We start from the raw sequence: 72,089 nt of genomic DNA, 5'->3' as shown, positions 1-72,089 counted from the left end.
TATGAATGTCAAGATCGTGGCATACTCTGCTGCTTTGAAAATGCTGTAGTAGCAAGCTTTTGCTGACAGAAACAATATGGGCGTCCATGGACATGGTGGAATCAAGAATTACTGTCAGATTTCGCGCACTGTGAGAGGGCAAAACCTGATCATGACCAATATGAAGACACATGGAGTCTCATTCTAGCTTTGTGGAGCAAAGACTGAAATTGTAAGTCTCTGCTGCAATGCATGAATACATGTGATGTTTACCACATCTGGTTGGATGGTACCAGCACAGGTTTCTCAAGTTCGTATGCTCTATATCAACGTGTCCGCAGATTTCAGACCATGTGTAAAGAGACATTTCGTCCATTTTATCGACATTTCGTCCATTCTGTGTTTGAACCCTGTTGTGGGTGTCTTAGCACATGCTGTAATGCATGAATGCGTCTTGTATCTATCTGTTTACAATGCCGTGTCTGACAATTTGTTTTTAACACGTTTGCAGTTAGTTGTCGCGTTCTCGTACACTACTGTTTGTAGTGCATTGCTTAATATGACGATGGCAGGTTTTTATACGTTCTTTACTTTTCGGAACAGTGCAACTGAAAAGAAATTAAACACCGGCATTATTTTGTACAGTTTTGTAAATACCAGTTTATGGCAAAATGATGCCTAACGTCATAACTTCATAACTCACAAACTTGGTAACGCGGCCCCTATACCACATATCCACGATATGGGACTTGACCATTAGCAGAACATAATGAGAAATGTTTAGACAGAGAAACAATCAGAAAATCATTTTAAACTTCTTCAAGGTGGGTGGGTGGGTGGATGGGGGTGGGGATGGGGTGGGGGTATAATTTACCCGAGCGACTGTTATCGATTTGTCTTTGTTTCGCCTAAACGAGAGATTAGACTTGCGCAAGTGTCTAGTACAGTGGTAATTAGCTTTCACAACGCTAATAGTCTTTGTGATTACTATCAATTATTAATCAGAACATGCTGTCACTATTAAAATCTGAAATCCATAAATGTAATTTTCGTTTATCTAGATTTGCCGATGATATATTTACTGGATATTCCACTTTATGCCCCGTAGTCCATAAGATCAAAGTCACGTTTATCATTTTTTTTCATTTCCGGAGAAAGTGAACATCTGAACGTTTATTTGAAAGCTTAATATAAACTAAACAGACTCATGGTCTATCAAAGGATTTGGAGCTCAATTTATTTCTCACATATTCGAAATGAAAAGAAAAAACATAACAAACCCCTGAGTTTTCATAATGTTCTCCACTGAAAACACGATAGAGGTGTAAAACACGCACAAACAAAGGGGTATAACTCCGCCATGCTTCATACTGAGCCATTTGTGTGTGGCGGTAACCTTTAGAATAAGTGATGTTTCTTTTTGATTACCCTGTATGTGTCATTAATCTGTCGTGCTTGGGGAATTCTGTAAGCCCAAGTCTTATGTGTGTAGCGGAGATCGGTATTAGGGGTTAGGGTAATGATACAGAAACTACAGTAACATTAACAAAGCTGGCTGAAATTGTTCGTGTGAATATTACTTTTGCAATGTATATCCCTCTTGACGACCCATATAGACAGAACCCCGAATCCACTGTGAGAAAAGGAAGCGACACTATTTAAAATAAAACAAAAACTGACCGTCAACTGCGGGGACCTACAGATTTTAGAAGCTGTTGGCCCTGCCCAAACTCTCCCAGAACTCATTTAAAAATACAACAAAAGAACCACAGCTTATTAAGGATAATGCAACATTTTAATTTACTGCAGGACATAAGAACTCATACAAGCTTGAAACTTCAAGCCCAACATGAAATGTACTTACTACGGCCAGCCGGCAAGCGATTTATGCTATCATCTGATCATGTGCTGCCATACAATCACATGAATAACACCAGAATATTCAGAATATTTCACCTCAAAACGAAACACACCTTTCTGACATGTCTTTTACATGGTTATCGTTCTCTTTCACGAACGGGTCTTTTTGAAATTTTAACTGTTTTCTTCAATACTGAAACTCGTATTAATTATACTATTATGTATATTCCACATGTACGTGGGGGTGATCTTATCAGAAGGTCAGATACCTACTTACACACTGTACTGGAATGTACTGTAAGTTTTGTACATCGTTTAAAATACATAATCATGTACACCAGGTGCTTGTACACGTGTGTTGATGTGAGCATCAGTTTCTGTTCTAACACACAAGTCATGTGACATACACACATGAACAGCGTTGCTGTAAGGAAGTATATTCAGTAAGAACCTCGCTAATACATGCATTTTCAACCGTACTGATAATCAAGAGTCCTGATTAACGATCTTTGTCATCTGGAGCGGTAGGGGTAGCCTGGTGGTTAAAGCGTTCGCTCGTCAAGCCGAAGAACCGGGTTCGAGTCCCCACATGGGCACAATGCGTCCATTTCCGGTGTCCCCATGTAGTGTGTAGTGTGAAACTCACCCCAAAATGTGCAGTTAAACTGCACTGAAATATGAAGAAAACTGATCGATCTCTTTTACCTCTGTCAATTACATAAGCCTCCATACAATGCAGTCATTAATTGCGAAGAACTTTGTTTGACAATAATTAAACTTGGTGAAAAAAAAGCTGCTCACTCGTTCAGGACATGTTTTTGTTCATGCAATTGTCGATGAAAAAGTGAGGTAAATATTCCAAACATTTAAAACACAAATTATTCTGTATTTTAACGTGTTCAGAAGTTGTGAGACATGCACACTATATTTGTAAGACTTGACACGTGTTCATAGTGTTATTTTCAAACATGACCTAATTAAATTAGAAGTGTACTCACCTGGCATTTATGGAACGCCTTAATGATCTTTTAATTACATGTTTAACAGTTGTGAAACATCTAAAATCCTACAAAAGGTTTTTCCTAGGTATTTAACAAAAACTAATGTGCAACCTCAGAAAATGTTTGAAAAGCGGTATTTTTATCGCATGAATTGGGAGGGGTACTTAAGAAAGTGATGAGGTTTGAAACAGTGATTAATTGTAAATAAATATGTTGAAATAACGACAAATATCGACATTTGGGACGCTAAGAGAGACCAACCTTACAATAAAGTCTTGGACACGGCCTCATTTCTGCGTCTGACTATTCAAATGAGCCCTCACTCAGGCTCAGCAATGACTAAGCATAACCTGATGTGACCACATTTCAAAAGACATCTGCCACAAAAATTGTGATTGTTAGACGTTGTTTTCTACCAAGCGTGTCAGTGTGTGTCGTACAATTTGACGTTGAAGAACTATTTTTTCTCCTATTCTTCAAATAATAATATAGACTCAGCGTGATTTTTTTCAATGGAGCCAGATGTTGAAAAATAGCTGAACGCTCGAGCTACCAAGTAACGTGACAATCGCCATACTTGAAAAAAAGGCGAGGAGGCCACAGTGAGGTGATATCAAGTCTAGCAATTTGAAACTCTGGTGAGTGAGTGATTGAGTTTTGTTTTCCGTCACACTCAGCAATGTTCAAGCTAAATGGTGGCGGTTTGTATAATTGAGTCTGGACCAGACAATGAGCAGTGATCAACAGTCTGAGCATGGATCTGCGCAACTGGGAGCAAAGTCAGCGAGTCTTGCCACCGGATGCCGTTAGTCGCTCCTCCGACACGAATGGGTTCCTGAACATCAATATTCCAACCTGGGCTTTCATGGCTATCAAACTAAGCTACTGTGTACGTTATCTATGTTTTTGTTGCACTGACCAATGTGTAAACAAGGCCTTTCCATACAAACTCGTGTTTGACTGATATTTCAGTGGTGAGACATTTTCCCCAAAGAGGCTGTAACTGCTGGTAAGTGGGAAACATACGTATTATTTCCTGTGTAATGCGAGGGTCTAAAGGGGTGATACGTGTTTAAAACCATGTTCTTCACGTAAACGGGAGCGTGAAGTGTGAGTTGATTATTTCCGGTCTAAAGTTTGCCACCTGTCAAAATCACGGTAGTAAAAGTGCTAGCTTATTGTTCTACCTCAAGGGATCAACCTGAACGGCCCACAAACGCCTGGAAACAAACATTTTAATGCTTTTGCTTCTAAACTTAATTCCGCCAATAGGCATAAGGCTGGAAAACGCCCACTCACTCACTCACACGCTCGCTCTATTGAAGACTGGACTGAAGATTCTGTTACAGAGAATGTCGACAGTTGGGCTTGTGCGTGCGCTGTCTGGGTGACAGTGTATGCTCATATAGATATAATATCTTTCACCTCAAAACGAATCACACATTTCTCACATGTCTTTCACAAGGTTATTTTTCTCTTTCACTGACGGGCTATTTTGAAATTTGCATTTTGTTTTCGATACTAAAACTCGTATAAATAATATTATGACGTATACCCTACATATACGTGGGGGTCCACTTATGAGAAGGTCGGCTGATTCCTTTGCAATCCCTGCTCATACACTGTATGGCTATGTACCTAGTTTTGTACACGGATTGAAATAGATATCCATGATTGTGTAGCCCAGCTGCTTCAGGTACATATTAATCAATGTGTGTAGTCATCTGAGTATCAGTTTCTGACTGTTCTGATACACATATGTACCGTACACATATGAATGACGTTGCTTAAAGAAAGCATATTTAGGAACAATACACTAATACAGACTCATGGGTTGTCCTTTCAAACATCCTTATTATCAAATGTTCTGATTAATGATATTTGTTATCTTAATCAATGTCGATTGTTTGTACAAAATATAAGGACCACAGCACTCAGACTTTTCCAGATAGGCAAAGTTAGCGAAGGGTAACTTGACCTTAATGAAAAAACATTATCACAATGAGCACAACTTACCAGCAGCCAAATAAGCAAATACAATTCCACACTGCTCTAGAGCTACTATCTCTGAAACCATGGTAACCCAAACCACAGAATCTGTTCGTTTTCTGGGAAATTTACATATGTACATGTACTTACAATAAAAGCGATATTTTTCATGGTTTGATGATGTTGACATACTTACAGAACTTGTTACTAAGGCTACAATGACAGCATGATTAATACGAAGTACATTACTGGCTGTTACGTTAAGCACTATCACAGACGTCAGTTGGTGGCACAGTGTCATGGAAGGTAAGGAACCAGGGTCCATGGAAGCAGGCTGTGGGACAGTCATTCAGCAGCAGGTCTGGAGCGCAATGGAATAAGGAAAAGTCACTCGATTAGTGAAAAGAACAATTCATAATGATGACAAAGAATGTTTCTAAATGAATGAATGAATGAATGAAGTACTGCGGGTGGATGAAATACAAACACAGAAAGAAAGAAACTTGGTGTCCTGCAAACTGTGATACTTCGTTTTCATTGAGAACTCATTCCTGACTAGACCTGATGTAGTTAGCAGCTGGAACAGATATATTAGTGGTAGAAGCTGCAATATGAGGCACAAAATACACAGAATGCTACTGATTATTGTCTATGACGACTGAATGTTCCGGATGTGTTGTACATGGCAGCATGACATTGTTGAATGATATGCATTTACATGCAGAAGATGAAAACTGTTTCAGTTAAGCTGATTATTTTACAAAAGATAAACCTACCTACAAACGGGTCTTGTGCGCATTCCTAAACACAATGGAGAGTATTCATCCAACACAAATGACCTTGTATGTCTTGTCGCATAAACTACCTCGGGGATACTAGCTGGAGCAACGAATCAGTCGCCTCGTAAATAAATAAACAAACACACACAGCGAACATTGTTACAAAGAGAAATGAAGCGCTTGTGAAAACGTGGGCACTCGTTAACATGAAACTAGCAAATACGTTGTTGGGATGAGAGAACACAGATGGGCAGTTATTGGGTGACATGTTGAAAGGCGCGATGATTGACTCAGTCATTATAGACAGCAGAATACAACAAGTCACCCGCCCACCTTCCTGCTTCCTTCCCACGAAAACATTTGGCATAGAGGCACGAAAACAGGTGACATACACTGAAGTGAAGCCTATAAGATGGTGCAGGAAAGCGGACTCACAAGATGGAATCGGTGGTAAACGCAACTGCTTCCGGGTCAGTTTTCTTCAGAACTAATTATGCATGCATGTATGGGACCCTAGAGTTACTCTTTGTTGCCTGTGAGACAATAATATTCCTTCAGTCAGTTTAAACAAGATTTTACATATTAGGAACTATCCATGTCTCCAGTTCTCACCGTTTCCTCTGTTCAAGAAGCATCACACCTAAGCTCATGTTCCAAACGATGCAAACAGTTTGGCCACATCTGGTACTCCTGTGCTGGAAATGAAGGCAACGTGGAATGGAAATGAGCCCCGGGGAGGGGGAATGATTTCTTTTCTAATAAACCACAATATAGAAATATTAATCTGAGTCAACCATACTTTAATTGTACGAAGGACGTAGACTCAGTGTAGTTAACAAATGCCAAAGTATGAATTAGTCAAATTAGACAGCCTGTTGTAATGTGAGTCGTGTGTTTGATTTTGTTGTGAATGTCATCACTGCGGAGCGTTCAAACAGTCCAATGACAAGCGCAGCTTTGAAAACTTTTCGTGGAAGGTTGTTGTCGGGGTGGTAGAGCAACAACCTACACATTTCGAAAGTGACCTGACTTTGCGTTCCACCCAGTGCAACGATGATGCAGTAAGCCGCACTGGAATATTTGGAGTTCAAATGTGTGTTTCTATTTTTCTCTTTTTTTTCTGCTGAACACGTGGCTACGGAGTGGGTTTGAGGGTGAGGTACTCCCTGCGAACCGTTGCTCAGACCAAGAATAAAGCACTGGAATATTTGGAGTTCAAATGTGTGTTTCTTTTTTTCTCTTTTTTTCTGCTGAACACGTGGCTACGGGGTAGGAGTGGGAGTGGGTTTGAGGGTGAGGTACTCCCTGCGAACCGTTGCTCAGACCAAGGATAAACGGCCCATATGTTGTGTCAACGAACTGACTTCCGCCCTAAACGCCCTAAATGAGCCCCATTATCACAAAAACAAAGACGAGAATACTTGAAACAGATAGCTATTAAACCTGACATCAACAGCATTACACCTAACAGTAAAAAGCAGCTGAAGCGATGTACCCTGTGCTCCATGTAATCTGAAGCACAATTTTGCACCAATATATGTTTGAATGTTTGGAAAAGATCGCATATCTTGTCTTCAAACGAATGACGATAAGTCGATGGATGGGACAATTTAATGGGTAATTTAATGGATAATCATTACATATATTTACATATATTTATCAGTTATTCTTGTGAGAGTAATTTCAAAACTTATCTTTGCGATTGTCTCTGTGCGTGTGAATATGATCCCCAATCACTGGTCTCTCAATGGTTGATTAACAGACATAAAACGTCACGAAAAGTGAAGTGGACAATGTGTCTCTACAGGTTAAGTGAAATTTGTGCATATAAGACACCGCTATTTGCCGTCTCATGACCAAGGCCAGCGAGTTCAAGTACAGAGGTAGTGACGTCATCATCGCCCGTTCTGACGTCACAGGTTTCCAGACGTCTGCTGTCCGTCCGAGCTGTCACGAAGAAGGCTTGACCATAAGTGCGGTTCTCGAAATATTGAAGTGACCAAAATATTCTCTCGGTTCTCGTGTTAAGGAAGGAAAGAAGGAAGGAAGAGAGTATGAGAGTATTGGATGGCTGGAAGGAGTAGAAAAAGCGATGGATATACACTAGCTAGCATTTTAGCTGTAGTGTCCTATTTTTAATTGTATGTGGGACAACCAAGTTCCAGGCATAGTTAGCTTCTTTATTGGAAAGAGTGAATATATTGATACAAGGTGTACGTTCATAAGATATCACTCAATGATTAAATGGTAGCTGAAAATTTAAAAAATTTAAATTTAAAAAAAAAACCCAAAACAACTAATAATCAAAGACTATACATGTGCTGTAACATTCTACGGCAGCATAGGACGTCATGTTGCATTGCTCGTGTAAGCAGCGAGCTAATTTGTGAGGGTTGGGCGATATCAGGCGATCAGATCAGCACTGTGACACGGTGCCAAAACTATCCTCACCCCACTTCTCCGCCGGCTATATCGTATCTTGCCTTTCATACTTCAGGTTTAGGTTTGTCATTCATTGGTGGATGCGTACGTACAATAAATGTTGCAATGGTAAAGCTTTGGGTGTGAACATCCTCAAAGCAATTCGGTTGTCAAAATTGTTAAGGCCAGTTCCCCGCCGTGATACCGATTTTGGAATATTACCAAAGACACGTGCTGTACCTTCACAAAATCTTCCCAGATTTCAAACCATTCGCCGCCCCAGTGCCACTATGCAATGTGACCTTTGCGGCCACAACCCGCAGCAACATTCTCCCAGAAATTCTGCAGGGCAGGGCAGGGCAGGGCAGGGCAGGGCAGGGCAGGGCAGGGCAGGGCAGGGCAGGGCAGGGCAGGGCAGGGCACAACAAATGATAATCGTTTCTAGCACAAATTTAAGCATGACTAGGCAAACTGTGCACTCTTTGTGACGCTGAGTGACGTACATGGACGTGTGTGGAACTGCCATCCTGAGTGAGTGAGTGAGTGAGTGAGTGAGTGAGTGAGTTTAGTTTTACGCCGCACTCAGCAATATTCAGCTGTATGACGGCGGTCTGTAAATATTCGAATCTGGACCAGACGATCCAGTATTCAACAACATGAGCATCGGTCTGCGCAACTGGGAACCGATGGCATGTGTCAATGTCAAGCAAGTCAGCTAGACCGCCTGACCACCCGATCCCGTTAGTCGCCTCTTACGTCAATCATAGTCGCCTATAATAGCAAGCATGGGTTGCCAAAGGCCTATTCTACCCCAGGACCCCTGGGTTCAAAATGCTCAAGGCATGTTCTTGGAAATATTGCTTTATAGACATTCTAATCCACGGGGAAAAATAATTCATACCTTGCTATAGACAAGGTCATCACTACAGTTGTGCCGTGAAATATCATCTCGTGCATTTGTCCTCGAACGACTGTTTTTCAGATATTTGTAGGCCGGTTCATGTAGTTAGCATTGCTTCAATAAGACGGAGGATTCAGGGGAGGGAATTAGAGACCCAATCAGTCAGGTTCGGATTTGCCGACCACCCACTATTTAGACTAAAGGGAAGGATACCACATGAAACAATTCTGCCAATGTCAGTCGCAATTTCAGTTGATTAACCACGCTCGAATGACTATAGTAACATATCCCAACTTGTCGCACAGTGTACAACACTATACAACACTACACAACAAACAGCCGTACTGCCTATCTGCCCACGAGATATGTGTGGTTATTCAACCCTTCCATTGATACAGTGTCGGGAGACCTACAACAGTGTTTGACTTCACTAAGCATCCTTATGGGCAGATCAAATGAAAAAATCTATTTAAAACAACAAACAAAATGCACCAATATTTTATTTCCATTGAACTTCTCTTTGTATCAGTGTGATAGGCACACGGATATCCTTCAAGCTATTTCACGTGTCGCGGGGGTACAGAACGCATTTAGCCTGCCTGTCTGCCTGCCTGCCTGCCTGCCTGCCTGCCGCCCGTTCCTCCGCCCGCCCGCCATGCGATTTGAATGTTTTCCTCTCTCTTCCATTCATACAATGTAGAAAGAGGGTGTTGGAATGTTGCACTGTGCACTGGTTGCTGTTTCATGTTGCACTCAGCACCTTTCCAGCTGTATGGGAACTGTCTGTAAATATTTGAATCTGTACCAGGCAAGCCAGTGATCAATAGCATGAACATATATCTTTGCAAGAGGGATAAGACGACAACGACAGGAGCGAACCTGACCACCCTGATTGTCGTTCTAATGAAAGCATAATTTGCGCGTGGCGTGGCGTGGCGTGGCGTGGCGTGGCGTGGCGTGGCCTGGCGTGGCGTGGCGTGGCCAGAGCAGATTGTGAGACTTGCGGCTTGGGGTCCGATATTTTGTACTAATTTCCTCTCTTTTTTTACTACCTATACTCAAGACTATACTCAGGAAGATGACCGTCAAGTGGGGGGAAATGTCAACAGGCTTTGTTTAGTGAATTCATGTATGATTGTGTGGCCGTATCCGGGGAAGGGGAGAGGAAGAGGGATTAAGGGTGTTAACGGTGTGTGGAAGGTGCAATGGAAGTTATTCCTTTGCCACACCTCATTCTCGGCCTAAGACCTGAAGCAGACGCCATTTGGTCCCGAAAACGGCAGTTTTTCCGATATTTGCCGGGCGCTTCGATCAGTCACTTGTCAGTGAGTGATGACAAGTGATGACAACATGCCAGCTTGCGACCAGCGTAGATTTCCAGGGGGTCTTCGTGGCCTTGAGTCTCACCGGACATCGTGCATCTGAAGTTTAGTGACAGTAGCCATAAGGCGTCTTGCTTATTGGACAGTAGCCGTGACACACTGTCTCAAAGTGTCGTTTTGAAAGAACGACTGTCATGGTACCCGTCACTGGGGTATCGTTTTTTTCTTCCAAATACATACGTGCCGGGTAGATGTTTGATGTATCCCCTGGTCTACATCGAAGGGAAGCTGTCTTAACGATTACTTGACAGTGCCACCCAGTGGAGGTGCTGACATACTGCTGAGTGCGAGTGAACAACAACGACGATGACGACGACCACGACAAGAACAACAGCAACAACAACAATACAGTCTCTCATGCACGCAGATTTCATGGTATAGATGACACTTCAGCTTCCACCTCCAGAGACAAAGACTTTGTCATGACTGTCTGTAACAATCTGTCCCTCTCTGTGACAATCTGTGACACTCTGTGACTCTCTGTGACAATCTGTGACTCTCTGTGACAATCTGTAACAATCTGTGACTCTCTGTGACAATCTGTGACACTCTGTGACTCTCTGTGACAATCTGTGACACTCTGTGACAGTGATGGGTATAATGACTCTGACAACGTATGCATATCTTTACACTAAACATGAATGGTGTTGTAGTTGGGGGAAATGTTGGCGATTCATGCTCACTGTTCACTGGATGGATTTCCTGTCTGACGGAAAGACCTGTGCTCCCTTCACTTGGCTAAAGTGATGGTAGTGTATACATACGATTTACAGATAAGGCTTTGTTGTTGTATATTGGTTGGCGTGCGTGCGTGGGTGCGTGCTAGCGTGCAAGCGGGAGAGAGAGAGAGAGAGAGAGAGAGAGAGAGAGAGAGAGAGAGTGAGTGAGTGAGTGAGAGAGAGTATTCGTAAACGAGATGGCTTTACCCCTCGTTTTAGCAACATATGCGGACATGTCATGAATATACACAACTTTTCATGGAGCTTGCTTGTTTTGTACTTTGTAAAGAAATCCCGTTGAAACCTTACTACTCATCCAAGAAACATTGCAACAGACACAATCAATCATTCAGTCCTTAATACACGGCGATGGGGGTTATATAGTATCCAAATTAGAACTCGACATGTGTCCACTACAGACTACCCATTTCTTCCTGAACATGGCTGTGTGCAGTAACAGGAGGGCGGAAGTCTGTTCGTTGACACATAATATATGGGCCGTTTGTCCTTGGTCTGAGCAACGGTTTGCTGGGAGTACCTCAACCACAAACCCACTCCTACCCCTACCCCGTAGCCACATGTTAAGCCCGTAGCCACGTGTTCAGAAAAAAAACAAAGAAAAAAACCCACACATTTGAACTCAAAACATACCAATGCGGTTTATTGTATTATTTTGGCAGACAGCATAATCGTAGCACTGGGTGTAACGCAAAGTCAGTTCCCTTTCAAAATGTTTAGGGTGTTATTGCTTCGGTTGTGTTTCTTTACTAATTGACGCTCAAACACCCAGGAAAGTAAACATCAATCGTCCATGAGATGCCGTGAAACCTGCGTTTGTCATTAACGTCTCTGATAGATTCGCAACGTTGACATTCACAACAAAATCAAACACACGACTCACATTACAACAGCCTGTCTAATTTGACTAATGCATACATTGGCATTTGTTCACTACACTGAGTTGATGTCCTTCGTACAATTAAAGTACGATTAACTCAGATTAATATTGCTATATTGTGGTTTATTAGAAAAGAAATCATTCCCCCTCTCTGGGGCTCATTTCCATTCCGCGTTGCCTTCATTTCCAGCAATAGGAGTATCCGATATGCCCAAACCATTTGCATCGTTTGGAATATGGGCTTAGGTGCGATGCTTCTTGAACAGAGGAAACGGTGGGAACTGGAGACATGGATAGTCCCTAATATGTAAAATCTTGTTTAAATTGACTGAAGGAATATCATTGTCTCACAGGCAACAAAGAGTAACTCTAGGGCCCCATGCATGCATAATTAATTCTGAAGAAAACTGACCCGGAAGCAGTCGTGTTTACCACCGATTCCATTGGGCGACTCCGCTTTCCTGCACCATCTCACAGGCTCCAATAATTCCATAGCTCGAAGTCCTGGCCAAAACACTTTCACGGAGCGCCGAAGTGGCATCCCCCACTGGGACCATCGACATCGGTGCCAACAGACACCGAATTCAGCGCTGGTTTCGGTTTTCTTTGAGGCACTTCAAGACACCACCTCCTTGCACCACCTCCCCACCTTGTACGCTATTAATAACATTGTCAACACTGCCAATCGACCAATCGCCTTCGTTCGCATTCTCAACAGGCCCAAAACCTTCAGCCACAAATTAGAACCTGTTGGCTAGAACCATCTTCTTTAATCTTCTCCAACCAACACAAACACACACCAAACAACGGCAAGGCAGAGCTGTCAAAACACTACAAAAAGGCTGCACAACAAGGCAAGGCAACCCACAACCCTCATTTCCCAGCGACACTGCTTCAACTTCATTCATCTCCCATATATGGTCACGTAGTACTATCGCCTCCACTCAGCCACAGGCGCCCACCTCCTTCACGCTTCTTAAATCTTAAATGCTGTAATGCAATCCGCTCCGGATTAGCGCATGCCTCGTTCGTTTGTGGGAGATTCCCACTTTTATTGGAGTACCGGAATAAATACTTTCAACCACAAGACATGTCTGTCGTTCCGGGGCACTTTCAGAGTCCTGTTGAACATATAACTGATGCCAAGTCAGTTGCATGCATCACAATACACTTTTCAACCATCAATAGTGCATAATTTCACTTTATTTTCTCTACGTAAATCAATTTCTTTTTATTTTCCCCAGAGCTCCCGGTCTTTTATTTCCCTTCCCACGCAAATACACCCGCAGCTGTAGCAAGTCGCTGTCAATGTAACTGTCACCTGCATCCACAAGCACCCCGTAACCCGGAAGCAGCAGCCAACAGGCTGCAGGCAGCAAGCACCAATCACAGGCCAGATCGCAATGTTTACCTCCATCAGCTGGCGCTGGGCGTGGCGGCCTACACCGCTGAGCAAAGCAGAAGGGCCTGTGGTAAGTTTACAAAGCCAAGGGACGAGGCCCACATACATGTCGCGGTAGGTGCATCCACGTCTTTCACTCGGCATTTTATATTTATGCTTTCTTGACATTCCGTCATACACGCACGAGGCGGGCAGCGTTCCAACATTGTCATGTTTTGGGACAACCAGTTGCTATACCTCTTTCGTGGAACACAGTGTCACCCATTTTCGTGGCAAGTACGCAGTATTCAAATCTTATATCTGTATTAAAATTGAAGCAGTCGCCCTGCCTTTCAGCGTGAAACCCAAAAATTCAATCAATATACCGACATTATTATGTTCACTCATTCCGACAACGTATTTCTTACTTTCATGTTGAGTGCCCAAGTTATTCTACGAGCTTTCCTTGTTTATTGTTTCATGTTTGCTTGTTTGTCTAGGAGTCTGCTCATTCATTACTCCAACTAATATCACCCAAGTAGTTTGTGCCACAAAGTACTAAGGGGGGATTGAATATTATACATGTCGTGTTCATGAAGTGCATCTAATGTTGAACGTTTGTCAAATAACTAGCATAATTATGTTAAACATTTTTCATGACGTGCATCTAATGTTGAACTTTTGTCAAATAACCAGCATAATTATGTTAAACATTTTTCATGACGTGCATCTAATGTTGAACGTTTGTCAAATAACTAGCATAATTATGTTAAACATTTTTCATGACGTGCATCTAATGCTTCACTTTTGTCAAACAACTAGCATAATTATGTTAAACATTTTTCATGACGTGCATCTAATGTTGAACTTTTGTCAAATAACCAGCATAATTATGTTAAACATTTTTCATGACGTGCATCTAATGTTGAACGTTTGTCAAATAACCAGCATAATTATGTTAAACATTTTTCATGACGTGCATCTAATGTTGAACTGTTGTCAAATAACCAGCATAATTATGTTAAACATTTTTCATGACGTGCATCTAATGTTGAACTGTTGTCAAATAACCAGCATAATTATGTTAAACATTTTTCATGACGTGCATCTAATGTTGAACGTTTGTCAAATAACCAGCATAATTATGTTAAACATTTTTCATGACGTGCATCTAATGTTGAACTTTTGTCAAATAACCAGCATAATTATGTTAAACATTTTTCATGACGTGCATCTAATGTTGAACTGTTGTCAAATAACCAGCATAATTATGTTAAACATTTTTCATGACGTGCATCTAATGTTGAACGTTTGTCAAATAACCAGCATAATTATGTTAAACATTTTTCATGACGTGCATCTAATGTTGAACGTTTGTCAAATAACCAGCATAATTATGTTAAACATTTTTCATGACGTGCATCTAATGTTGAACGTTTGTCAAATAACCAGCATAATTATGTTAAACATTTTTCATGACGTGCATCTAATGTTGAACGTTTGTCAAATAACTAGCATAATTATGTTAAACATTTTTCATGAAGTGCATCTAATGTTGAACGTTTGTCAAATAACCAGCATAATTATGTTAAACATTTTTCATGACGTGCATCTAATGTTGAACTTTTGTCAAATAACTAGCATAATTATGTTAAACATTTTTCATGACGTGCATCTAATGTTGAACTTTTGTCAAATAACTAGCATAATTATGTTAAACATTTTTCATGACATGCATCTAATGTTGAACTTTTGTCAAATAACCAGCATAATTATGTTAAACATTTTTCATGACGTGCATCTAATGTTGAACTTTTGTCAAATAACCAGCATAATTATGTTAAACATTTTTCATGACGTGCATCTAATGTTGAACTTTTGTCAAATAACCAGCATAATTATGTTAAACATTTTTCATGACGTGCATCTAATGTTGAACGTTTGTCAAATAACCAGCATAATTATGTTAAACATTTTTCATGACGTGCATCTAATGTTGAACTTTTGTCAAATAACCAGCATAATTATGTTAAACATTTTTCATGACGTGCATGTAAATGAACAGAATCATGCATTGTTGTACAACAGACTTTGGTTTTCTTAAAATGCGGAATATTCCGTAATGATAACAAATACATCAGTTGCATCATTTGCATTTATTGTCTCATGCTGCAGCCTCTGCCAGTCACGCGTCTGTTCCACTTACCATCTACATCAAGTCTACCCTGGAAGGACTGGAAAATGAAATCAAAGTAGGACAGTGTACAGCGTCATGTTTCTTTGTCTGTTTGTATTGTGTTGCATTCATTCATTCATTCATTCATTCATTCATTCACTCACTCATTCATTCATTCATTCATTCATTTAGAAACATTCTTTGTCATCATTATGAATTGTTCTGTTCACCAATAAAGTTACTTTTCTTTATTCCATTGCGCACCAGACCTGCTGCTGAATGACTGTCCCACAGCCTGCTTCTTTTGGACCCTGGCTCCTTCCATGACAAAGTTCACTGTGCCACCAACTGACGTCTGTGATAGTGCTTAACGTAACAGCCAGTAAGGTGTTTGCAGGAGGTGTTAAATCTTGATGCTGTGGGTGGTGTGTGTGGATTTATAGGTCGTCACTTCGGGTTTTGTAGCTTGTTCTAGTTTGTTGATGATGTGAAGGGATATTGGTGAGGAGAGTGATGGCGTCATCCCCTAAGGTAGGTCACCCACCCTCAACTGTATCCTTAGCCCTTGGATCCCCTTTCCGATCCTTAGGGTTAGGTATATTAGGGCCAGGGTAGGTCACTACCAACTGTGTTTACTGTGGTGTAAGAGTGGTGTAAGGTGCTGACTTCACCCACTCATGTTGTGTGTGAAAACAACATTGTGTACTGTGTAAAATTTTGTTTTATATTGTGTGCTATGACCCCTGCTCACTGTTGATGCATTATAGTTGGAGATATACTGGTGATACCACTTGTATCTGATGTGCAGTATGTGACCTTGTCCTCCAAACATGAATGAATTATGACACATCCCCAGTTCATATGTTTCGTTGTGGCCATCATAAAGTGGAACACTGCTAGGTTAAACTACAAACCTGCTTCAAAAGGAGCTCAAGGGTTAAAGGGTTAATATATCCCACATTTGGGATGAAATGTTTCTTTGGGTGTTGGTTCAGATGAATAATTACCGTGAATGTATGTCTTAAAATCCACTTTTTTCAAATCCAGAACATCCGATGAACTCCACAGTTTGTTGGAGAGCCCAGAGTCAAGGTGTAAAGAGCCCAGTCCTCAGCGCTAACACTGGTCACCTCACCAGTTACAGTATGGATGGTCACTGTCGGAGGTAGGTCATGCGATTGTCCCATAGATGATTGGCTCACATTGTTGCCCAGTGGAGTCGTGAGAAAAGAAATGCTTTCTTTCCTCATTTCTGCTTTGTTTGCATACTCACATGTGTCCTAACACCTGCTTTTAGATGTTTGTGTTGTCTACAAAGGTTCGTGAAAGTCAGCAAATTTCCATATTTGCTGAAATGTGCCCATTATTTAGCACAGGTTTTTTTTTTCTACATAGGTATGTAGGAAGTAATGTCTACCACATGTTTATGTGACGAATAAGACCAGTAGATATTTCCCTTGTGAACACTCTACTTCATTCGGTGATTACAAATTTGCTGATTTTTCTATTTCACCATGACCCTAGCTGGAAATAGCCGACTATTCTTCAAATGACTTCTTTACTGTGGTCTATGACTAGTTTAGAGTCATGAAGATAAGATGGGTGCTTTGCCAACCAACTCTCTCATGTCATGTCATGTCATGTCATGTCATGTCATGTCATGTCATGTCATGTCATGTCATGTCATGTCATGTCATGTCAACAACTGTCCCTACTTCACATTGCTGCCAGGATACTCTGTAACACTGTCTTTGGCTGATATGAGTTCCATCATGAGGATAAACACTGCGACGCGCTCTACATCCTGAATGGTTTTGTCAGTCATGGTCTTTGGGTTGCCTCCCTTACACTATTTGTTTTCTTCCAATGTTTAGAGGTGTCATATTTACCACGTACTACCACAAATTTCACTGAATTACCCCAAGTATTTACGGTTTACAGAGACATTACAGTCTGATATAAACACTGGTATTTCTCATTAGTAAGTCTTGACAGAAGTTACGACATTGTATGCTGAGTGATTTGATTTGATCCTCCAATGACAATTCCTGTCCATTCATGCACACATTATTTTATTGAATTCCTCAACCAAGTCTGTGCCAAAGTCAGCAACCCATACAATGCAATTATAACCGTGTGTTTTGAAAACTGTAAAAAGATTACGAAAAGGTAGTTACCCTTCCAACTAAACATGTATGTTTGCCCAGCAGAAATATTACTTGGCTGGACTTGAGACTAGGCTCCAGGTACAGACTGCCAACTTTTAACTTGTGCAACTAACTTTTGGAAATTGTTTCTGTTTTCATTTGCTATGCTATGATTACTAAAGATGCTGACAGTTAATTTTTTAAGTGAAGTTAAGACATTTGTCCTGTGCAATTCCAATCGTCAAGAAAACATTTAAGGCTTCTGTTGACGGTGCCTTAATGATGGTAAATATTAAACCTCTGGTTGTAATTTTTCTGTTTCAGTTTTTTCTAGTAAGTAGCTGACTTTATATAGATGCTTGATATATTATTGCAGTATGTTCCTAAGCACTGTTCTTTGTTGATGTTCCCCAAGCTACCAGCATGTGTGTGCAACTAACAGCATGTGTATGTTTCTAGGACGATAAGGAAAGGTGAACATGAAGAAACCTACATTTATCTGTTGGTTTCTGACACTCCATGTTTATCTGGTCAGGGCTGATTTGGATGAAATTTATTCTGTTACATGACATTCTATCATTCAAAAAGTTTGGTGAAGACAAACAGAATTTTGGAGCTAATTGTTGCTGAATGTAGCATTGTTCTTGAAAGTTGCAGGCTCGAGGAGGCGTGGACGATGCCATTTCTACTGCCCTTGAAGCGGGGAGGCAGTGAAGAAACAGACTATGTCCAAAAGTACTTGAGGCTGAAATTTATTTTTTAATACTTGCCCTCAATATCATGATCTTCGACAGGAAAGCTTGAATTTTGCCCATTAATAAGTACCCCAAAACCTGATGCAAGGGAGATAACTCCATCACATTTCAACATCTTGTTTACCTATAGCTGTTATGGTTCAGTTGTTTGACTGACTTATAAGAACTACAAAATATTGTGCTTATTGATCACTATATACATATATACTGGTCACTATATACATATATATTGGTCACTATATACATATATAATTTGTCATAACTCATTATGATTTTTGTCCAGAATTTTGCTTCAAAACTGTTATACATCAAGCTCCTTTTCATCAAATTTTGCATCAAATTGTTATACATTGTTGCAACTATTCTATTGTAAGGGAATTAATGCTATCAACTTTTGTAGTATCATTCTGTCAACTTAATAATTATCATTATTCAGTCGTACAATTTATCTGCTTGTATAATTATGCCATTCACGCTGTTACCTAAAAGCACCAAAACAATACTTGTACTCTGGGCCTAAGGCCACTACTACCGAAATAAATGGAACATGAACTTGTCCAAGTGATTGATGTGATGTAGACAAATTTAGAAAGTTGTGGCAGATATACTATGTCAGAATCTTTAGCACTGTATAGTCTAGAGGCAACACACACAACACAGCTGAATGTTAACTGCTAAGGGAGACAACTCGCAATTTTACGAACGCTTCATCTACTTTTGTTTTTGGGAAAACTTCATCCTTTTAATTGTTCATGATGGACAATGTGACTCGAATTTGAATGTATCTGCACTTGAATACGAACTGCATTTTGTTACTTTATGTCGCCGTATAACACGTTGAGATGTATAACAAGCTGAGAAACAAGTTTTACCAAGTGTTCGTACAAGTTTGGCTCATAAGACTATGTTAGAAATTTTAGCACTGTATGTTCTAAGTGCACACAAATCACACAGCTGTCTGTGCACAGCTAAGGGAGACAACTCACCATTATCATATATGATAATGATATACTTTGTGACGTGCACGTATGTGTACTGTATGTATGCATGTACTCTGGAGGCGTGTGAAACTGAGTAAAGGATGTTGAATCTTGAACATCTACAGTGTCTACAACCTGTCAACAGTTCTCATGACCTATCAGAACAGTGGGCTCTGAACAGTGGTGATATTCATGAACAGATGATGTGCCTGAAAATACACGCTTAGTACTGTGTTCGATGCAATGACAATCGTATACACTGGTTCTCTTATACAGCGTACAGGTGCTTTCCTAGGCGTGGTTGTATCCCCCGGGACTCCTACCTCCTCCACACAATTGAAACCAAAAGCGAACAGACAAACACAACGGCGCGCTGTCAGTTCTGAAGTGTCAAAAAATGCTAAACAAGATCATCTTGCTAACGGTTGTGTAAATATATGTCACATGTGATAACATTAAGGCACGCAGTTTCATTTACGCGTATATTCACTTCAACAAGTGAATCAACGCAAGGAGCGTTGGGTATAAGGGGAGTTAACTCTGTTTGGCTTTAGCCGCTTGTGCGGCGAGTCTGGTGATTTCCGCGATTTCGGCCTTAACAGTACATTTTAGGGCGTCGTCTTGGTGACCCTCTTCACATGACTTGCAATATTTAGTGATCTGGTTCTCGCATACTTCAGCATAGCAACACTCTTTGGCAATGTCTGGGAATGGGATTGGTGTTGGGAATTATGTTGTGGGGTGACGCAGTCAGATTCAGTTAATAATTGTGGATGCCAATGAATGGTAGGGGTGTGACCGTCAAGGTCATAAAAGGGTCAAGTTCAGGAACGTGTTTCACCTCGTCACCTGATTTCATACTGGACCAGGGCGGTGGGGGAGCCTAGTGGTTTGGTCATCTAATCGAAGACCTGGGTTCGATTCCTTAGATAGGTACAATGTATGATACCAATTTCCGGTGTCCCCCGCCTTGATATTGTTCTCATCTTACGAATGGCGACCTACAGCGAAACTAACTCACTCACTCACTCACCCATTTCCGGTGTCCCCCGCCTTGATATTGTTCTCATCTTACGAATGGCGACCTACATCTAAACTAACTCACTCACTCACTCACTCACCCATTTCCGGTGTCCCCCGCCTTGATATTGTTCTCATCTTACGAATGGCGACCTACATCTAAACTAACTCACTCACTCACTCACTCACCCATTTCCGGTGTCCCCCGCCTTGATATTGTTCTCATCTTACGAATGGCGACCTACATCTAAACTAACTCACTCACTTACTCACTCACTCACCCACCCATTTCCGGTGTCCCCCGCCTTGATATTGTTCTCATCTTACGAATGGCGACCTACATCTAAACTCACTCACTCACTCACTCACTCACTCACTCACCCACCCATTTCCGGTGTCCCCCGCCTTGATATTGTTCTCATCTTACGAATGGCGACCTACATCTAAACTAACTCACTCACTCACTCACTCACTCACTCACTCACTCACCCACCCATTTCCGGTGTCCCCCGCCTTGATATTGTCCTCATCTTGCCAATGGCGACCTACATCTAAACTAACTCACTCACTCACTCCTCAAACAGCAGCTCTGGGAATGCACCGAACAAGTACATTCAGTTCGTTCTTCACACCTGAGATCCTGGTTCGATACCACTCATGGATACAATGTGAGAATCCCACTTCTGGTCCCCCCACCCGCTCCAAGCACATTGCTAGAATACTGCTATAGCTAAAGGTGTTGTATACAGGCTTAAATAGGCGCCGTAAAACTATGCTCGCTCTCACGCAGGCTTGCCAGTGCCCCAGAAGAAAGATTGTAGGTCCGTTGCCACAGTGACCTTTGCTGGCTCATCGACGTCCTGTATAATTCCTCCTATTATATTTATTCAACAGGACGTGCTGGTCTGAGGCAGCGACGAGTGGGCAGCATGGACGCACAGCGGACCAGTCACGACATCATCGACCTGTCTGCTAGCGAAGATGAAGGGGTGGGTATCTTGGAACTGTCGACAGAGGGCGCCACTGAGGAGGTGACGGAGGAAGACTTCAACAAGAAGACAGGTAATTAGTCTCGGAGTCCATACTGCCACACCAACACACTATCATTACTCATCCTGGCGCTCTAACACCTGTACATTCTCATCCTCCTTCCTCATTATACCGCTGCGCTCTAATCCTTACGGGGGCTGTGTGGTTAAAGTGTTTGCTCGTCACGCCGAGGACCCGGGATCGATTCCTCATGAGGGTACAATGTGCGAAGCCCATTTCTGGCGTCCCCTGCCGTGATGTTGTTGAAATATTGCTAAAAGCGGCGTAAATCTACATTCACTCAGAAACTCACTCACTAATCCTTATAGACTCGCACACATTTTTCTCAACTTATAAAAATCCTCACTCACTCTCAAGATCATCACTACCATGATGACTGCGGCTACTCACTACTGCCCCTCCTCCCTTAAAAAACAAACAAACAAAAACAAGTGTCCACTTTCCTAGTCTTACCTGTTGACTAATCTTTACCTGAGGGTTCGAGTCCCCATGCAAATGCTATGGGCACTTCCGTGTTTGCCTTATAGCTGGAGACTGTATTAAATCGCTGTAGTGGGTATAAGAAACGAAACAGTGGTGCAGCTACTACTAACACCGCCACGACGACTACATCTACACCAACAACGTGAACCACAATCACCAGCAAACAACAACAACCGCAACAACCGCAGCAGCTCCACTAGGTCCACCACAACAACTGAACACAACGGGGCATATGTCACTGTTATTTCACGCCGCTGTGCTCGTTCATACATCCATAAAATTGATTGACAGGTACAAATGTAGAGGAGAAAGCACATGACAACAATCTGGACTGAATAAAACAATAGACACTTTCATGTATAACCATCTACTATACCTCTGTTTCAACATCACACGTGAAGATCCAGGTCAAATTTGATCTTCAGTAACCCATGCTTGTCGTAAGAAACAAATAGTGGCATCGGGTGGTCAGTAAAACTGAACCCACTCACTAATTATACTGTATCAATACCCATTTTCAGATACAGTCCAGCAGAGTCGGAAAGGGAAAAAGGAGAAGTCACAATCCACGCATGACGGAAGTCAGACTAAGAAACAAACAATTCCGGTCCGCAAAGACCCAACTTCCGAAAGCTTGACAGGTCACGGAGGGTTGTCTCCCATTGCTTCAAGCGGAACTACATACACACCCAAGTCGAGTTCGAGTACCGGGCAGATATGGAAACTACAGAATATAGAATATGAAATAAAGCAATATCCTGACAAAGGGAGTATACACTCTTTAGCCGACATCGATAGCAGGCTGGAGAATCTGTATGAGTGAGTATATCACAGAGTTATCTCCCATTATGTCCCCACCTACTCCATTGTACTCACAATAATGTCCAAGCCTAGTCTCATTTCATTATCCATGCACACATTACTGAGATCACGTTATTTCGAACGTATGCTTGAGGTTTATATTTATCGAGCTCGTTGTCATCATCACGTTTATGCTGCCAGCGGTAACTGCAACTACAGTCCCGTTATATGAACTACAGTCCCGTTATATGAACTACAGTCCCGTTATGTCAAATCCATGATAGAAGAACCGTGAAGTTCCAGGGCAGAATAAATCTTCAGCAACTCATGCCTGCCACAAAAGGCGACAATGCCTGTCGTGAGAGGCGACTAACAGCATCGGTTCTCGTTAGCGCAGATCGGTGCTCACGAGATTGGCTGGACTCGATTATTTACAGACCACCCGCCATATAGCTGGAATATTGCTGAGTGTGGCGTAAACTAAACTCACTCACTTACTTATCCATGTTAGAATCCTTTTATGTCAAACCCTTAGCCTGGTCCTGTTCCACCTGTCGCTACAAACCCCTGGCGCATTTGCACAAGGCGACCGCAGCCGTGTGACTATCTTAAGTGTATGCTTGAGCATGAGATCTACAGTCATTTGTACGCTCCCTTTTTGAGTTTCGTCTTATCGGACCTTTGGCTGTGTCTATTAAGGTCTTACCTTAAACAACTCTTAACCTATTCCCAACATGCCCATCCCTTACTAGATAACTATCTTGTCAAGCCTACGCTGGATAACCATTATGTTTAAAGGGTACTTGAGGCTGGTTTTGTCTTACTTGCAACAATATCGTTATGTACCCGTAGTAGACTAAGATGTAGTTTTTGAAATGATAGCAAAATATAGACATACTCGGTTCATGATTCATCTTGATAAGGTACATAATCATAAACTAAAATGAATCCCGAGACTTTCTTCATTTTCTGCAGAGATATAACTGGTATTATCCCCCATGACTAACATACCATTGAGAGGGTATGCGACAAGAATACGTATCGGCTCAAACAGTGAAACAGTGTTGATTTTCATGGCAATTCCTCTTCGGGGAAACTTCTGTTTTTTTTACATATACATTTTCCTCTTTTACAGCCGGATGCACAACTTTGAAAACGAACTGTACACAACTGTTGACGCCATCTTAGAAATACTCGGCCATAAGCCCAAAGTAACACGTGATCAGTTTGATTCATGCGCATCTCCTACTTCCGGTAAAGATAAGTCTGTTCGTCCTAAGAGAGTAAAACTAATTCACTCGCCGAGCGACGGAGAGAAGAAGACGGGTTGAGGGAGAAACAGAGAGCTTGTGTTCAAGTGTTTCAATTCCAGAAACAAAACCACATGTCAAACGGCAACTTGCTCGTGTAATAGTTCGAGGAAGTTCGTACGAGGTTCCTGAATAGTGCAGATCGGTTGCGGTCGCCATTTTGAGATGACGTCACGGCCATGTGGAAAAAAATAACGAACGTCTTGCCCAGGAAGTTGATATGACTGCTAGTGGTTATTAGATGCATCAATTTGTAACTGACTACGTCACACTGCTTAAGGAACCAAGTCCCGTAAAGTCACGGCCACCACGTTATGTTATTGCAACACTGCTTCCACTGCCGTAGGAGAATCGAATGTGTCAAAGCTTGTTGCGTGTGAGGAGAGCTGGTTGTAGTTTGTGAATTTGCGTGCAGTATAATGATATTATTTGATATGCTAGTTTTGGAATATTGATCAGTGTTTCCTCGTGGTGATGCTCGGTAGACTATCAACGCTTTGCAAGCTGCGGTAGATGAACATTGTCTCTTGTCCGTTGAACAACAACATCGGAAGGTTGAATGAAGGATGTCGAAGTCAGGTTGACACGCCCATCAAAGTTAATCCCTTACAATATTTTACCTTATGGTTTCTTGTTTAAAATCATCTCCAAGGCAACCGTGATCGTAAGGAGCGATACATTTGATCTTCCAGATCATATCATTGCATCCCGATATCACGTGTCTTTGCTCATTATGTCAACCCTATGTTTGCCATTACGTAAAGACCGCGTCATACGCCAAGGATTTTCCTGAGGATGGATTTTAATAACTGAAATTCCTAACACGACTTTTAAATTTAAATTTCTCCCGTCATTAATCAGTGTCTTCTGTTATCGCCAGTTTCTTCTTTGTAAAATGAGTGGAGTAGCTTAGTGGTGCAAGCGTTCGCTCGCCGATATACCTGGCTCGATTCCCGACACTGATACAATGTGTAGAGCCATTTTCTGGAGTCTCCCAGGTATTGGTAAAAGCGACCTTACAATTAAACTTACTCACTCACTCCAGTGTAGAATACCCTTGGAGCATGGTGGCTTTGTTAGTGAGTGAGATAATTTTGTAGTCATAGCGGCAGTATTCCAGCCGTTTAGTGACTTTAAACAGTTATAAATTCATGATAAACAGTTATAAATTCATGATAGATACACACATTTGAAAACCGTGTGGACGAAGGAAAGTAAAACCAATTAGTATGTCACGGTACCATGAAATAAATCTAGCATATGTCTCTAAAGAGGAATTTCAGATTGGGACAATGCAATATTTAAAAAAGGCTGAGAATCACCCACAACCACTTTAGGGACCACGGGGGATCTACACTGACTGAATGTTTTGGGAGATGACTTGGACAACCTTCATTACATCGATGCCTGTGTAATGTCCACGTGCAATGTTAAGCTTTAGGTTCTCATAGTTACGCAGAGTGCGTTGTTTTAGGTTACGTGTGAACGGCAATCGGCTTCACTGAAGCTATCATATGAGATTAATTCTAGGTCGTCTTTGGAATGTATATATGCTTGTGCGTATATGTGTTCACGTTCACGTGTATATAATGTAATGATTTAGGAACATTTAAACAATTAGAGACGAATATTTTCGAAGCGAACACGCATTTATTAAATAATGCATTCTTTTATATATTTATCAATGAAAATTTGTTTAATTACTATTATTTATTCATTTAATTATTGCAATATTGTCTACGATTATTCTCATAAGCCGAAAAAATGTTCATTTTATTGAGACACGGTTGGGTAGCTTAATCATTCGTCATACCGAAGGTCATTCGCTACCGGAGACATGAGTACAATGCGTCCGTTCCTTTTTTCCCTCTTCTGGAAAGTATGGAGTATTGCCCAAAAAACGATATTCACCCACTCATTATTTTACACAAACGATATTACTGGTGTAGACATTATCAGTTATTCAAGTTTAAATGGGGCCTTTAAACGCTCGCTTACGTTGTGCTTTCGCTGAAGTTTCACGAAGTCCGTTTTGCATCTTCGTGAAGTATTTGATTGTCTTCATGATCAGAGACAGGGTCCATAAAACGTGCGTAACATTATGCCATTCGTTAGACATTGCAACAGTATAGAGATACGTTAGGTCTTAACGCTACGAACGCTTTGTGGGTCGGGCACATATGAATATTTCTTATATTTCAATCATACTTCCGGTCTGGGCCAAGACGATCTCTTACAGAACATTTGAGCTAAGACGATCTCGGACAGAACATTTGAGCAAGGAACATCTCGGACAGAACATTCGGTACATACACTGAAAGGAGCGTTGCGTTGTATGTATTTTGAGCGGCGTTGTACGTCTGCAAGAATAAATTTGTATATCAATGTAATATTTTTGTAAACCACTCATTATATCGTGTCGCATAGAATCGTATTACTGTGTCTGAGTTGTTAAGTTTACATACAATAATAGTCCGGCTTATTTAAACGAAATATGATCTGTTCTGTTCAAGTCTGAGTTAACCTGTTTTCTCTAATCGAAAGCACCACAAGTATCGACTTACGGCAATAAACATCGAAAGCTAACCTGTGATAGAGTTACGTTGCAATAAATATTTGTATCTTGTGTGTGGTGTTCTGTTTCCTTGAGCCGAGTGTCCAGTTCACAGGGATATGTTATGAGTGCTGTTAGCATAGACGGGCGGTACGTACAAACATACAGAATATTACACGAGGTCTCATTACGTACGAATTTTACGAAACGAGTGTCCTTCCTATGGTATCAGATACCATGGGAATGTCACGATGTGAAGGTCAAGGTACCATGGGAAGGTCACGATGGGAAGGTCAAGATACCATGGGAAGGTCAAGATGCCATGGGAAGGTCAAGATACCATGGGAAGTATAAGTTTTTCTTGCTAGTAAGAATTATCTCAGTCAAGTAGAACGATATGTGATTAATACTTTTTCCCATAAGATATGTATTTAGAATTTAATCATACATAATATTGAAAGGCAAACCATATCAGGAAAGGCGAAAACAGGCCAGCAGTAGAAATGCTTATGTGCGATGTATAGTGTTCTGAACATCATGTTCCCTGTTTCAGTCTCCACGACTGACGCGAGTGAGAATCAGACACCCAGCAAGACGGTTCCACCGCCGCCAGTGACGACACAAGACTCTGACACACACGGTAGGTTGGAAAACCCAGCAGCAACAGTTGTACTGGCACTATCATCGTGTAAAGTTCAACAAACATCAACACTTTCAAGTCGTAATGCAGAACATCTGACTCTAACAGAAACTTATGTATTAAACACGCCATCGTTAATTCCAGAAACCACATGTTGACATTCCCGTCATGTTGGATTGTTGTCAGCCATGATGGAATTGTTTAAATGACGTAGCAATGTACGAGTCACGTATCAACGTGATGTAAACATTGTAGATGTGTGACAAAGATGTCTGGTGTACACAGTTTACTTTGTGTTACAGCGACTCCATCAGCAGCGGCAGGCCGCCACCTCTACTACGCCAGCAGGGACGGTGACCTGGAGACAGTGAAGCGGATCCTGGCCGAGGGTCACGTGAACATCAACTATAGAGGAGGGTACAGCTGGACACCGGTGATGGTGGCAGCATGGTATAGACACAGGGACGTGGTGGAGTTCCTGGTGGGTAGAGGGGCTGATGTGTCACTGGTGGATAGGTGGGGTAACAACGTCCTTCACTTGGCCTGTTATAATGGAGACCTGGAGATGGTGAAGCTGATACTGTCCATGAACGTGGTGGACATCAACAGTAGAGGATGGAACAGCAGGACACCGGTGATGCGGGCAGCAGAGAGTGGACACAGGGACGTGGTGGAGTTCCTGGTGAGTAGAGGGGCTGATGTGTCACTGGTGGACGGGTACGGTGACAACGTCCTTCACTTCGCCTGTAGAGGTGGAGACCTGGAGACGGTGAAGCTGATATTGTCCATGAACGTGGTGGACATCAACGCCAGGAACAACGACGGGAAGACAGCGGCCGACTACGCGAGAGACTTTGGACATCAGCGACTGTTGAATCTCCTGGTGTCACGTGGTGCACACTGAGTCAGTGTCGGTGTGGACGGAGCACATGTCGTTACTGACACGGTGTGGTGTGTGCCGTTCACGTAGTCGTGGGTCACAATTAAAGTGATTTCCTTTTTTTTCTTTTTTAATATAAATAAAAGTTGTTGAATGTCAGACATTTTGTCATGTTTTGTCTTTGGCATAATCAGGTAGGAAAATTGTAAACTGTGTATAAACATAAACGGTAAGTGATTGTAAATAAATAAATAAATGTCGCCCGTCTTAACGTAATTCTGTGTTAATTTTAATAATTCTGTTCTGAGAATATCGCGAATCATGAAACAGGCAACAACACACTGTTTGTTTACATGTCGCTGCACTCTGTGACCTCAGACTGAGCCGAGCTTCACCCGGCTGTCGTGGCGCCATTTGTACAGTGACAGTGACGTCACACTGCTGGTGACGTCACAGACATACAGAGGTGCTGGGTCGTCTTCTCAGCCAGCAATAGCGGCACGCTGCCTCACAACACAAGCAGTGTTACTCAAATACCATGTCGTCGCTTCTGCTTAACGCCCTGGATGCCACAGGGACATATATATCCTTCCTCTACATCCCTCACTTTGAAGTCCAATAAAATTCTAAATATACCACGCATATATAAATACTTCACAGTTTTGAATTCTGCGGGAAATTCCCTGCTCCTTGATACCATCCACTATTATCTCAGACCAAGTTAAAGTGCTTAAATAGCCTTTCAAAATAGGCTTCATCGTCATTTTTCAAACTGTATAAAATCGAGATTCACAGCGTTATTTGCGGTATGTTTTGAAATGTGAAAATCGGAAAATTACTGGGAGTAATGAATTTCAAAAATAGCATATTAATGATGTAAGTTGTGATGTATGTTTTGCGTATTTTGACCAGATGCGAGTTTGTCAAAAACGTTCTGAAAAATATTTTGATAGCAGCTAGGATATCTAACTCAATATATATACGAAATGAAAGATGTGAGATACCAGATGTATTTATGCTTTACAGCAAGTGCTAAAACACACACACCAGGGTGCCTGTTTGGGATTCGACCACACAATGGTGGAAATTTCAACAAAATGGCCGAAAATATCTCTTTACAGATGATTTTGAGACTGTGGATTCAATGCTGTTGAGCATGTGGTGGTGCCATCCAACCAGATGTGGCACAAATATCACATGCATTCATGTATTACAGCAAACAATAACACCCCTTCAATCTTCACATTAAAGTTTCATAAAAAGATTTTAAACTCGTAATATCAGCTGTCTACTCATGCATAACACTAGTGTATGAGACTAGAACTCTCTAAATTTCCCAATGCGGTTGAGGTGAGTTGGATATTAAGTCACGATGGCTTTGTTCCAGCCATATAGCGACGAGATCAAATCTGATTTTACACTCAGTTTTTAGTACAAAGGACAAATGAGTTTTATTTTGAAAACACATATACTCGCCACATTATTGCCTAAGAACAGAAATGCAGAACAGCAAATTCAAAAGCAGTCAATCCGTTGTTCACAGTAGGTAGTTACAATTTCACAGGTCAACTTCTCGCAGGTCATCTCTATATTCCTGATTGCTTTCATTTGTCAGAATAACAAAACGTGTTACCGCACTACATAAATGGCTCAGCGTCACATCAAGCCGAGTTATGCCCCTTTCTTTGAGCTTCCGCATACACCTCGCTGTCTTCTTTTGGGAACTTAGTGAAAACTCGCTTTCTGTGGCCTGGATAACATGCATTCCATTTCGAATACCAACCCAGTGTTTGATAGTGTGAGTGAGTGATTTGTTCGTTTACTAAGGCCCTGTATTCAGTATGATTTATGTCTTATGCGAGCAGGGTGAGTGAGTATGGTTTTACGCCGCTTTTAGCAGTATCATGGCGGGGCACGCAAGAAATGGACACATTGTACCCATGTAGGGACTCGGACCTGGGTCTTCGGCTTGAAAAGCGAACGCTTTAACCACCAGCCTACCACTACCGCCCCAAATGACAAAGATCGTTAATCAGGACATTTGATTATCAGTATGGTTGACAAGCGTGTTGACATCTCATGACTCTGTTTTAGCGTGGTTCTTACTAAATATACTTCCTTAAAGCAACGTTGGTTATGTGTGTATGCCTCATATGTGTGTCAGAACAGAAATTGACGCTCACATTAGCACACATATACAAGCAGATGAGTACACGATTATGGATATGTATTTTAAACCTTGTACAAAACTTACAGTACAGTACAGTACAGTGTGTGAGTGGGTGTCTGACCTTCTTATAATATGACCGCAACGTACATGTGAAATGTACATCATAAAATAATTAATGCGAGTTTCAGTATCGAAGAAACCATTTAAAATTCAAAAGGACCCGTTCGTGAAAGAGAACGATTACCATATAAAAGACATGTCAGAAAGGTGTGTTTCGGTTTCATGTGAAATATATTATATCTACATGAACATACACAGTCACCTAGACAACGGACGATTAACCAAGTCACGAACTGTCGACATACCTTTTTGGGAGTCCCAAGATCACATACATGCCTGTAGTGGGGCGATGCATACTGTTAGAAACAAAAGCCCACGGTTTTGTCATTCTTCCATGGGATCTCAGGCAAGAGAGTATGAACAGCGTGGTGTTTAAACAACCAGCCATGCTGCCTGTGAGTGAGTGAGTGAGTGAGTGAGTGAGTGAGTGAGTGAGTGAGTGAGTGAGTGAGTGAGTGAGTGAGTGAGTGAGTGAGTGAGTGAGTGAGTGAGTGAGTGAGTGAGTGAGTGAGTGAGTGAGTGAGTGAGTGTTGCCCCTATCTGTAACAGAAACGTGCAAAAATAATCCAGTTCCGACTGAGTGACTGTTATTGTCAACCTGGTCAGCCATGTGCTTTGCAACAGAACTTTCAGTGTAGTCTTCACTAGAGTGAGTGAGTGAGTGAGTGAGTGAGTGAGTGTTTTCCCTCGTTATACCGCATGCGAAAAATCCAGTGGTCAAGTGTTTGTTTCTGCCAGAGTCAGCAATGTTATAGGCGATCCTCTGAAACAGAACCTTGTTCAAAGAATCCAGTGGTTGATATCATGAGTAAGAGGTTTCACCTAATCACTAACATTGTGTGTACTGTAAGGGTTTATGGATCAAACCAGGTATCAGTCGCTATCTTTCTTCTCTCGTGTAAACAGCCGCAGTTGTGTGGTGGTTAGAGCGTCCGCCTGGTGAGTGGCCGCGTGTTCCCTTCCTGGTGAGCACTACTTTTCCACACCATTCTGTCTCCAAATGCTACAATATATATTCTTTGACAAACAAAAGTCGACTCGGGAAAAGTGCTGGAGTTGTTTGAAATTTTTATGAATTTGTATTCTGTATATATAATGTAGTTATACTGACGGCAGAAAGTCTGAATAAAGTATTCCGGTGTTTGAATTAGTGACAAGCACAGTACCCGGCCGCACAAGTTCACCAATTCTGTCTTCAAATTCTGGTCATCGACAGGCAAACCTTGCTTTCGGGGAACTTGCAGGATTTCTTTTCAGTTATGATGAAAATGGAATATATCTGCAAACTGTACCTACATAAACTGTAGTCAATCTTAATTTAATCAATTCTGGTGTTTAAATCCAAGACAAGCACAGTACCCAGCCTCACAAGTTGATCAATTCTGTCACCAAATGCTACAAATCATACTCTTTCACAAGCAAAAGTCAGTTTCAGGGAACTTGCTGGATTTCTTTTCAGTTTAAATTAATGTGGAATGTGTATGCATTATGTAGCTATATAGATAGTAGCCAGTCTTAATTTAATCAATTCTGGTGTATAAAGCTATGACAAGCACAGTACCCGGCCTCGTAAGTTGACCTGTCTCAAAATACTACTATTTTGGTCTTCAAGAGGCATTAGTTGCCTTTTGTGAACGTAATGGATTCTGTTTTAATTTTAATAAAATTGGAATGTATATGCAAAATGTAGCTGATCAGAGAGTAGCCAATTCTAATTTAATCAATTCTGGTGTGAAAATTCCTGCTAAGCACAGTAACTGGCCTCAGAAGTTGACCCATTCTGTCTTCTATTTAATCTTTAAATAGCAAAAGTCGCCTTTAGGGACTTCCTGGATTTTGTGTGAATTCTACTAATATCGGAATGTATGTGCAACATGTGAAATGAAGGGGTGGGTAGGTGTATGCAATCACTATAACTAACTATAACTCACTCTGGAGTGAAATGAAGAGGTGGGTGGGTGTGCAGAATCACATACTGAAGTGAAATGAAGGGGTGGGTGGGTGTCGGGACATACAAACACAATGGCTTACTCTTGAGTGGAATGAAGGGGTGGGTGTGGTGGTGCACAATCACTAAAATTCACTGGTGTGAAAGGAAGGGTAGTTGGCTGTGGGGATATACCATCATATACCTGACTCACTCTGGGGGGAAATGAAGGGTTGGTTGAGTGTGATAGTATACAATCATACTCAGGAGTGAAATGAAAGGGTGGGTAGATGGATGGGAGGGTAGATGGGTGTGGGGGGTGGGGTATGTTATCACTATACCTCACTCACTCTGGGGGCAAATGAAGGAGTGGGTAGATGGGTGTGGGGGTATACAATCATATACCTGACTTACGTTGGGGGGAAATGGACTCGTGAAGGTCTGGGGTAGAATAGGCCTACAGCAACCCATGCTTGCCATAAAGGCGGCTAGAAGCGACTCTTGTCGTAAGAGGTGACTAACGGGATCGGGTGGTCAGGTTTGCTGACTTAGTTGACGCAGTTGCGCAGTGCTGATCCTGTTCCAGACTCAACTATTTAAAGACCAACGCCATATAACTGTGGAGTGAAATGAAGGGGTGGGTGGGTGGGTATGGGGAGTATACCATCACTACAACTGACTCACACTGGAGTGAAATGAAGGGGTGTGTGTGAGAGGAGTATACCATCACAATAACTGACTTACTCTGGAGTGAAATGAAGGGGTGGGTGGGTGTGTACAATCACCATACCCGACTCACTCTGTTTTGAAATGAAGGGGTGGGTGAGGGTTGGGGGTATGCAATCAGTGACAGTGACGGTCACAATAACTCAATCATTCAACAGTGAAAGAATAGTGGGGGATATAAAAGATGACAAACTGACACACTGCAGTCATTCATAATTCAAACAGTTCAAGTGTACACAGATGGCCAAAATCCTTACCATATTTGTGCTTTTGAATTGCAAACTTCAAAACAAGGCACAGTTCCAGTACATGTTTCAGTGTTGTTTTTGTAGATCAGGTACATAAACTTAAATATCATAAGAGCTTTTATGTGCACAAAGTATGTGAAATAATGAAAGTAGGTTGCAATTTCAAAAGATGAGCAATGACATATCCTTGCATCATTTGACCCAACAATTATAATACACACCTTTATTAAAATAGATATATAGGGGGGGGGGGGGGAGGTTAAGCACCCCCAGTATGTTTTACAAAGGTTTGGCTGACATCAGGTGTGAAATACACATCCTGGCATGTCTACACATTATAAAGAATTCCTTGTACATTTTTATTTTGTCCTTGTTGGAAGAATGTTTAATGAAGCATTTTTCTGGCTACATGACATATTTAGGTAAACATGTCTGCTTCAAGACAAGTTCACAGTGATACAGTATGATCAGTCATAGCTCATTGAATCTTTTGACTTTGAAACAATTGTTTGTCTGAAAGCAACCTTTGAAAGCACAGTTGTGAAGTTGTACCACTTAAATGATAGTTATGCTGAGAACAACAGTATGAGGCTACAGCCACGATGCTACTTCCCTATGAGCTAACTTTAAGACAGTAATACATTGAGGCTGTATGACGAGCATAGTTATCAAAGGAAAATCAGAAAGAGGCAGTCTGCAATAACAGATTTGTTTCAAACAGTTGTGATTATCTGTGAAGTTGTTCACAGAACAGTGCTTGAACTGTGTCAGAAGACGTGTCTTGACATAGCTGGTTATTGTGCCGTGTGGACCACTTGCACACTGAAATCAACATGACAACTCTGACGTACTGTAACCGTCCCTGGTGGCAGGAAGGCTGCAATGATTGGCAAGGTACCATCACTCTGAAGTCAACATGCCAACACTGATGTACTGTAACCGTCCCTGGTGGCATGACGGATGCATTGATCGGAATGGTACCATCACTATGAAGTCACCATGACAACACTGATGTACTGTAACAGCCCCTGGTGGCATGACGGATGCATTGATCAGAAAGGTACCATCACTATGAAGTCTCCATGACAACACTGTAACCGACCCTGGTGGGATGACGGCAACATTGATCGGCAAGGTACCATCACTGTGAAGTCAACATAATGTCAGTGGTGACTAGGGTACCGATCTCACCTGTCAGTGGTGGGTGGGGTACCCATTTCCACTTTATGCAGACGTCAGTGGTGGGTCGCACACTCATCTGCCCCGCATGTACATGTCAGTGGTGAGTGGGGTACCCATTTCACCTGGATGTAGATGTCAGTGGTGATTTGGGTACCCATCTTGCCTACATAGAGATGTGAAAGGGGTGCCCAACTCCCCTGGATGTAGATGTCAGCAGTAAGTGGGGTACCCATCCTTATGTACATGTCAGTAGTACCCACCCATCCCTATTCGATGTACGTATTAGTAGTTTGTCTGTCTATCATTAGTGAGTCGAATGCCCATCTCATATTTATGTACATGTCAGTAGTGAGTAGGGTACCCATATACATTCAATGAAGGTATGAGTAGTGGGTGGGGTACCCATCTCCATTCGATGTAGGTATCAGGAGTTAGTGGGGTACCTATCTCCCCTGTCTGTACATGTCAGTTGTGAGTGGGGTACCCATCTCCATTCCATGTAGGTATCAGGTGTTAGTGGGGTACCCATTTCCCCTGTATGTACATGTCAGTAGTTAGTGGGGTACTCTTCCCCTCTTAACACACAAGTGTAGTGTTGAACTACAGTTGTTATTGGTGGTACAGTACAGGTCTTTCTAATACATTTGCCTGCTTCTCAGTGGCAACAAATTGATGGGATGTGCCAGTACTCTTGTTCTCAGAGCTGTTTACTTCTGTTTCAGGTAACCACAATGACAGACCACCACAAGAGAATTATGTTGAACTTCAGCAATGGACGCATTCCCTGGAACCATTTTCTCACTTGCAGAGAGTCGAAGGAATTCTCATTGGTTACCAAGTGCATGCTAGATGGCAGATGTGCGAGTCCTAATGTGTCCAGCAAGACCAGAAACAAGTTTTAGTTTAGTTTTACGCCAGAGTCAGCAATATTCCAGCTATACGGTGGTGGTCTGTAAAAATCGAGTCTCAACCAGACAAGTGATCAGCATGAGTTTCAATCTCCACAATTGGGAACTGGTGACATATTTCAACCAAGTCAGCAAGCCTGACCACTCGGTCCTGTTAGTAGTCTCTTACAAGAACCACAGGTTATTGAATATCAGTATTGTAACCTGGACCTTCACAGGTACAGTCTGCATCAGTGCTATTCTGTATGCATCATTGCTGTGTGGCTCAGAGGACAGGTGCTTCACAAAGGTGCATTTTGACTTACTGAACACATGGCCAATGTTCAAATCACCTGTTATGGCAGTTTTCACGAAAAGCGTCTGACCCTCTGGCAAATCTGGCAGATTTGTCGACGGTCTGGTGGATTCTACATGCCCCCAGTGTTCAACTGGATATTTCACAATTACTTTGACTGAAGTTGTCAAATGTAACATGTCAAACTTGTTTACAAATTTTACCTTTATTCATAATTTCAGTGCCAATTAATGGCAATTATATGATGTTAAATAATGTAAAATTTGAAATGTGTATATAATTTTTATTCTATGGGTAGTATCAATTTTCAGTGGGTCAGACAGATATCTGAAACTTAAAGTACCCAGTGTCCTGTTAGTTTGGAAAACCATACATGAACACTGTTGTGGTGCTTTCATGGTTTTACTCACAATGGATTTTTGCAGACAGTACATAAACTTGAATTAAATAAAAATGCCACGACAAATGCACACTTTATGAATATCATTCAAATGCACTCAGTATGTCAACTCCAAAACAACATGTCAAGTTTCTTTTATGAAGAGTATATATTCCATTGATATGATTTGACTGGAGTGAAATTTAAGGTAGGTTCCAGAGATTGTTTTCATCCTTATCCTTATAAGATTTTACGTTTTACCGGGGCTGTCACTTCTCGAGAACTCAATAACAACGACTTCGCTAAACAGGCCAACTCGTTACTGCGAATTCACTTCTTGAGCGAGAGACTGGTTGTGTTTGCACAAATGTTTTGTTTTTTTTTGTTGGGGGGGGGGGGGGGGGGGGTGTAATTGTCATGGAATCCACATCATGTACATTCGAAAATACATATTTAATGAGAGATAATTGAGGCTTAATTCTTTACAGAGAGTTTACCCCTATAGCATTGCTTATAAATATCGGTTAAACTATATACGTCATGCTTCTATGTTGACAATACATTTATTTTCCGTTCTAAACCAGCTTTTGTAACACATGGCACACACCCACAGCAGTCCTGCCAATGGCAGTCACGTGATCACGTTCACTCACAAATTCCAAGAAAGCAATCGGAACGTTTGACGTTGAACACAGATACCTCATGATGTGATAGCGCTATTTATCGTTTCTCCTTCTGAACCAATCGCCATTTTCCGTAAACTGTTGAGGCAACAGAGGTCACGAACAGTGCTGCCTGCCCGCCTCCTCGCCTCAGTGCGTGTTTCTGACATACATATACTGAGAGAAAGAAAAAAGGATCACATAATATTTCAGATTTTAATCTCGTCAAACCTACAGACTTGATTTATTGTTTTCAGTGTAAGTAAAGAAAAGCAGTATCGAGTATATCCTCGGTGTGCTCTCGTACCTTCCAGTCAGTGGCATTGTATTTATTTTGGTCTGGGAATAGGTGGGACACTTTATTTCTTTCCGAACCCTCTGAAAAGTGATCGTTGTGCCAGATGTGCACTCGTGCGGCACGGGATTTACCTACGTCCATGAAATTACACGGAAACGCTGATGGTGTAAGTTTAACTACAAAATATTCAAGCGGTTTGAAAAAATAGTCACTCATACGTATAGTTTCTGCCATTCATAGTAGACGGCACTGCTGGTGATGTTAATAATTGTAGAGGAAGCCAAACTCAAGAGTAAAGTAATTAAGCATTGCTCCGGCAATGTTTGGAAGCCACTTTAGGGTCACGTTCTGAAGTCACCGTGCTGTACCATAGAGCATACAAACTACAGAAACATGACCAGATAGGGAACAAATATCACTTGCATTCATGTATTACAGCAGAGGCTAAGACACAAACGGTTCCTGTTAGGTGTCCACGTGAAGAATTGACGATATATGGGAAGATGATGGTATATGGGCAAAATGTGTTTTTACAGATGCTTTGGAGAATGCTAAGAATGGCCGCTGGCCTGACGGAAGGGTTGCTGCTGAGCAACAGAAGAGTCGCTACTGAAAGATCATCAGAATATCAATCACTGGTTTGTTTGGACCATTCAGTTTTGATGGGGAATTGTGGGTGAATGTTGGGGTAGAAAGGTGAAGTGTAATATCTGCCATGAATGCTGGGATACGTGTGATCATCACCCCTGTCTTTTATGCGCGGGAGCGTTCGGAAGTCCTGTATGCTGCGACATTTACGTGGATTCTTACTGCCTGGTACCCCTGAGGCACGGTTAACCGCTGACAATGATATGATGCTGCGCTTTGTATTTGTTTGATCCGTAAGTAATAAAAGGCATCAGGTGACAATGTGCACATTGAATACAAACATGTTAGATTCAAAGGTGTGAAAGGGCACAAACATTACAGCGGACGAATGGATGGACGGACAGAATGATGTGTGTATTATTTATCACCTGCATTGCATACAGACGGACTGACAGCGACGACAGACATGTCTGACAAATAAGCTGTATTCCGGAATCAAATATGGGAGGTACGAATGTGGGGGCTTGTGATGGGGCACTCTGTGTCCCCAGTAGAACACACTTGAACCTGTAGATACTGGACAAACTCGAGCTGGATCGTGTTTGACATTATTCCATTTTGTGTTGAGGGCTGTGAAAAAATTGTTGGCTGGGTTGGCAGTTCAAACTGATTGAAGCACCACACAAACATCCGAACAAGAGTAAAAACAGATGTTTGCATGTTTTCATGTAATTGATAACGACATAAGCTCTCTACCCACTGCGCCAATCACGTGTGATGATTCTTTTAGTTATAATGATTACTGCGTTGTCTGGTCCAGACTCGATACTTACAAACCGCCGCCATATATCTGAAATAATACTGGAGTGAGGTGTAAAACTATACTCACTCTTATTTGTATACTTAAAATCCTCTGAAGGGTCGCAAGGAAAATGCCACGTTAGTTACGTTTAATATTGTGGCTGGGAGCACGAACAAATTATTGATAGGCTCGTGGACCCGGACCTTCACTATGCTTGCCATAAGAGGCGTCTAACGGATCGGGTGGTCAGGCTAGCCGACACAGGTCATCGGTTCCCAACTGCACAGATCGATGCTCATGTTGTTTATCACTGAATTGTCCAGTCCAGACTCAAATATGTACCTACCACCGCCATATAGCTGGAATTTTGCTGAATGAAACTGGGTCGGGGAGTTTTTCTTGCAAGAAATGACAAATTATTAAAATCACAATTAGATTTATGCCTCCGAATTTTAATTCACGAGTCAGTGTTATGACCTTGAGAGTAATACAATTACATCCCAGGACAAAATACTTGGTACATGTGACATCAGTAGTTCTTCACATGGACGATCTCATTGAGGAATAAACTATCTTCAGAAGCAGGACCTTGTATTTCATTATCAAAATTCAAATGAAGTCACCTGTACTGTCCTTACTGTATTTACACATCTCGGTATGTTACATACTGCTAGTGAATTAAGTTACGATCAGTACAGAGTTGCGTTATTACTGATCGATCAGGTGAGGGAGGTAACTCCAGCACAACTGCTTGTTGTTTCGTAGTGTTCATTATACAATCAGCAGTTGAATTATCATGTTTAAAACCCATCAAGACGTTTGTGGCAGTAATTTTGTGATTACCTTATCTATTCCTTAAATTAAACTTTACTGCAGACCTAACATCTGAAAGACCATGAAGGTGCAAGCCATTTCTATCTCGGTTCATTTTGTATTATCAATTTTGTTATTGTATAGTCCTTTCTTATAAACTGAGGGTTGCTGGTGGGGTCTGTGGGTTGGGTAATCAGGGCCTAGATTTTCGAGGCTCTCTTAGTGCTAAGATAGTCGTAAGTTATTGTCTGAATGGCAGTTACGACTATGTTAGCGCTAGGAGAGCTTGGAAAATCTATAGGGACTGAATTACAAGACGGGTGGCATTCTGATTCTGTTTCGAATCTCTTTAGCAAAAATTGTTTTCAGGATGAAAACATAAGTGGCGCTCTTTGCAAGAAAGATTTTCTTTCATGAAAATACTGATGCAAGAGTGAGATTAAAATTTCGACAATCTAAAACACAATTAACACATATGAGAAGTTGTGAGACATTCATACCTTTGAGATCGGGCTGTTTGCCTGTATCTCACAAGGTATCAAAAACTGAACAATATCAAAATATGACCAACCAGTCTGACTGCAGTTCAAGAGTCTTTATTGAAAAAGGCAAGAAGTAATAACGTCAGTATACATTAATAATCAATGGATTATTAATATCGTCTGTAACAGATATCAGAAATGATAACATCGTTGTAGATTACTTTTATGTTTGTATGTTTTACTATTATATAGATAGAAGTACCTGAATAACATCAAGAGGAACATAACAGTAAGTTACATATACAATATAGGGTCTAATATTTCATATCATGACTTACAATAGAATAGGATATAACTTTATTAACCGTACATGTTAGGTAAACGTTACTAGTGAATGTTTTAATCATACGTATTCAAGTAATACAATAAGAGTTATAAATTTAATCAGATATAAGTTCAAAATAATTCAAGTACAAATAGTAAGTCCAACATCAACTTAGTAACTTTTCATAAATGAAAGGTAAGTCAAGTAATACATACAAAAAATACAGAATGCAAGGTCTTACCTGAACAATATCAAAATATGACCAACAAGTCTTACTGCAGTTCAAGAGTGAAGATGAGGGGACGATACCCTGCATTTATGTGCAAGGAACATGCAGTCAAACCTGTTGGGGTAAGACCCGCGGCAGTGTTTCACAATAACTCTTTTGGTTAAAGCTAAATGAACAATGCAGTAGTGTGGCATATTTACGCCGTAGGCTTGTGTAATGTCACAGAGACTGGCAAAGGTAATTCAGAAGACTTTAAACAATGGAGTGAGCAGTGCTCACGAGCTTAGCCAGAAGATAATGGGATACTGACCAGGAAGTCCTGGCCGGAGGCTATACTGATAGTCATACAGCGGTAGTTGTTTTGACAAGCCGAGAGGGAAGCGATAGGGTTTAATTTCTGGTTTTGAAAGGAGCTTATCTGAGGTGTGTTTACCTTTGCCAGATGAATTTTCTAAAGTAACATTTAGTATACAGTAAATGAAATGTATGAATGGTCTTTATTTCAAACAATATAGAATGTAAAAACTGTACAAAACATATTCCACATTGTTACTCTATAACACCTTCTTCATAACATTTCAGTACAATCTTTTCAGAGGTGTTAAACATATTTAAAATTGCTACAGAAAATCATAGATGTTTAAAAAAAAAAAAAAAAGAAAGAAAGAAAGGAAATGTCACGATAATGTTTCGAAAATATTATGCTAAATTGCGATTTACTTACAATATAATGACTAATTGTAAATAATAGTGTTGAGTTGAGTGGAAAATAGAAATATTTGGGATGCTCCGAAACCAAGCTTACATCATCGACTTGAGGCACGGCCGCATCACTGCGCCAGAATAATCAAAACAAGCCTTCAGACGCCTGGAAGCCCGTGACGTCAGAACTGGCGATGGTGACGTCATGACCACTGTACCTGAACCTTGGCGCAGTGGCCGGTAAGAGTCTCACTCAGTGTGACCAAATTTCAGACTTCTGCCAGAAAACTTGTAAATTTTAGAAAACTTTTTCTGCCCAGCGGGTATATGTATGTTATCACATTTGGAGTTGAAAAACTGCCACATTTTTCTCCTAATTTTCACGTGTTTATATAGACATGGATGATTTTTTCAAAGTGAGTTAAATACTGAAAAAGAGTTAAATTACGCTGAACGTCCGATCTACCAAGTCACGTGATCAGCGCCATACTTGAGAACCGGCGAGCCGGCCACAGTTAGATGATACCAAGTGGGGCATATTATTTCACATTTCGAACATTGGTACTATATATATAACATTTGTTTTTGTTACAATAAGCAATGTTTAACAAGGACAAAATATACACACTCGTGTTCCACCATAATTTCAGTGTTGCCGTATTTTCACCACGTCTTAGTTTACAAATAGAGGGTTTTCAGAGTTATCCCGTGATTCCATACGCGCCGCCATGTTGGTTGTCATTCGCGTCCCCAGCAACCATAGCGTCACTAGCAACTGTCGTCTACTCACACGTCTATCTGCCTCTGCCTGTCATCTAACCATCTGCCATGGAGAATTATGCAAACCTACTCGATAAAGTATCTCGCGCACGATATCTCGAGAAGACTGTTGTGATAGACAACGAAGATCCGTACAGGATTCCCAGATCGGAATGGAGTGACGACCACAAGTATTTGCCGGCAACAAGCTACGTCGACATCGTCAACTATCTGGTGTTCAGCCCAAGTCCTTTTTATAGTTTATCCGACATGAGAAACTACAGGAGTCTGGAAGCATATGACAGATTTGTGTGTGGTTGGGTACGAGACATTGTCTCCTATGTGCATTTATCCGTCCAAGATGGAAAGGCCATTCACGTCGTCATGTCAAAGGTAAGTAAACGTAAACAACAGTTTACCGTGCCGAGAGCCGCTATGCGATCGTATACACATCGCGTCTTTCGTATACAGTTTACCCAAATCTTACCAGAACTGTGTGTTTGGCATATATGCAATGATAATCAAAATAGATACATTCTGTTTATACTAAGTACAGCAATGTTTTAATTATGGTTTCACTGATTTAATAACAGTAAAATTATGTTGAAATGAAATCCAAGATGTCTTCAGCCTGTTGATAAGTATCTGTACATGCTAATTGCCTTCAGCATTATGCAATGAAATGCCTCTGGTGAAATTCAAACATTTCAATCAAGTCTAAATACCATATGAAATAATGTCTGAGCAAAAATTAAATCCTGTACTGTTTTTTTCACAGGTTATGCATTCACAGCGCTTAAATGAAGCTCCGTTACAGCCCTGGTTTATCACTGATGATGCTGGCAAAGTTTTATCGGCTCATTGTAACTGTATGGCAGGTTTGGGTGAATCATGCTCACATGTGGCAAGTATGATGTTTGCTGTTGAAGCTGTTGTCAGGTTGAGAGAAACTGCCACTGTGACGCAGCAGCCTGCATACTGGAAACTCCCAGCTTCTCTTAACAAGATTAACTATGCATGTCTAAAAGACATTGATTTCACCTCATCAAAGACTTTAAAGAAGAAACTTGACCTATCAATAGAATCTTCCACAACATGTTCGACTTTATCAAATGTTCAACAAATCAAGGAATTAAAATCTGCATCGACCGCAAATTTTCAAAGCTTCCTTCACGCTATCAGTGCAGATAGACCATCTTGTCTTGCAGTTCACAGTAATTACAGTGATCAGTATGTACCTGTTCCATTACAACCACAGTTTCCTCAAGTGATCACAGAGCTTTTTGATGAAACAATGGTTGGCATCCCATACAATGATGTATTACAACACTGTCACAATATCTTAAGTCGTTTAAAAATCACATCAGATAAAGTTTTGGCAGTTGAAGCTGCAACAAGAACCCAAGCATCTTCCCCAGTTTGGTTTCAGTTCAGGGCTGGCCGTATAACTGCATCAAAGATGAAGAGTGTCAATCGTACATCACTATCCGACCCCTCGAGGAGTTTGATTCGCCACATCTGTTACCCAACTGAGGTCAAGTTTTCTAATCCAGCTACGAGATGGGGATGCAGCCATGAAGTAACAGCTAGGGACACCTATGAGAAATTGTCTTCTGAGCGTCACCATAACTTCAGTGTTGAGGAATGTGGCTTATTCCTCAGCTGTGAGTATCCACATCTTGGTGCAACTCCTGATGGGATTGTTGACTGTGGTTGTTGTGGAAGGGGCAGTCTTGAGATTAAGTGTCCTTTCTGTGCAAAGGATGACTTTGTTGACAATAGGATTGTTTACTTAGAGGAAGTTAATGGGTCACTGCAACTAAAAAGGGACAGTCAGTACTATTACCAAGTGCAAACACAGCTATTTGTAACTAATTATGATTACTGTGACTTTGTTGTTTGGACAAACAATGATGTGTTTGTGGAAAGAATTACACCTTGTCTGGCTTTCTGGAAACCTGTAGCTGAACATGCAATGCAGTTTTTCACATCCATAATTCTACCAGAGATTGTTGCACGGCACTTCTTGAACACCAGTGACAGGGTTGCTCCAGAAAATGTAGATAATGAACTGTTTTGTATATGCCAGAAGCCAGAAGATGGAAGGAAATATGTTGGCTGTGATGGGAAAGAATGTACCGTGAGGTGGTTTCACTTCAAGTGTGTTGGTCTTGTGCGTAAGCCGAAAGGGAAATGGTTCTGTAAAGACTGTTTGACAAGTAACATGCGAAAGAAGCGGAAACGCAACAATGAAGAGTGATGTACTTAAACATTATCTCATCAGTGTAACTTAACATTATGTGCCTCAAGCCTCGCTGACACCAAGCAACTTGTTCTGAGTTCTTATATGACAAACCACCTCCATATTGAAGTGAACTTACTCAAGTCATATTTTGTTGGCACTACACCAAGGCTAACATAGAACAATAACAATCACAGATAACGTCTCAGCGTGTTCATATAGATTTATTACTATAAATGACAGATTGTACATGAGCAGTAATTCATAGTCATGTGTGCGATATATTTTCCATTGAATTGTGAACTTGGTATACAACATCAACAGTTGCAGAAATAATTATTCAGCTGAATCATTGTCTGAAACAAAATATCAGTATAGTCTTTTGAATATGATGTGATTTCACTTACCAACAGTGTTGTGACCTCTGATCTGTCTGAATAATGACAACACGTCTTAGTGGGTTTTTTTAGCTGATTGTGATTTAGACCAGTAATATACTGTGAAAGCTGTCCCAACTGTAATTGCCAGATGATTTGCTCATTGCTTAACTATGCACATGAATACGATGAAGTAATTTATTATCTCTTGCCACACAAGGATCTGCATAGAAAGTGTCATGTTATACACCCTAGCTGTAATGCCAAATGCCAACGGTTTTTTTTCATAAAAAGTCATTTTCCCCTGATCACAATGTCAATTACGCCGGCAGCATGTAGTATACATACCTTAATTGGTTAACTGACATAACTTCCTTCTAAGAGGTTGACAGCAACCTAAAGTCTGCAATTACCAAACATCACACCAATTCTGACCTATGTGCATTTTTATAAATGATATTTTGCAGGGCTGTTGAAGTATGATGTGGGCAATTGGTAGTTTGAATTAACTAGCCATCCTTGCCAGTAACTTTTCACAATTAATTTTCACTGAACACATCTATGATCATTAATGATGAAAGTATCACTTGTTAATAATTCATATGCCACATTGATCATGGTGTAGTTAGAAATATATTAATTACTGAAAATGCTGTCAAAGACAATGACAATTTTACTAAACATGGAGGCCAAATGGCCTAAAGTACATTCAATATAGACATATACAGTGAGTGCACAGTACTCAAACTGGCAGGTTTCATTTTCGGATGATACATAAAGAGTATGTTTCTCATCAGCTGATGCCAACTACCAATAATATTTGGCATGTGTTATGTTAACATGATAGAAGGATGAAATAATGTTCATGCGGCTTTTAGAGTAATAGGGAGAAATAAGCTAGAAATGATACTCATCCTCGACTTACCGTAATTGGCAGTGCATACTAACATTCTTCTTTCAGCAGTTTTAACAAACCGATTCAGTTGAATATTTAACTTATGTGAAAGACAATGAAACTTACATAGACCTCTTACATACATGAAAATGCTGTCATCTGTATCAGATGCAAATTAATATGCGGTTAAAATTGCTTTTGAACATGTCAAAGTGGGTGCATTCCTGAGTCCCAAAGATGTCAACATTAAACACATGACCTGTCATTTATGTCTTGTTCTTTTGTAAGTCTAACAAAATATTATTAACGTTCACTCAAATGGAACAACTGATGGACACATGTTGGTAAGTGCACAGCAAACATAGACTATCTTGTCAAGTAAAGGGTCAGTTTCATTATTCTTTGTCATCAGGTAATCAATTGGAATAGTGCTGCTGAGTATCATGTATTTTTGACGGACACTACCAATAACTCTTTCTACATGAATTCTTACATTGGCAATTTTTCTTGTTTCCTCTACTTCAGTCCCACTTAACTGTGGTTTACCTCGTGTAAATGCTGGAATCCTTAACTCCGCCCCCACAGAACCAATAATTTCTTGTATATCAAAGCCTCTATCTGCTAATACAACATCACCATGGAGAAGATGGTTTGTGAAATCACTATTATTTGTTAAATACTTATCACTAACACGACCTCCCCATCCCTCAGAAATGTAACTAACAGAACCTTGGGGAGTGATGCCAATAAGATATTTTACAGTATTGTGATGCTTGTACGTTGACCATGTCTGGGTTCTAGCAGTCAAATTGGATGGTCTATCAATCAATATCTCAAAACAGTCTATAATAACAGACACTCTGCGTCCAAAATACCTTCTGAATACCATTGGCATTGTTTTCCTTAAATCTTCTCTATCTGGCCAGAACACAAATTGTTTCAGGTTTATGTACAAGACATCCATAACCTGGTTAAATGTCCTGGAAATAGTAGCTTTGCTGACACCAAACCTGTAACTTAGGTCAAGAGTGGGTAAATTCAATCTGAGTCTCATTAAGGTAATAATTAACTTTTGAAACTTTGTCAGAGATGAATGTGAAGACTGACAAATTCCATATGATACTAGATTGAACAATGCAATTAGGGTTACAAATGAAGGCAGACCAGTGTAATATCGTACTTTATCATCATCACCCTCAAAGTCTTCAGTATTATTTGCTTTCATTTTATGAACTATCTTCTTAAGTAGATCATTCTCATGCTTTAAAGATTCATTTTCTGATTTAAGAATGTTCAGTTCTATTTTGCATCTTTCTAGTTCCTTTTCAGGTGTTAGATCATGATCTACTGGTTCAGTCTTGGATTCTGTCTCACAATGTTCCTCTTCAAGATGAAACCTCAGGTTCCGGAGTCTAGATGCTTCCTTCCTTTCCTAAATGACAAAGGATTCTAGTTCTTTAGCTAGTTACACTGTAGCTAACTTGCACTCAGATAACAGTGTTACAAATTAACTGTAGGAAATCAAGAGGTCCTATTATGATAAATACACCTTATGTATATTATGTAAATATTTTAATATTGATGAGAATATCTGTGTTACATACTACAGCAAAAATCAATTAACCTTACTTTAAAATTCCTCAGTTTCATTTCCTTAGTGTGTTCCTGGGTAAATCAGAACTGCCCAAATGAACAGAAAGACAGAAACAGTTCCTTTAAATGTTACATATTAGTTATAAATGTATTATACATATGTAAACATTAAACATGTTTACTTTACCTGCAAACGGAAGAAACGAGAACCCTTGTTGTCATTGTCACCCTTGCCATAACCCAGTTTCAAAGTTGGTGTCCAGTCGGGATGGGTGTCCTGATACAAGGCCGAAGGAGAACCTGGAGAGGTTTATAAATTTTGATTATTATCACAAGGATAATACACAACTGGACGCATGTACAGTTCAGGCATGTCCCCTACTTCAACACTGTTTTCAATTCCAAATATCAGCAAAAAACCTTTTGCCCTGATGGCCTGATATGTGTACTGATAACCTAGGGGTCCATTCAGTGAAACAACTTTTACACACTGCAATACCATAGTAACTAACAATCACCTTAGTGCCTTGTGAAAAGTATCCTGGGCTATTACAAATAGTGTCGCCTTACTATCATCGTGCGAAGCGGGTTAAAATTCGATGATTCATGTTGAAGCAGAAACGAATAAATTCGTTACACCAACGCTCTTTAGGAGACATGGATAATTCGTTTTCGCCAGGTGCCGTTTTGCTGTGGTGACGTTTTAGCCTGCACCCGGATAATTCATTCTGTCGGTGTCAAATAACTGGCAGAATAACGGGGATTCGGGAATTTGATTTTTAAAACAACCGAGGTACAACAGCCAAACCTTATTTCGTATTACGCAGAGTTATCGGCCATTCACATTGTACTTACCACCAACAAAATGATCGCTGCATACACGCATGTATCTGGTATCCTTGAATGCAAGATCCTCCCAGTTGACGGCTGCAAACCACAAACGGCGCCGTTTCTGACTGAGATCTCTTGTTTTCTCATCACTATTACTTATAATGGCCGGGAATCTGAAAAATCTCTTCTTGTCTCGGCTCGCACGATTACTACAATTAAACACCGCGCACGAAACGGGCATATTGGCAGCTGATCGAATACGGCACTTGTTTACGTTTCGCGCTTCAAAGGTTGACAACCAACATGGCGGCCGCGCAATGCATCATGGGTACTGAAACCCCTCTATTGATAAAATATAGCCTAGGTGTCAGTGGTGGTAAGTGGAACAAACAGGTTTAATTTCCTGTGAAAACGGGAGACTCGAGGAGTAGATGCACAGGGGAATAAGTGTTTAAAGCCAGATTCTTCAATTAAACTGGGGCATGATTTGTGAGTAGAGTATTTCCAGTGTTTGGCACCTGTTACAGTAATTGTAGGAAGTGTGCGAGCTTTATGCCCCAGACCCGTGAAAGTCCCGGGGTAGAATAGGCCTTCAGCAACCCATGCTTGCCATAAAAGGGGACTAACGGGATCGGGTGGTCAGGCTCGTGACCTGGTTGACACATGTCATCGGTTCCCAATTGCGCAGATCGATGCTCATGTTGTTGATCACTGGAATGTCTGGTCCAGACTTGATTATTTACAGACCACCGCCATATAAATGGAATACTGCTGAGTGTAAAACTAAACTCACTCACTCACTCACTCACTCACTCACTTTATGTCCCAACTCAAGGTATTAATGTCAACAGCCAACAAACCCCACCAAACAAGTATTTCAATGCTTTTATTTCACTCCACTCCAATACACTCCAATCCACCAATATGTAGTGTACATACTAACATCTTTTCCTTTGTTGAAAACTCTACCCATACCACAGCTTCCATACACTTCCCTCCCAAGAGAACATATGAATGTCAACCACACAATATGTCAGTCTGGCTGGTGTGTCCCTGTCTGTCATGACAATGTTTACAGTAAAGATTGGAATAATGATACTATATTTACTCTTACTGGGTGAATTTAATGGAGGTGCAATGTAACTCACATATGTAGCTAACATGCATACCACAAACAACACTTATTAACCCATATGTGAACCCATAAAAATATCATAATTTTAGTAAAAAGTAATTTTCATTATAGATTCAGTTTACCTGCACTAAGTTCAGGTTACAACACATTTACTCAGGGTATATACCCCTTGGCTAGTAAAGAGGTACCACATACCCTTGTTCACCTAAACCTTGGTTCCTTAACTCTCAGATACTATGCAAGTGCAATACATTACCTTATATCACCAACCCTCAAATTCTATACAGTTGCCACACTCTCATTCTGGTTCGTGAACTCAAACATACTGAAAGGGTGCCTTAAGTAGGCCATCCACCCCATCCACCCTACAGAGACCATTCACCCCACGTAGACCATCCACCATATACAAAACCACACACAACTCTCCTTGAAGCTATACACACCACCTTGAAGACATGGGAACCCTTAAGAATCTCTGTAATACCAATTCACTATATGGATGGTCTATGGTGTGCATGATCCCTCTGAAGACTATTTGACCACCAGACCATTTACAGAAAATGATTGCCAGTGTTGTGATTGTCTTGAAGTTAGTCAGCATCACTTGCTGGTTATAAGAACAAACTGGAACAGGTTTGTTTCTGTGTTACGCAAGTCATTATGTCCAGCTTGTGTAGATTAGCTCATGCTCTCAATCACTGAACTGTCTGGTCCAGACTCACATACTTACTCTCATGATATAGCTGGACACATTACTGAATGCAAAAAAACAACCAACCATACAAAGAAACAAACATTTATTGTGATTCCAATCTGTATTAAATTAAGAGAAGTTTTAAGGTAACTGAATAGTGGTTGAAATTTCAGTCTTGAATGCACCATCTCTTCTATACATAGTTAAGTCAAACCTGCAGATAAAATTGACATCAAGCTTCGCTCAAGATTATTTTGTGAAATCATAAACGTTTGGGTATTTGCAGTGGAGATCAATTCAAACCCTGATATTCACAGGTGAAGCAGAAGTGAGTATTTTCATTTTCAAAACTTTCCAAAAACAAAACTATTTTCCAAACTAAAAGTACAGAGCACTGGCGAATTGTGAATATGACATATCTGGGTGGAAATCCATACAATTGTGACACTCAGCTGGGTCTCGCACTCTGCATGTAAAATGTATTTGCAGGACCTTTCCATTTCAATCAAATGTGAAGGTTTATTTCCCACAAAAAGGACCCCAAACTGCTGTGATTTCCAGAGATTCGCATAACTGGGATGCAGCCTTAGAAGATTTGGCACTTGGCTGGTTCTCGCACTGTAATATAAGTGAATGAGTTCTTAAATTGACAGGGTTCTGTTTTCAGTAACACTTTCATTTTATATAAAATGTTGTGGTCAGTGAGTAGCCTTGTATCTTCACTAGCAACTACCCTGACAGCAACTTTGTCTTTTGAGGAGCGAAAGTGTAGCATTTGAAGACAGACTGGGTCAACTTGCCAGGTCGGTTACTGTGCTTGTCTGGAATTTTAACACCGGAACAGATTGGATTAAGGGGGCTGGACAGCTACAGTATACAAACACCAAAATTGACAGAGTTTAGATGGGCTACAGCCTATATTGCTACATTATGCAAATATAATTCCAATTTTATTAGAGTTTGAGTAAAAGCCAGCAAATACCCTGACAGTGACTTTTTACCTGTCGAAGACCAAAATTATAGCACTTCAAGACCGAATGGGTCAACTTGCAAGGCGGAGTACCGTGCTTGTCATAGATTTTCACACCAGAGTTGATTCAGTTTAGATGGGTTATTATCTTTAATGCTACATTACGCAAATAAATTCCAATTGTATTAGAATTAGAGTAAAAGCCAGTAAATACCCTGACAGAGACTTCTGCCTGTCGAAGACCAAAATAGTAGCATTTCAAGACAGAATGGATCAACTTGCAAGGCCGGTACGGTGCTTGTCATAGATTTTCACATGAGAACTTCTTGAATTTTATTGTCTGTGTAGCTACACTATGCAAATAAATTCCAATTTTATTAGAATTTAAACAAAAAACAGCAATGTCGTGTGGTTTACAAGAAAGGTGTTTCATAAAGGTGCATATGTGACTTACTGGACACATGGCTTATGTTATTGTACTGTTATGGTTTTACTTATGATCTAGTTTTAAAGATGGCAGATGTACTTGACTTAAGTAATGCTGGTGAAAACAGATATGATAATACGCACATTCAGCATTAGATCTCACAGTATGGCACACTTAATGAGTATCACTGAAAGACGCAGAGGACCATGTTCTGACACAGACAGACAGACAGGAAACCCACCAGAAGTAAATACTGTATTGGTTTCAGTTAACGTCTACAGATCAAAACAATCAGAACAGATCTAGAGCTTATGACATTCACGCTTAGGCATATCTACATGGTAAGACTTCCGTCCGGTTGGGAAAAAAATCTTTAAAATCAACATTTACTTAAAATAGAATGGTATTTGAACTAAAAAGGTGTCACTTTGTTTTACAAAAATGGAAATGTGGACATTTCGCAGAGTTGACAGTAGTTCACGTGATCACCTTGTTGATCAAGAACGGATGGACAGAATTTAATCAGATAAAGTTTGTTGCAAATCTGATGTATCAACAAACCTTGGAAAAATAGTTTTAAAAATCTGAACCGTTGATTTAAAAATGGTGTGGACTTGCTAATTTAAGGGAGGATACGGGAGGAAGTCTGTCTTTCCCACATTTATACTCACTGTGGTTCGGCCATTTCCATTGAAGTACATGCAGTTGATATAAGCTTTTCAAAGTGGCTGGACGATTTTAAGTGTACCGGGGCTGTCACTTCTCCAAGACTCAAACATTCCAGATCGCCATTTCAAATTTACTTCCTTGAGCGAGATACTGGTTGCGTTTGCACAAATGTTTTGTAATAGTCATGGAACCAAACACTGTGTACATTCGACACATTTAATCAAAGAAAACTGAAATAAATTCGTAACAAATTGTTTCCCCCTATAGCATTGCTTATAAATATCGGTCAAATATGTACGTCATACTTCTAGGATTACAATACATTTACTTTCTGTTCTTAACCAGCTTTTGGAACACATCGCACACACCAACATCTTCCATGCCAAAGGAAGTCACGTGATCACGTTCACTCACAAATAAAAAAAAGCAATCGGAACGTTTGACCTTGTTCATAGATACCTCATGGTATGATAGGGCTAGTTAATGTTTTCGCATTCTGAATCAATCGCCCCTTTCCGTAAACTGCTGCGCAACTCACAGGTCACTAACAGCGCTGCCTGCCAGCCGCCGCGCCTGGGTGTTTCTGACATACATATACAGAGAGAGAAAAATAAGGGATCGCATATAATTTCAGATTTTAATCTTAGTTTCAAATACGCACAATAAATGTCCACGTACATCATAAATACCAATTTTCAAAATGTCACGATTGTTTACAGACTACAGACTCATATGTCAAGAAATAATACATGTCAGAGTTTCTTGTGCCAGTTTGAGTCAAGGCACAACTTCGTTGTACCGGAAGCACGGGTGTATAGCCTTCTTCCAAACTTCTGAAAAACAATTCAGTTCATATGCATATATACACGTCAGTCAAGTTTCATTTTAGCCATTTATCCACGAAACTAACCACATCAATATTGTAATTTAGACTAGCAGCAAAACCTCATAAATGTTTTTGTGTCGACTGATCAAGGAACTGCACCTGTTTTAAAAGCAATTCGTATATACACGTCAGTCAAGTTTCTATTTTATTGATAAGGGACAGGTTGATGGGCATTTTGCCCATTTATCCAAGAAACTATCCCCATCAGTATTGTCATTAAGACTAGCAGCAAAACCTCATAAATGTTTTTGTGTGGACTGATCAAGGACCCGCACCTGTTTTAATGTACAGCCAATCAGAGCACCCTGATATCTCTGTGGCTTCATGAATAGCGTTGATAATTAATGTTATAAATAAGTATATAGTATATGGTCAAAAGACACTGAACTTGCAAGAATATAATACGAGGTTGTTAGTTTATTGTTTAACGCCAAACTTATATATTATATGAAGGCATCTGTAAATGCTCTACAATACGACTGACTCAAAACCAGGTGATGAATTGCAATCCGACTGGAAAACTAATAAACATATGAAACTCAAAGAAATGCTGACAGTAAGCAAAACATCAGACCAACTCTGTGAGTCTTTATGAAGAATTCATGCCCTAAAAGTTAAAATGTTGTTTCACGAACTATCATTAAAATATTGACACAGTTCACTATTTCTACGTGGAAGGGGTACAAAGAGAGGGATATCTAGAGCACAGGATAAATCTATTCTGACATAACAATGTTCAATGATGTTGTTTCATCCAAGTGAAGTAACCGTTCGCTGGCCTTGCCTATCTGGAAAACTCTTGCTGCTTTGACCCTGATATTTTGTACAATGGACTTCGATTAAGAAAACAAGGACATTTGATAATTAGGATAGCTGAAAAGACATCGCACGAGTCTGTATTAGTATTTTTTCCTAAATATACTTCCTTCAAGCAACGTTACTGTATGTGTATCAGAACAGAAACTGATACTCAGCTGAAAACATCCATTGATTAACATGTATCTGAATCAGCGGGGCTACACAATCATGAATATCTATTTTAAAACATGAACAAAACTTGGTACATTGCAGTGAAGTGTATGAGAAGCGGCTGCAATCGATAAGTTGAACTTCTTATAAGTAGACCCCCAAGTAAAAGTGGCGTATATGTCATAATATTATTAATACGAGTTTTAGCATCGAAGACAATATGCAAAGTTTTGGGGTGAAAGGTATTATATCTATGGGAGCATACACAGTCACCCAGACAGTGCACACGCAATTAAGAGACAGGCCCAGCTGTCGACATACTCTGTAACGGGAGCTTCAATCCAGTCTTCAATCCAGTCTTCAATCCAGTCTTCAACAGTGAGTGAGTGAGTGAGTGAGTGAGTGAGTGAGTGTTTTCCCACCTTATGCCTAATTGGCGGAATTTAGTTCAACGGTAAAAGCATTAAAACATTTGTTTGCTGGCGTTTGAGGTGGGACAATAAGCTTGCACTCTTACTACCATGAATCGTGACAGGTGTGCTCTAGTTTATTTGAAGAACGAGTTTTTATTTACTTATACCTGAAGACCCTCGGATTACACAGGAAATAATACGTATTATTCCCACATACCAACAGTTACAGGCTCTTTGGGCCAAATGTCGCAGCACTGAAATAGCAGTCGAACATGAGTTTGTATGGAAAGTCCTTGTTGGGAACAGGTCAAAATGGCCACACTGACTCTAGTCAAAATGGCCACACACAAAAGTCAAAATGGCCACACAGAAAAGTCAAAATGGCCATGACTCCTCCATGACGGTAAGCTAAGAAAATTCTCAAGAAGGACGGCCACCCGTAATCAGGAGGAGATCTTCGCAGCCTGGGGCCTCAACAAGGAAGGAAATCTTAGCCCCATACAGCTTCTCCACTTATGTTCTCAGCACACTGGACCATTGGGAGTAATCAAGCAGCTGTACTGCTGTACATGAATATAGAACATGCACAAATATATTTGTTAATTTGCTAGGATAAAAATGGTCTCATGGATGACAGCGACATTCATTGTGAACTTGCAGATAGCTGTACTGAAGGGGCCTATTAAGCTGATTGATGAGGCACACTTCAACACCATCTCCCTGTACTGACCAGATCCACTACAGCTTCTAATCTGAACTCATATGTTAGTAATTGTGTTTGAGTTGAGAATTTGGGAAACAAGGGTACACAGGATTTTGCGAGGACGTTTTCCTTGATTAAGGATCTTTTAGTCCCTTGTCCGCGAAGCCGCCATTTTGAAAGAAATCGGTCATAGGTAGTGATGTCATACGTCAACATCGTTGCACATATTACGTAATTTCTTTTAGGTGAAGGTCGGCTGAACAAGAGAAAACACAATGGCCATATGGCACTTTCAGTATTGTGATGTATATTTTGCTTATCGTTCAGACATTTTTTCATGAAACTGATTTCAGTATTTGCATGTATCCGTGTTCAGCATCACATCATTTGTGGATACAGGGCATGCGCTTTTATTCTTTGAAAACTTTTGATTGTTTGAATAATGTTTACATGGGAAATTGACTCAGTAAGTGTACTATACCACATTTTAAGCCTTTACACAAGTGTTAGAAGATCACACGTTGCCATTACTGCAACATGTGCTTTAGTTCCTGTGATGTACAGTATTCAGGACGTTGGGATAAATATTGCATTTTCATAGGAACAGGTTAATAAACAGCGATTTAATTCAACCTTATAAGTAAAACTGTTAATATTAATGAAAATGATTTGTTCATTGTATGAAATGTTTAGGCACACATATTCAAAAGACTTGTCTTCTTCCATGTATTGGTTTGTGTCGTTTTTATAGACAAAACAGTCATGAAAATTGTGTGACTGACTAGGTGCGAGTTTGTCAAAATCGTTTTATGATTCATTATCATTGTTTTAGATAATAAAGTTAATTCAAACTTACTTAAATGGCAGAATATCTAACTCAAACAATATTTATACGAAAATTGTTAAAAATATATAAACGTCCATATTCTAATAGTTCCATATTACAAAAGCGATCTCTTTGTACCTTTCATTGCATACTTATGAAGCGAAATAATTACATAATCATAAGAAGAAAAGTCTATTTCCTAAATGAATATTCAATGAATGTACAGGTGTTATGAAATTTTAATTTATGCTGAATTGATGCCAGACAGGTGCGCGTGTTGCTCACAATAAGAAACATAGTATAACCTAATTGTCTAATTGTTGATATATTCAGGACCCTATTTCAGTGGTAAAGCCATTCATTTTATGTTTTGTCTAGAAAGTGTTGCATTCTGACACAGAAGCCGAGATCTTTTACACATTGAGTGGAATTTAGGTTAGATATATACTAATCAGCAAACCAGTGTCGTCTTTTTCCGACGTCACAAAATACACAAAACATGCCATGACGTCAACAAAAATGTCGCATTATTTTCAGTTATTTCATTACATTTGAAGATGTGTCTCTTACTCCGTTAATAATGATGCAAAATTAATCAAAATACATCCAGACAAACAGGAGAGTATGGGAATCTAAGAACTAAATTATGTATCGGATTGGGGAATCCGGATTGCTATTACCTGCTTTCTGATAGTAGTACATTGGCATCTTTTCTTATAAATTGAAAAACTCCCGGATGGTATCCGCTCACACTGGGGAACTGTGTAGTTTGGTTCGGTGTGAACAAAACATAACGAAAATATACTGTCCGTATCCACAGCAAGTTCTCTCCATGTGATCGGAGTTACATCGACCTAATGTAAAGCATAGCGGAGTTATGCCCCCTTATCTATATACGTGCATGACCTCTCTGTCGACTTTTGAGGTCATAGAAGAAAATCGATGTTTTACATTTATTGCAGGTCATTTTATATTTTGTGCGTATGACGTTATGCATTAGCACATAAATCCATTTCATATACACTTATGTCGTTCAGATATCAAGCTATATTTTCTTCGCTCATACTTTACGTAAAGATGCCAAATTAAAAAAAATCGCAGCAGAGTGCATTTATCGGTGCACGATAAAAACGGAGAAATGTACTGTTTTTTTTAACGCACACAAAAGTTTTGGACAACATTTAGCAGTGCCTATTTCTCAAACCCCTGAGGTAGTCGCATTTATATTTATACCAACGGATAGGAAATTAAATATTCTACATTTGTGTGTAATTTTATAGCCGTACGCACACCCAGGACCACACGAGCGCATTTCTCGCACAACGTTCACTTTTCAAACCTTACGAAAATGCGCGTCTGAAACAAAACTCGGCATCCAGCTTTTAGGTATAGCCCAGCAGGTGACCACAGACCAATGTCTGCAATGGATCCCAGGCCTTCAGTGGAAGGAGCGAACACTTTAACCTGTAGACACTCACAAAAGGTTCCTGTTAGGCGTTCACGTGAAGAATGGACGACACATGGACAAAAAAGACCGAAAATGTGTCTTTACAGATGGTTTGCTTTGAATGGCCGTTGTTGCTGCTTGCAGAAGGGTCGCCACTGAGCGTCGGGGAAAGATCGTCATACTATCAATCACTGGTTTATCTTGACCAATCAGTTTCAATGAGGAATTGTTGGTGGATGTGGATGTAGAAAGGTGAGGTGTGATGTACACCATGAACGGTGTGTGCACTAGTCCTGTATTTAATGCGCGGAAGCGTGAGGTGGTCCTGTTTGCTGGAATCTTACTGCCTGGTACCCCCGAAACACTGCTAACCACCGATATATTCACGATAGGATGCCACGCGTAATGTTTGTTCTAAGCGCAAGTATTGAAAGGAACCATATGACAGTTTGCACTGAATAAAAATCATGTTAGATTCGAAGGTGTGAAACGGCCATAAACATAACAACAGTTCTGGTGGACATTATCAACTGTATTACCTACCTGGGTTCATTCACGGACAGATAGACAGCGAGGGCAGACATGTGTTACAAATTCAGCTGTATACCCTAAACAAATAACTTGGGAGGATGAGGTGTTTGGGTTTGGAATAGAGGCCATCTTGGTCCCCAGCTTTACACGCTTGGACATGAAGATACTGGACAGACTCGAGTCTGCTGGATCATGTTTCACGTTGCCTTCAGTCTGTGCTGAGGGCAGTAAAATCTGCTGGCCAGGCTTATGTTGACAGTTCAAACTGACTGAAGCGTCACACAAAAATGTGAATATGAGTAAAAAACACGTTTGGTTTCAGGTAATGGGACAGAAGTCAAAGCCATGCTGTCAGGAGACGGGCTCGCTACCCATTGCGCCAGCTGTGGCGATCCTCTTGTTTACTCTACTGTCTGGTCCAGACTCGAATACTTACCGCCGCCATATGGCTGGAATATTGCCGAGAGTGGTGTAAAACTAAACTCATTTATTCTTATTATTAGTCAAAATCATTGCGAAATGCCACGTTAGTTACGTTTAATACTGTGAGCGAGCACGAACAAAAGACCAATTAGCTGTATATTCGTGTTCTTTTAAATACTGATGTTGAGAGAATACATCAGTTTCGCTAGCGTCATTTGCCGCGGTATGTGCTCCACAAACATCAGACGATGAAATCCACCCGAAGTCTGCAATAACATGGCACGTCTAGACATAAATTTAAACAATTTATTCTTGTGTACTTTACAGTATGTACACTGTGCAATGGTGAAGTTGTGACGGGAATGTTGAAATGTCGGTGGTATTGGGATGACTGAGACGTCAGGTGTACGAGACAGGCTATCAGATTGCGATCCGGTTGTGATACCCCTATCTGAATATCAGCAGAATATGGGTACCCGGTGGTTTAAGTTATCCAGGGTAATAATGTGCATCATGTTGGATGTGCATTCATCTTTTACGCCATCTTTTTTTTATGTCAATGTTGAAACTAGGTTCGGGTGTTTTTCTCGCAAGAAATTATTAAAAACATATTTAGTTTTATGAATCCGAATTTTATTTCACGAGCCAGTGTCATATACTCGAGCTTTTCGCAATTACATACCAGGACAAATGGAAGATACTTGGACATAATGATACGATTGTGGAATAAATTATCTTCAGAAGCAAGACGTTGTATTTAATTTTCAAAACTCAGTTTGGGTCACCTGTACTGCCCTTACTGTATTACACATTTCAATATGCTACATACAACTAGTAGACTTAGTTACGATCAGTACAGAGTAGCGTTATTACTGGTCGATTATGTGCAGGTGGTAACTCATGCAAAAATGTTGTTATTTCGTAGTGTGCTCATTATACAAAGAGCAGTCGAATATTATCGTTAAAATCCCTTTTAGGTGTTTGTGGTAGTGATCTTGTGACAACGTTATGTATTTTTTTAATTATTCGTCAGTGCAGACACTACTAACGAAAAACAATATCTAAGATATACACTTGCATCTGAAAAACACGCAGGTGCAAGATAATTCCTTCCCCGTTCCCATTGTATTATGATTATTAGTATAGTATAGAGTCTTTTCAGAAACGGAGGGCTGCTTGTGGATGAGGGTTGGGGAGTGGTGCTCTGAATCAGGAATACAAGACGGGCGGCATTCACAGCTAGTCTTATTGCGCATAAACATTTGTGGGGTGCACCGTGGAGTAGTCTCATTGTTCAACGTCGGCTCGAATGCCCGTTTTCTGGATGACAACATAGCTCGCTCTCCCTTTCACGAAAGGATTTCCTACATAAAATAACTGATGCAAGAGTGAGAGTAAAATTCCGAAAGTTTCAAACACAACATATAGGAGGATATGCAGGATTTCAAGTATTTCAGCAGTTGTGAGATATTCAGACAAATATAATTATGTCTTCAGAACACTACAACAGCATTAAAAAAACAAAAACAAACCTATGAAACCTTTGGAAAATGTTTTGAAAATATTGTTATTTGGTGATTTATTTACTATGCAATTACTAATTGTATTACTTGTGTAAATAAAAGTGTACGGTTGATAACAAATAGCGATATTTGGGACTTCCGAAACCATGCTTGCAATTTTGAGTTGGACACAGTTTACAGTAAAGATTGGAATAATGAAGATGGTATATATGTCGTCTGACAGTGCTAATTTAATGGGGACACACCTGGGTGGCTCATACCTTTAACTAACATGGATGACACTAACACTCAAGCTTATCACCCAGACATATCTGAACCCATAAAAATATCAATTTTAGTAAGCAGTAATTGTCATTCTTTATTACGTTTATCTGCACAGATGCAAAAGCTGCAACACATTTACTCAGGTTCTATGCCCCTTGGCTACAAAAGGGGTACCCACATACCCTGCTTGTCTAACCTTCGTGCCTTAACCCTCAGATAGTATCCAAGTGTAACACCCTTACCATATATCATCAACCCTCAGATTCTACACAGGTGCCACCCACTCACTCTGGTTCCTGAACTCAAACATACTGAAGGGGTGCCTCATGTAGACCATCCACCCCTTGTAGACCATTCACACTGTTGTCACCATATACCCTATGTAGACCATCCACCCTTCTCAGACCATGCTCCCTGTTGTGACTATATCCTATTCACCCTACAGATACAATCCACCTCATGTAGACCATCCACCAAACAGTATGGTGTGGACTAAACAAACAAGTGATAGATATGGTGAGTGAAAGACATCTCCCTGTGATCTAACTCTAAACTTGCTGTGGTCTACCTGACAGTGTCCCTAAACCTAATACAAACCCCAAATCTATTCCTGTACATACAATTAATTAGAAACTACATATTCAGGTGGGCTCTAGACAATAAAGTGATTGATATGGACAGTGAAAGATTGCATCCTGTGATCTATCTTTACCCTTGCTGTGATATACCTGACACTATACCCAACCCCAAAACAAACCCCAACTCTAGTATATTCTAGTTTCGAACTTACGTAATTATGTCTCGACTAGACAATCAAGTGATAGATATGGTGAGTGAAAAACTGAAACTTATGATCTAACTCTACCCTTGCTGTGATGTGCCCGACACTGTACCTAGCCCTCGCACAAGCCCCCTAACTCTGGTATATTCTAACTTAGAACTTACATAATCAGGTGTAGACCAGACGATCAAGTGTTTGAGTGAGTGAGTGAGTTAATGTTTAACGTCACATCGGCAATATCTCAGCCATATCGTGACGAGAACATTTAAATTAAATATATGCATATGGAAAAATCTGTCAACGGAGGACAGTAAAACAACTAGCATATCACAATTTTAAGTAAAACTAGTATGGAAAGTTAAAACTAATAGCACTATTTAGACAATACATAATAAAAACAGACTATAGATCGCCAACAAGTGAAGGTAGATCACCACACTAGGGACCATGGGGACTTACAGTACCTTTGCTACCTGCATGGACCCTAGTTGGATTTACATCATCCCCTCAGCTGCTGGCGATTGTACGAAAGGTTAGCCAAAATTAAAACAACATGAATACTACGATTAAAAACCTGGCAGACTTAAATTTACTGTGAATGTTTGTGGACTTACGTACCCTCTCAGGAGGACAATAATTTTACAATACTTCAACCCCCTTTGAGGGTACAGCCACCAACAATTCAAGTTACTAATTCAAACTACCAATCATTAAAATACATCTATTTACAGAAACATACTATTCAAAATTCACCCAAAAAATCAATTTCTTTTAAAAAACCTATAATAAAATGAGAATTAACGTTGGTAAAAAGATCCTTCATTGTTTTAACTGTAAAATATTTATCCCTTGTGATGGAGAATTCAACACAGTCAAGCAGAATATGCTTGACCGTGACTCTCTCATCACAAGGGATGCAAAATCGAGGATCCTCACCTTTCAACAGGTATGCATGAGTATATCTAGTGTGGCCAATACGACATCGTCGTAGTATGACCTCTTCAAATCTGGATTGACAACCCAAGTGGGTATAACCAATGTAAGGTTTTATCTCATGTAATTTATTTATACCCACTTGGGTGTCCCACTTCTTTTGCATCAGATCACGGATATAAGATCTAATGGTGGCTTTGTAATCACTGTAGGGATTAAGAAGCGGTGTCACAGATTTGTTGAGTGCTGCCTTGGCAGCAAGATCGGCCATTGTGTTCCCTGAAATGCCTACATGGCTGGGTAACCAACAGAAGACGATGTCGTATTGGCCAGTAGCAAGATTATTATACAATTCAATAATGTCAATTAAAAGTGGATGTTTACATGATAAATTTTTAATCGCCTGGAGACAAGAAAGAGAGTCTGAATAGATTATATATTGTTTACGTTTAGGGTGTATTTGAATATATTTGAGAGCTGTTAATATGGCGTTAGCTTCAGCTGTAAAAATAGAACTACTAACTGGTAATCGAGAAGATATTGTTCTGGATCCAATGACAGTGGCACAAGCCACAGCGCCACCATCCTTGGACCCATCTGTAAATAAGGATTTATAATTGCTATATTTAAGTTTTAATTGATTATATTTTTGCTTATATTGTAATTCATTAGTCTCTGATTTTTTAAATGTGGTCAATGTTAGGTCTACTTGAGGCCTGACCAACTGCCAGGGAGGAGAAGAAAGAAGACGGGAGGGAGCTATGTTTTCCAGCTCAATCCCAGCAGCAGAAAGAAAAGGTGTAATTCTATGTCCCAGAGGCGGGACAAGAGAAGACTTTTTGTTGTATAAATCCTCATAAAGGGGATTGAAAACACAGTTACATGCAGGGTTAGAATGATTAGAGTATAATTTAGTAATGTATTGTAAAGCTAACTGTATACGGCGCTGCTCAAGAGAAGGTTCATCAGCCTCAACATAGAGACTGTCAATAGGTGAAGTTCTAAAAGATCCAAGACAAAGTCTCAGACCTTGATGATGGACAGGATCAAGAAGTTTAAGATTGCTTTTGCAGGCTCCCCCGTAAACGATTGAGCCATAATCAAGTTTGGAACGAACTAGTGATCGATAGAGATGGAGAAGGGTAGCTTGATCCCCTCCCCATTTTGAATTTGAAACAACTTTCAACAAGTCAAGTGCTTTCAGGCATTTAGTTTTAAGTGATTTAATATGTGGTAAAAAAGTTAAATGTGAATCAAAGATTAGACCCAAGAACTTGGCTTCCTTCACAACATTAATAGGCGTCCCATCTAGAGACCGTTCAGGATCTTTATGGGGTTTATATCTACGACAAAAATGTATGCAGTTAGTTTTCGATTTAGAAAATTTGAAGCCGTTTTCAAGACACCATTTATTTATTTTGTTTAAACAAAGCTGCAGTTGCCGTTCAATGGTATGCATATTTTTCCCACGACAAGAAATATTAAAATCATCCACAAATAACGATCCATCAATTGAATCGTTTAAAACTTTTGATAAACTATTTATCTTGATGCTAAAAAGTGACAGACAGAATACTGCCTTGTGGAACACCCTGATCCTGATTGTAATGATCAGACAGGGTAGAACCCACTCGAACTTGAAACTGTCTGTTATTTAAAAAGTTGGCAATAAATTGAGGCAAACGACCTCGCAAGCCGAAGTCATGTAAATCTCTTAAAATACCATATTTCCAGGTTGTGTCATATGCCTTCTCAAGATAAAAAAAGATAGACACAGCATGTTGATTATTAATCAGTGCATTTTTAACAAATGATTCCAGTCGCACTAAGTGATCGACAGTACTTCTGTTTTTACGGAAACCACACTGTATATCAGTTATAAGGTTATTTGTTTCCAAGTACCAAACAAGTCGATTATTTATCATGCGTTCCATGGTCTTGCAAACACAGCTAGTTTACGAAATCGGACGATAATTGGATGGATCGGTATGATCACGTCCAGGTTTAGGTATGGGTACTAGTATGGCATCACGCCATGACGGAGGAAAGTTACCCGATGTCCAAATATCATCAAAAATATTTAGGAGAGTTTCTAGGCAGGATTCTGGTAAGTGCTTCAGGAGTTGATAATGTATGTTATCAGCTCCTGTAGCAGTATCATGAGCTTGATCAAGAGCAGTATGGAGCTCATGAATAGAAAAAGTTTCATTATAATCTTCCCCATTATCTGAGTTGAAATTAATAGTTTTCTTTTCTTGTTGTTTTTGATACTGCTGGAATTTAGGTAAATAATTAGAAGAGGAAGAGTGTTTAGCAAGGGTTTCACCCAGTTTATTTGCGATATCTGATTTATCGGTAAGTACTTGATCTCCATGTTTAAGATGATTGACAGTAGATTTAGTACCTTTACCTTTAATTTTCTGGACCATATTCCATACCTTGGATATGGGTGTCCGAGAATTTATTTTAGATACATAATTTTGCCAAGATTGGCGTTTGTTCTGTTTAAAAGTACGCCGTGCTTTAGCATTTAAAATTTTAAATTTATTCAAATTATGCACCATAGGATGGCGACGGAAATAATGTTCTGCTTTTTTCCTTGCCTTCCTAGCTTGTTTGCATTCATCGTTGAACCATGGTTTTCTTATGTGTGGAACTGCAGAGGACTTTGGTATACACTCATCAGCTATGGAGTTCAATTCATCAGAAAAACATTTAATAGCATCAGGAACGTCAGTAAAACGTTCAGGTTTAAGTTTTTCAGCACACAGTGTTTCATATAAAGTCCAGTTAGCCTTTTTAAAATTCCGTCTTGATGATGGAGGAACATCGGATGGAGTTACAGCTTTTAATATAGTAGGAAAATGGTCACTTCCACAGAGGTCATCATGGACTGACCATTCGAATTCATTAAGTAGGTCTGAATTTGTGAGTGACAGGTCAAGAGCAGAATAGGTCCCTGTCCCAGGGTGTAAATACGTATTGGAGCCATCATTATAAATACATAAATCGTCAGAACAAAAGTCCTCCAACAACTTACCTTTAGCGTTTATATTTACACTACCCCAGAGAGGGTTGTGCCCATTTAAATCTCCCATTATAATACAGGGCTTCGGGAGTTGGTCATAGAGAGCTTGCAGATCAGTTTTGGCAAACGTCGAAGACGGCGAAATATACAGCGAGCATAGCGTAAACGCTACATGTAAAGTAATTCTCACTGCAACAGCCTGCATATTAGTATTAAGTGATACAGGGCTTTGAATAACGTTTTGTCTGACTAGAACGGATGACCCGCCAGTGGTTCTATCACCCGGAGGTGAAAAAGAATGATATGCATTAAAATGACGAAGGTCAAATGTATCTGTTTGTTTTAAATATGTCTCTTGGAGACATATCGCTGAAGGTGTAAACTCTTGGACTAATAGCTGTAATTCATGTAAATTAGTCCTCAATCCTCTGCAGTTCCACTGTACAATATTACTGGAATAAACTATCTTTCGGGGGGATTTATTGGGGATCTACCCCGCACTCTTTTGGAGGGCGACAAGCTATGTGCCCTAGAATGGACGTTTTCAGAAACGTCCATGTCTTCAAGAGACCCATATTTATTAAGCAATTGAATTTTATTTTGTGACCCTTTAGGAGCTCTGCCACTTTGTTGTTTTGAAGCATCAGGCTTAGGCTTAGATTTACCTTTAGCAGTTTGTTGTCTATCGGCTGAAGATTGAGACTTTGTGCGTGACTGCGAAGATGATTTATGATCAGAAGAAGACTTTGAAGTTCCAGGAAGTGATTCCTCAGTCTGGGATGACATAGCTGGGTATAGAAGTTGTGGAGAGTCGCTGTTGACCCAAGTCAAGGTAGTTTGGCAGCTTGTAGATGATTTTGTTATTTTAGGGCTACGCACAGATGCGTTTGCTACTGTAGCATAACTTTCTGTAAGGTCAGATCTCTTCACCAGTTTTTTTGCTTCAGAAAAAGAGATATTTTGTGTATACTTTATTCTGTTTATTTCCATTTGCTCTCTCCAGATTGGACAGTTTCGATGAAGATGAATGGTCGCCTGAGCAGTTGGTGCATTTTTTAAAATCACTGTCACAATCTTCTGTTGTGTGTGTCTTCTCACCACAGTGAGCACACACAACAGACAATGTACAGGTAGATACACCGTGTCCATATTTCTGGCATTTAAAACACCTTAGAGGGTTGGGGATGTATGTCTCAACTTGGATGTTACAGTAACCTGCCTTCACTGACTTGGGAGCATTTGGAGAAGAAAAGGAAAACAGATAGGTATTTGTTTGGATTGTTTCATTACTTTTCCGTGTTGAAAAACGCTTTACATAAAGCACACCCTGATCTTTCATTTCGGATGCTATGTCAAGTTCTGACATATCAGCAAGCAACCGATCACGATCTCTGACAATACCTTTACTTGTGTTCAGGGTCTTGTGAGCAGAGACCGTGACCGGAATGCCCACAAAAGAATCAATACCCATCAGATTGGTTGCTTGCTGCTTTTTCCCACACTCAACGAGCAGGGCACCCGCACGTAAGCGTCTAAGATTCTTCACATCTCCAGCGATACCTTGAATACCCTTAGATACTGCAAAAGGGTTCAGTTTTAATGGTGTCTTGTCAGGAGTTTCAATTACAAGGAAACGTGGCCAGTACTCAATCGATAAAGACGGTCTACGGTCAGTATCAACAGGATCAATTTCAAGTTGACGTTTTGATTTCTTGGGGGGGATTTCATAAGCCATGGGTAATGTAAATTCGTTCATCATCCGAGCTCCCCACCCACCATGGAGTATCACAAAGGACAATGCTAAAGCAAGCGGGCCTCCAGCTTGCAACACCAAGGATACTCGGATGATATACTCGAGTAGAATAATCATAAAGTAATTACTCTACCAGATTGGCCCATGAGCCACCGCCTTCTGGGCATACGACTCTAGGCAAATTACAAAACAACATAATTCAAAATCAAAGATGTTTCAGAAGCCAATAAATCCAAGACCAAAATTTCAATTTCAAATCATATTTGTGCAATGATATATTTATAATCTATGCACAAGGCTTAGCATGACCAGCCGATTGGTTGAACCGGGCCCATTCAACCTCCCGTCTAGGTGAAGTAAGGGTCGAAGGGGTGTGTTGAGCAAAAGGAACGCAGTCACAGGTCCCCAGTGCCCTCAACCCCCAGACTCCCGTCCTCCACCGACACAGGGCCGCAACCCACGGCAAACGGGTTGGTGGACCAAATATCCCCCCGGGTCCACTACGGGGGTGTCGGCGAGCTCTTGGCGTTACCCAGCACCCACCACGAGGAGGTGGCTCGCCACGGGTGCCATCAAGTGTTTGATATGAAAGAGTACACCTTGTGATCTAACTCTATCTTTGCTCTGTTCGACCAAGAAAGGTGACGAGTGTGGACAAAAGACCCCTTCAGTGAAAATGCATGGCTCATTTTATAAACTTATGGAGTCACACTGAGAGATGATATGACCATTAAAACTCGAGGTGTTTATGTAGTCATATATATGACACATTGCAGCATCAGCATCCCATGTCTTCTATTCAGCCTCTCTTCAAGGTTCCGTCCTGAAATTAAACAGGAACAGTATGAAACAAACAATTGCTTCCTGTGAAAAAAGAAGCAAAGTCTATTATTTTTTTTTTTTTATGCCTGACCCAGGAACATCCAACAGTATATGAAGTTGTTAAAAACATTATACATGAAAAAGGCCCCTCTATGTCTAAAATCCCACCGATTGTCAATACCAGCATGAAAAAGGCCCCTCTATGTCTAAAATCCCACCGATTGTCAAAGGCCCCTCTATGTCTAAAATCCCACCGATGGTCAATACCGACATGGAAAAGGCCCCTCTATGTCTAAAATCCCACCGATGGTCAATACCGACATGGAAAAGGCCCCTCTATGTCTAAAATCCCACCGATGGTCAATACCGACATGGAAAAGACCCCTCTATGTCTAAAATCCCACCGATGGTCAATACCGACATGGAAAAGGCCCCTCTATGTCTAAAATCCCACCGATGGTCAATACCGACATGGAAAAGGCCCCTCTATGTCTAAAATCACACCGATTGTCAATACCGACATGGAAAAGGCCCCTCTATGTCTAAAATCCCACCGATGGTCAATACCGACATGGAAAAGGCCCCTCTATGTCTAAAATCCCACCGATGGTCAATACCGACATGGAAAAGGCCCCTCTATGTCTAAAATCCCACCGATTGTCAATACCGACATGGAAAAGGCCCCTCTATGTCTAAAATCCCACCGATTGTCAATACCGACATGGAAAAGGCCCCTCTATGTCTAAAATCCCACCGATGGTCAATACCGACATGGAAAAGGCCCCTCTATGTCTAAAATCCCACCGATTGTCAATACCGACATGCCTCTCAACAATGATCATGTCTCCTTGGTAGAACAGGGAGCTGATCCTTTAATAGTTTAGACCAGCACTCTGAGAATTGCATTCTGACAGCTCATAAAGGGAGCTAACTCTTCAACCTAAGTTTTGAAATTGTCTCCCCTTTGTCTGCTGATGAGACACAACAGGCAGCAACGTTGGTCATTTTAAGGAGAGAATGAACCTTAAGCCATCTGTCTGTCTGTCTGTCTGTCTGTCTGTCTGACAGTGAGCAGTATTCCTGAGATATGACAGCACCACCTTATTGCATTACTGGAGTAAATCCATCTGCTGAGACAGACCTGGCTGCAGGGCATGTTTGATACAACGTACATCTTAGATGACTCTGATGCACTAGGACACCAGATGTTCCTGGACACCCTAAAAAAACTGATGGAGCAACAAGCAGTCAAGATATAACAATTTTGCTACCATGTTGTAAGAAGAAACAAGTTCTCTAAGTTTTAACTGCACAACGTTATTTATGCACATTTATGCAAATGTCAGACTGATCATACATGACAACTTGAATGAAACAACTGTTGCTCATTTGTTTCTGCACCTTGTATATACACATGGAAAAAGTATTGTAACACCCAGGGTTTTTGAATGGTATCAATGTTACCATTAACCAGGACAAATTAACTTACCCAAAGTAAGCTTACTATCTGGATGCATTGATCCTGGAATGCAGTAAAATGAATAATTAAACCCAAAGCAAAGAAAAAATGTAAAACCGTAGTTAACTCACAGAAGCTAAAATAGTAAAGTAATGGACTAATTTTGTATTTCTGATACCTACAGCTGTATGATGTTTCAGGTGTAGTTGTTTTAAGATTCTATTATTCAGTATTCAAGAGATGACATAAATATTCAACAACCAGAAATGACTGCCACCTTGATTGCCTCAAGCTCTTACCTAACTCTTTAATATCTCACATGATATACTGACATACATATTTAATAAGGGAATGCTCTTTTTTGAAATACGATCACACAAGGGACAAGGGAGCATCATCGACTTTAACATCATGTGTCCTCTTCTGGTGGCGAACATTTCCTCGTGGCTGAACAGCAAGGGTAAGGTTTCGTTGTGTCCTAAGTTTATTTTCTTGATAGCTGAATTAAAAATAAAACTTTCTGCATATATATATAAGAAGATGGCCAAGTTTCTGACAAATGCTCCTGGGAGGTGTGGTGGGGGGTGGCAGAACACATTGCGTACAGCCAGATTGCTTCCACTAGCCGCTCTGGCTGAGCAGCTGACTTTGTGTGCTGGCAATTAGATTCTTGACTCTTGAGGGTGTGGGTTTGAATCCCTGATGGGACTTTGCTCCAAAGCACAACTAGAATCTGTTTTTAACATAGAATGTGTAATCCCAAATACATTTGGCCACTCTCTAATTGGCTTTGAGTGTTAAAAATCTTATATACATGAACTAGAGCACAAGATGCCAATGTCTCCTTATAAATGGATTCGCCTTATGAAGATACGGGTGTAAATTGATGTTTAGTAACCCACGTTTGTTGAGGCAACTAATGGGATCAGGTTCTCAGGCTCACTGACTGACTGACTGACTGCAGTAAAATGAATAATTAAACCCAAAGCAAAGAAAAAATGTAAAACCGTAGTTAACTCACAGAAGCTAAAATAGTAAAGTAATGGACTAATTTTGTATTTCTGATACCTACAGCTGTATGATGTTTCAGGTGTAGTTGTTTTAAGATTCTATTATTCAGTATTCAAGAGATGACATAAATATTCAACAACCAGAAATGACTGCCACCTTGATTGCCTCAAGCTCTTACCTTACTCTTTAATATCTCACATGATATACTGACATACATATTTAATAAGGGAATGCTCTTTTTTGAAATACGATCACACAAGGGACAAGGGAGCATCATCGACTTTAACATCATGTGTCCTCTTCTGGTGGCGAACATTTCCTCGTGGCTGAACAGCAAGGGTAAGGTTTCGTTGTGTCCTAAGTTTATTTTCTTGATAGCTGAATTAAAAATAAAACTTTCTGCATATATATATAAGAAGATGGCCAAGTTTCTGACAAATGCTCCTGGGAGGTGTGGTGGGGGGTGGCAGAACACATTGCGTACAGCCAGATTGCTTCCACTAGCCGCTCTGGCTGAGCAGCTGACTTTGTGTGCTGGCAATTAGATTCTTGACTCTTGAGGGTGTGGGTTTGAATCCCTGATGGGACTTTGCTCCAAAGCACAACTAGAATCTGTTTTTAACATAGAATGTGTAATCCCAAATACATTTGGCCACTCTCTAATTGGCTTTGAGTGTTAAAAATCTTATATACATGAACTAGAGCACAAGATGCCAATGTCTCCTTATAAATGGATTCGCCTTATGAAGATACGGGTGTAAATTGATGTTTAGTAACCCACGTTTGTTGAGGCAACTAATGGGATCAGGTTCTCAGGCTCACTGACTTGGTTTACAGACCACTGCTACAAGGCTGGAATATTTCTGACTGTGGTGTAAAATTAAACTCACTAGTTATGGTTTCAAAATTTTGAATTATGTTTGAATAATGTATATTGAAAAGCAAATGCTGAAATGCAGTTTTGTCATTCAGACCATCTTTCTATTTATATGCTATTTTGTAGCACTGGTGCAAAGTATGATGTCGATTTGTACACTGAATAAATGGGTTTTATATTCATTTGCAAACAATTGTGTTGACAATAGCTATCTATTTTCAAGGGCATAATTGCACACCCCTGCCTTAAAAAATAACTGCAATTCTTTGATACACTATAACCAACAATATTATTGCATCAGTGGGAATCTAAAGTTGGTATTTATGTCCCAATATATCCTATTTTATCTAAAAATGCAATTATGCCTTTAATATAGCACTGTATCTAGTTTTAGAGTTTTAACCTAGAATCCAGATGGAGTGAAGATGAAGCGAGATTGCGACAGATCATGCCAGTAAGGGGCACACAACATCATCATGCCCTCATAAATATCTTAAACCTTTGTTAAACCTCCGTCAAACGTTTAGATGAGGTCTATCTTTAGTCGTTTAAACATCTAGGCTTCAGAATCTTCTAGACGTTCATTTTAAACAATATTTAGACCTCTTTTCAATGCCTTGTGCAGATGTCATATAGACGTCTACTAGACGTTCATGTGGTCATTGGGTCCTTTCTGGATAATCTTGTTTTCGAAATTTCTAAAGTGATGATTTGACTATAATGGAGCAATAATGTTATGTTTGAACCAAATTTGAGCACTCTGAAACTGCAAAATATCATGCCATGTTTCTTTTTATGAAGAGTATATGTTATCATCTTATCACTTAGTATACTATTTGACCAGAATGAAATTTATGGGGATGCTGTCTTTCACATCGACTATCGTTCTGCTAAACAGAACAGGTAACATGCCATCAGAATTAGATGTTTCAGTACCTACCTGATCTGCTGTCATTCTCTACACTTACCTGAGCATTTGTAACTGCAGTGGGTCTGTTTGTGTGATTCTTTTCATCCCCTTCAGTGGATAATATTTTAAGCTTTACAGGGGCTATCACTTCTTCTCCAGAACTCAACAACAACAACTTTGCTAAACACGCCACTTCGAATTCACTGCCTTCCACGAGAGACTGGTTGTGTTTGCACAAATATTTTTGTAATTGTCATGAACCAACGCCATGTACATTCCAACATACATATGTAATAAAAAAAATAATTGATGATTGATGGTAGCAGAATGTTTTCCTCTACTGCATTGTTTATATACAGTATGGTTCAAAATTATTGAGAATAGCTAAAGCATTTCATATTATTAAACGAGAACACATCAGATAAAATTGAATGTATTGTGAAAGTGAACTGACCTTTTCATGTTGTGTAGGTAACAATTTAATATTTTATCAAGTCTCCTTGAGCTTCACGGCACAGTCTAAGACGGGTAGGCATACTTCCTATCAGATAGGTTAGTGTCTCGTGAGTTATGCTGTCCCAGTATCGGACCACTTCTCTCTTCATGTCTTCAATTTTTGTCAACCCCTTTTGATTCACACATTCCTTCATCATCCCCCAAATGTTCTCAATGGGATTTAAGTCAGGACTATATGCAGGAAATGGTAATGCAGTCACATTTTTCTCCTGAAACCACTGCTTGGCATGTTTTGCGGTGTGTTTAGGATCATTATCTTGCTGCAAAATCCAATCATTTCCATAAAACACATGTGCACTTGGAAGGAGAAAATTATCTAATATGTTAGTGTAGCGTTGACTTGTCAGATTTCCCTCAAACACACACAGCGGGGTCGTTCCTAATAAGGATATCCCTCCCCATACATGAAACTTTGGGCTGTATTTAGGTCGTCGATACAACGGTGCTGACGCAGACTTTG

General features: G+C 40.3%; 3 protein-coding genes and 2 long non-coding RNA genes across 7 annotated transcripts; 4 read left to right on the top strand and 1 right to left on the bottom strand.

Annotated features, from left to right (window-relative positions):
* The first annotated feature begins 13,350 nt into the window (after positions 1-13,350).
* Positions 13,351-18,943, top strand: LOC137260449 (uncharacterized). Of its 3 annotated transcripts, none has more exons than XR_010954756.1 (4): positions 13,351-13,401; positions 15,754-15,873; positions 16,534-16,651; positions 18,285-18,943. It is a non-coding gene; the product is annotated as an uncharacterized lncRNA (long non-coding RNA). The 3 variants fall into 3 exon arrangements; XR_010954755.1 differs by having other exon boundaries at positions 13,369-13,445; positions 15,754-15,868; XR_010954754.1 differs by having other exon boundaries at positions 13,369-13,445.
* A 3,499-nt stretch (positions 18,944-22,442) lies between these two features.
* Positions 22,443-26,658, top strand: LOC137260450 (uncharacterized). Its single transcript, XR_010954757.1, has 2 exons — positions 22,443-22,740; positions 23,858-26,658. It is a non-coding gene; the product is annotated as an uncharacterized lncRNA (long non-coding RNA).
* A 506-nt stretch (positions 26,659-27,164) lies between these two features.
* On the top strand, positions 27,165-28,157 carry LOC137260444 (uncharacterized). The gene is made up of 2 exons (XM_067798103.1): positions 27,165-27,226; positions 27,529-28,157. The coding sequence occupies exon 2, from the start codon at positions 27,663-27,665 to the stop codon at positions 28,128-28,130; it is 468 nt and encodes a 155-aa protein (XP_067654204.1). The 5' UTR covers positions 27,165-27,226; positions 27,529-27,662; the 3' UTR covers positions 28,131-28,157.
* A 13,633-nt stretch (positions 28,158-41,790) lies between these two features.
* Positions 41,791-43,981, top strand: LOC137260267 (uncharacterized). The gene is made up of 2 exons (XM_067797963.1): positions 41,791-42,114; positions 42,500-43,981. The coding sequence occupies exons 1-2, from the start codon at positions 41,791-41,793 to the stop codon at positions 43,979-43,981; spliced, it is 1,806 nt and encodes a 601-aa protein (XP_067654064.1).
* A 1,564-nt stretch (positions 43,982-45,545) lies between these two features.
* LOC137259242 (uncharacterized) lies at positions 45,546-47,900 on the bottom strand. Its single transcript, XM_067796871.1, has 3 exons — positions 47,684-47,900; positions 47,016-47,128; positions 45,546-46,667 (listed from the first exon to the last, which is right to left on the bottom strand). Exons 1-3 carry the CDS (start codon positions 47,898-47,900, stop codon positions 45,546-45,548), a joined length of 1,452 nt encoding a protein of 483 aa, XP_067652972.1.
* Between the last annotated feature and the right edge of the window lie 24,189 nt (positions 47,901-72,089).

Source organism: Haliotis asinina, chromosome 13 (assembly GCF_037392515.1).
Source record: "Haliotis asinina isolate JCU_RB_2024 chromosome 13, JCU_Hal_asi_v2, whole genome shotgun sequence".
NCBI classification, from domain to species: Eukaryota; Metazoa; Mollusca; class Gastropoda; order Lepetellida; family Haliotidae; genus Haliotis; species Haliotis asinina.
Note: the sequence above shows the minus strand (reverse complement) of the source record. Positions and strands in the feature narration are given on the sequence as shown.

Excerpts from the sequence above, each read along its gene's own strand:
- LOC137260267 (XM_067797963.1), top strand. The coding sequence starts at position 41,791 with ATGGAGAATTATGCAAACCTACTCGATAAAGTATCTCGCGCACGATAT. Across the intron at positions 42,115-42,499 it reads TTCACGTCGTCATGTCAAAG|GTTATGCATTCACAGCGCTT; the intron begins GTAAGTAAACGT and ends TTTTTTTCACAG.
- LOC137259242 (XM_067796871.1), bottom strand. The coding sequence starts at position 47,900 with ATGCCCGTTTCGTGCGCGGTGTTTAATTGTAGTAATCGTGCGAGCCGA. Across the intron at positions 47,129-47,683 it reads CAGCGATCATTTTGTTGGTG|GTTCTCCTTCGGCCTTGTAT; the intron begins GTAAGTACAATG and ends AAACCTCTCCAG. Across the intron at positions 46,668-47,015 it reads CTCGTTTCTTCCGTTTGCAG|GAAAGGAAGGAAGCATCTAG; the intron begins GTAAAGTAAACA and ends TTTGTCATTTAG.
- LOC137260444 (XM_067798103.1), top strand. The coding sequence starts at position 27,663 with ATGGTGGCAGCATGGTATAGACACAGGGACGTGGTGGAGTTCCTGGTG.